Below are 72089 nucleotides of genomic sequence, written 5' to 3'. Positions count from 1 at the left end.
TATATGATGTATGCAATGGGTAGAATAAATGAACTAAGAATGGGTATTTCAATTTCTAAGTTTTTGAGATGCTTAGGTTTTGAATGAGAATACATGAAATTAATGTTTAAACCACGTTTTTATTGATGCTATATGATGAGTAATGGTGTTATAATGTGTTTTTCTTCCTTGATTCATGTGTCTTATGATATGATATATTTTGGGATTGTTGGAGGTCAAAACTTGGGGTTTGAGGTTTGTTGAAAGGTTAAAAAACATGAAAAATCGCACAAAATTACGTTAAAAATGTGGTTTTCTGGGTTTTGACACAGCCCGTGTCAGCTAACACAGGTGGCCGTGTCATCCCTCTGTATCTTGGTGCCAGAAAAGTGAAATAAAATAGAATTCTAGGTTCATAGTGACACGGGTCGTGTCAGCTAACATGGGTGGCCGTGTCAGCTCCCTAGTGTTTGTATTGCAAAATCATTTTGGTCATATCTTTTGAACCGTTTGAAGCATCGAAAAGCTAATGAATAGAATTATAACATAGTATAGATAATAGAGTTGGTTTCTTAATATTTTTATGTCTAATATGTCTGGGAAGTCAATTGTGTATATGTTCTATTAATGAATTGTTGCACTATTTGATACAAGTGGTGAAATTAAGTGTGGGTAATTAATTGAATACCTGTGTATGTGGTTGTATAAGTATGTTTTGGTGTTTGACAACATGAAATACATGATAATTATTGCTTGTTGTGATGATAATACAACTGTGATTGTTTTGTAAAATGTGTTGTATACCATTTGAAAATGAATTATGCGTAGGTGTAAAAATGGCATGCATGTGTGTACATGTATGTTGAGAATTGCAATTGGTTAAGATTAACATTGTTGAACCTTATTTTTTACATGTTAATTGTGATGTGTTGAATTGGTAAGTACTAAGGATGTGTTTTCATGAGTGATTGATAACATGATGTGTATGTTTGTTCAAATGTGAGGTGATTCATATGTGATGAATGGTGGGATATATGCTTGTATGATTAAGATTTGGAGATTGTCTTAATTGCATATGGTTTTTTGGTATTTGCACATGCATTAATTCGGTGTGAAAGAGGCGATGTTCGTTAGTTTCGTGGAAACTAGTGACTTATCCCAAACTTAGAGAATTGGTTTGAAAGCTTAGAGGACGGGCTTTTGGTGGTTATCTGTCTGAGAGATGGACTCGGGGAATCTGCTAAGGGTAACATTGGTACCACATGCATTTGCATTAAGTCGCATTGGAGTCACATGTGTCGATGTGAATTGCATTGGTGTGTTTTATGTGCTAATTGTGTGGTTTGGTACTTTGTTGATATTTGTGATTTGATTACTTGGTATCTTGAATCTATTGAGCTATGTGGTATATGTAAACAGGTGAAATGTTTTTAAAAAGTGTTGAATACACGTATTTTTGAAATGTGATGAGTTCGTTTGTTGTATGTTGTTATACATTGCTTATTATTATATATTTCTATAATGATGTGAATTCTCACTCTTCTGTTGAAATAATATTTTGTACGACATCGCTCAGGTACCGAGGAGTAGAGGTGCCTGTTGCTTTCGAGGATTTAGCCGAGGAGCTTTATTTTCCGTTTATCGTTTTCTTAGGTATAGATGTAACTCATGCTCTTGTTATGTAACACTTTGGGGGTTATCGTTTGATTCATGTTTATGGTTGTTGAGAGATATTGTATTACTCTCTTTACATTTCGATTATGTTGAATTATGTGATGTGGCCGTAGTGCCTAACGATTATGCATGATTATAAGCTATTAGATCTAATGATTGGTATCGCTTTATTATTCTGCTGTGATATGCATATGAAACGTGTTAATTAAATGTGTGTTATGAACATGACCAGATGCATTATGTCGTTTTGTTTTATTTTGTTGTAATTTTGTAATACATGTGACACCCTTGATTTATGAGATAAAATTGTCATTGGTTTAAAGGGTGTTACATAGCCCAGTATAAAACTAAGGTCTAAGCACTACTACAAGTAATACATTTTATGACGAAACTTTCACCTCACCCAATAAAAAATCGAGGTGTAAACCATAGATGTGTCACATTTTAAAAAAAAAATTAAAAATATTATATGTTCCCTCGGTTTTGCTGGAAATCGAGGGATAAAGTATTTAGAGGACTTGTCTTCGAATCCCAGCAACTACATTTTATCACCTTTTAATTTTTTTTAAAATTTTTTGATGAACTATTACCTTGATTTTTAGTAAAATCGAGAGATAAAGTATTTAGAGGACTCATCTTCAAATCCTAGCAACTATATTTTATCACTTCTTAATTTTTTTTTAAAAAAATTTATGACCTATTATCTCGGTTTTATTGAAAACCGAGGAGCAAAGTATTTAGAGGGCACATCTTCGAATCCTAACAACTACATTTTATAATCTTTTATTTTTATTTTTATTTTTAAATTATGACTTATTACCTCGGTTTTATTGAAAATCGAGGGGTAAAATAATGTATTTTTTTATTCTTTATTTTATTTATGACCAATTTCATGAAAAAATTAAGCAACGAATATTTTTCGTCCATTTATAAAGTAACAATGGTCAATACATTATCAACTCATCAATCTACATGAAACATTAGTGATCCGTGTGAAACTCTCACTAGCTAACCAAAACGTGAATGCCACAATTATCCATCTTGGATGCAAAGTGTTGAAATTTAAATTAAACATATGAAAAACAATGATAATGAAAGTAAGAGTAGCAAAATACTTCAAGGTTGGTTTCTTAATGCTTAATCTTTTATCTAGTTAGGAAAGCATGAAAATAACTTATTAATTTTAGTTATAGTAAAATGTTTAATATTGTTGTTTTTTTTTTTTAATTTAGTATTTAACTATTCTATTGATTTTGTTTATTTGTTGTCGTTGTCGTTGTTGTTGTAGAGATTTAATGTTTAAAGATTCCATGGATTTTGTTGTTATTGTTATTGTTGTTTTTGTTGTTGAGATTTAATGTTTAAGGATTCTATTGATTTTGTTTTTATTGTAGTGATTGGTATTGTTGTTGATGATGAGGAGGAGGAAGATTTATAATTTTTCATTAAATTTTATGTTTTACAGATTAAAACGAAGAAAAAAAACAGCTTAGAATTAAAATTTTATAAACAGGACTTTACTCCTCAGTTATTGTTAAAAATCGAGGTAAAAAGTAGCGCAGTTTCAAAAATCCAAAAAATGCACTTGCTAGAGATCAAACTCATAACAAGTGCCACTTTTCCCCCGGTTATTTAAAAGTCGAGGGGTAAAGTGGCATCTTTTTATGTCGTTCTATGTTACCTCGCATGTGTAACCGAGATTATATCCCTTTTGCGTCTGACGTGAAATGGGGCTATTTGTAGTAGTGAAGGTTCGTGAGGTCATCCCAGTATTAAAAGTTTGCAAAGTTTGTTTAGAAGCTTGAAGACTAGCCGCTCCAAGATTTTTCGTGGAAAGAAGACTAACCGTTATGATTTGACGTTTGGTAGGAAGACTCACCACTTCATTCCATAGTTTGTCGATTGGTTGGAAGTCAACCTTAAACTTTATTTTTTCTTGTATAAGAAGGTTCCTGAGAATAAACTACTAAAAGCTCTGAAATTTATTGGATACTCTTAATATAAATTTTTGAGGAGAAGAATATATCTTTTTCTTTGTTTGATCGAACATCTATAACTCTCGATGTTCTCTCTTTTTCCTAAACTCTTTACATTTTGCAATTTATATTCTACAATTTTATTTTATTTTTCTGTTTAATATTAAAATATTTTTCAAAATGTTTTAAGATCTAATTTTGATTCCAATTTTTTTAAAAAAATTATATTTTTTTTGAACCATAAAATTCACCCCCTCTTGTGTGTGAAGTTACATGTCCAACAAAAGGTCCAATGGTAAAGCACCAAAGCACTGGACGCATAATAGGTAGGCCTTTTCTTTTCATTAATACAACCATTCACGAGACCAATCACCCAGATCAATCTAACAACTGACTGCATCCCACGTTGTTCCACATACATTAAGTTGCCAATTACTTATCATATTTAAAGAGGAAAACATACCATTTTACAAGTATTTAAATCTTTTCTCATTCAAATATCATTTTTCACTCTCATAGCAAATTGAACATTGAAACATTAATCTTGCAAGTCAACTTATCTCCTTTGCATCAGAAGTTTTGCACCACCGCAACAAACTCTAATCAATACTTTCCGATTAACTCTAATTCTAACACACGAAATAAAAATATTCTCCTTGTAACTTTTTTACATGTCACTTTTAAATTTTTTTAAGTAATAATCAGTTTTTTAATTATAAATATTAAAATTTTATTTATTTTTAAATATCTCTAATTATTTTTATTTTTTTTGAAAATGAATAATTAAATATATTAAACTGTACTTAGAATAAAAAATTATGCATGTGTCAGGGAAAGAGAATACTATTTTATTTATGCCACGTAGAAATAGGCATAATTAAGTTGGTTCTCAACATTAATATATCTTTTATTATAGATGAAATGAAACACATATTTATACGTATAACCGACTGGTGTGGTGTTTACTCATTTGACTCATAGTTCACATCTATACATTTTAATTTATGACGTAGCTTATTAGTTAGATCTTGTCGTGTTTCGATACGTGGACTATGGTTTGGCAAATAACAACAATCTGTAACAGTTTCTTATCTTTCAAATAATTTTATCCGTTTCCTGTCTATTAATAGGTCTCACAAGTTAAAGAAAATAGCATGACAATAAATTCTTAAGTTTGGTTTGCGAGTTTCAACCTAGGGAAATGAAGGATTTTACTAGAGGAAATAGAGAGAGAAAAATTAAAAAACTTAAAAAAATATTTTTTGATAGAAGATTTTGCAGGTTCGGCTCCAATATTTCGGAGGTCGTGTTCTAATTTTGAGAATATGATTTTTTATATAAATAATAATTTATTTTTTATTTTTTAACATATTAAAAAAATAAATAATAGATTTTTGTATAACAAATAATAGATTATAAAAAATAATATATTTTTCAGAATTTCATATTCGAATTCTTCAAAATACAAATTGTTTATTAAAAAAAAACTAGATACAACATTATATTATATTAATTGTGTGGATTGTATGAAATATCTTAAAATATTTAATAATAGTATTTGTTAAAAGGTTATTAATCCAAAAATGTAATTAAAAAGATTGTACTAAAATCAAAAGTGTATGAATGAATAATAGACAAATATTTGTTATCATAACCAAAATACTTAAAATAATATTAAAAAAATAAAAATAAACTTGATTACTAATTTTTAAAAGATAATTTTTTTTATGTTTTACTTTATTTTATTTCCTTGTTTAAATCTAAAAAATTAATATAGCAAATATTTAAAATTGTATAGATGAAAAATAAGGAATAAAATTGAAGGAGACAAGACAATGTAAATGTAATAGAAAGAGAAAAAATAATGTAATTTATGTGGACACGGGATAACCGATGTTGGTCTAGAAAGAGGTGTGAAAAATTATACTAATGAATAACTTATGGCTTTGAGTTAAATAATTAGGACAAATATATACATTTTAGTCCTTAACTAATTTTATGATTTGTTATTAGGTCTTAGCATTCTTCTTATTTAGTAAGCTTGTTTCTTATTTAGTAAGTTTGTTTATTAGTACGTATTTATTTGAGAATTTTATTTAACAAATTATAATATAAATAAATTTTATTAGAATATTTAATAATTTGTTTATTTTTTTAATTTAAATTTAATATCCAGTTCAATCACGGTTGAACCGATTGAACCATGACCCGCATGTTTTAACGGTTTTCTCCGATTCGGTTTTTAAAAATTTGTATCAAAGTAGGAGTTTGAAAGGTTTAAATAAATACTTTAAATTCAATTTATATTGTTATATTTATTTCGCTACGATTTTTTGACGTATTTAAACTCAATACCACGTCTTTAAGCTTATACAAGCCACGTATTTAAAACCCTACACTAATGACTCCTACTCCTCCTGACTTCCGAGAATTCTAACCAAGTAGCATTGTCAATCCATTACCCATTAATTTGATGTCGTGGTTGTGAATTTGAGTTAAACATCAAAATATTGTCCTTAGTAACTTGGGTGTCAAAGTATTTGTATGTACACGCTATCGAGAGAAACATGATAGTTTCGACAAAAGACCGTCGTTGAGCCATTAACCTTTAGTATGTCGCCATCCTTGTGAACCTGAGTTTTTGATTTGATCATTGACGTCTTTTTATACCAAATATATATCAAGTGCTTGTAGTTGCTGTTCTCTGACTTGCATTTTCACTTGACATAAATAAGCACTACCCCACAACCTTGGCCATATCCTGAATAACTCTCCTACATCTATGCTCTCCTCCAAAAATCACTGCCGTTCAGTTTTTTCAATATACGACAGCTTGTTGCAATGTCTTCGTCACAGGCATTTTTCTGCCATAATTGACACCCGCCCTTACCAATCCATGAATTTAACCACTTCGAGTCTCCGACTACCCCATCCTCAACCTAAAATCTCCTCACGCAGATTTCCAATATAAAAGAAACTTCTGATCTAGAGGGAGAGAATATTTTGAAACTAAATTTTACATTTTTGTAATAAATAAGTTTAGATGTACAAAATCTGCAACAAACACTCAATACACTGCCTTTGAGAACAAGTTTTAAAGCAAATTAAACAGATTAAAGTGGATCGTGCAAATAGTAATCCAACTGTATCCTATCCTATGATGAATATCGCTCAAGTAAATACGAAACATCTATATTATTATGGATGACAGTCAGATCTCACTGGTTAAAAATAATTAATAGTAGTGCATCTGACGTCTGTCATCGCATGAAAGGAACTAATCCCCTCATTTCTGCTCCATTTCCGTTGCATAGGAAGTAAATTTTTTTCCAATTTTCTTCTGTGAATGCTTCACGACGAATAAGCCTTTGTCTGTCAAATAGTAAAACACAAGAAACTCAGGAATATGAAACACAATTTTCAAGCTATGAAATGTAATGGTGTAGTATAAATCAAAGGTATAAATATACAAGAACATTCATCTATCGATCGCTACCTTAAAGAACAATTATGTATCAACAATGTGTCAACAACGTGTCTTTCTATTCTGAAAATATTATAGACTGAATATGGGAAATGTCCAACAATAATACATTTCCAATAGGAAAACGAATTAAAAAGATATAAAATTAGACAACTTATTATAGACTGATTGATTTGTTAATTATTACACTATAGTGTTAGTGTTGTGCAACTTGTGTCATATAAGCAATTTTATCAACTTGAGGAACAGAGAGACTGTGTCAGCATACCTTAAATAATAATGACAGACAGTGTCCGCTTCCTCTAAACTGTATCGAGGAAACATAGCACGTGCATCGACCGGTACATCTGGTAAGTCTTTTCGAAGCTTTCCTACAGCAGTCGAATGAGAAAAAGCCCCTACCATCATATCATCATGCATCATTGACCTAAAAGCATTCACCTGCAATAGTACGGAGAAAGCATCTAATGTAGCTTATTTTCGGGGGCAGAAGTTATATCCATATAAGAATATATAGCTGGCATTGTTCTACAATATAAAGAATCAATGTACTAACCATCGTAAGTTCTCTAGCATGTATTGGCCGACAAGAACGAATTGTGACAGGTTCCTCATACTCGCTGAATGTAAACCAGTTATTATACTGGAGAGAGGCAACCACAACAAATTAGAAGAAAAAAATAGCATAACACAATTTTGAGAACTGATAATTTCAAAGAACGAACATCATTTTAACATCAAGCAATTTGTTTCTCACTTGATCAATTGCAATAAGAACAGGCATGTCTTTAACAAGTGATAACTCTTTCCTCAAACGAACTACTACTCCAACAGCTGCATGTGTTTGTTCAATGCCAGTTTTCACCAGCTCATACAACATTGTACCTTCAGGAACTGCCACGGAATCAACATCTTTTAACCATCCCACACCAGCACCCTCACCTAATGGGATTGGATCAAATATTTGGCATGGCAGTTGCTTTAGGTAGGATTCGTTGTACTTCAAGAAATCCTGGAAAAAAATCATCCATAACATTCAATGTAACTACAGAAAATGAACCAAGGAGGCTGATAATAATCCAGTGTTTATCGTAATCATCATTAATAAGCAAAAATATAAGTAAACGTCCAAAATCAAATAAAACAAATACAACCTTTGTCCATGAATATAGGACTCTTAAGTTTTCTCAGTATTCCTATTTATATGACCCCTTTCAAAATTTCAATTACATTAATTATTTTTTGCCAACATACCACCTCTAATTATATTAGATCTTTTTTTTTTTTTGCAATTTGTATTAAATACTCTAAGATTTGTCTATCATTGGATAATGTGGGTATTCACTCCTCTCGTCTGTATAATCATGACATCATATAAGGATGTAAACAAATTCATGACATCATATAAGGAAAAGAAAATGAGTGCATGAAAGCAGTTGGGTATAGAGAGATGACAGATAGTACTCATTCTTATTAGCTAACTTAAATTACATCTCGAAGTATTGGAAATTTCTTATAGGCAAACTACCAAGTCAATTAGACAAACAGAACAACAGAAGTGTAACATAGAAGCCCAAACGACAACAGGGTAACCATACTAAGTCAGACAGTTAACAACCATCATAGGAAACTAAGTGTACAACCACTATAAATTGATTTCTTGTTGCCAAAAGCATCATCAAGAAAACACATTGTTTCATTCACTTCTCTTATTTGAAACATTCTATAAACCGGCCTTCCAATTGAAAAGTGTGTTAAGTATACAGCACAAACATACAACAAATGATATAGTGATATACAACATGGAGAAGCTAAAAATAATGAAAGTTTTAGTCTTACTTTGAGGACATTCTCGGCCTGAACAGGTGTGTCCCATAAACCTGTTTGTGGATGCTTATAGAAAAATCCTCCATGCGTCCATTCCTTTCCTCTCGGAACATAGAAAACCAACCAACCTTCTTCTCTAGCCCACTGAACAAGCATTGCAAGCGCAATACTCTTCCCACAACTAACAGGACCATCTAAAACAACTTGCTTCCTAACTTTGACCCCTAAAAAATTTACCAAAGAAACAAATCAAATGGAATCTTAACTAAAGTTTTAAATTGCGTCTGCAACCCAATTACACGAACAACATATATAGGTTTTTAGAATGTCTCTACATTGGCACTGCAACTGCAATTGCAGCCACAGTATTTGTGCGCACCTTTACCATGAGGGGACCACATTGGTGGATCAACCACACGTCTGAAGTTATCACGAAGATCCAAAAAGCTCTGGCGAACAAGCAAAGCAGTCCGCATAGAGTCCTGAAACTCCTTTGACATACCAATCGGCAACCCTTCAGGCAGAGCAGCATCCAATGTCTCCTTCCTGAAAAACAAAAACAAAAAAACCCGAAAAAACAGTTAGAACTCAATTACGCATACAAGGTGTTCGAGAAAATGCCAGAGTGGAAAACAAAGCCAAAAAGATCAAAGAGAGAGTGTACGCGAGCTGGAAGTATGTGCAGGTGTCGTTGTTGGTGAGCTTAGACAGGGAAGCAGCGGAAGTGAAGAGGGGTCTTCCGTTGGGGCCGACATTGAGAGAAGGGTTTTTTTCATCGGCGGTGAGATTGCGGAGGCGTTCCTGTTCGTCGAAGAAGATGTCGGCAGTTGCGGCGGTAGTGGGGGTTTTGGAAGTGGGAGTGGACTTTGTTGGAGACTTGGAAGAATAATTAAGAGATGAAATTGTTGTTGTAAGATTGTTCCGCCATGGATGGTTGTGTTTTGCTGCGGTTTTTGTTAAGCACCGCAACATTTTATCTTCCGTAGTAAATCACAGAGAGAGTGTGTGTGTTTGGGTTACGCACGGAAGAGGGAGAGAAGGTGATGGCGAACTGAGAATTGCGAAACTCAGAAACGAGAAGAATTGGGAAACATGGTGAGGGTATTACCGTAATTTACGATGATTGTTGGTTGCAATTAGCCCATCGGCCCATATGTAACCATCAAGATCCAACTATGCACACTTTCTCATTGCACCCGTCTTCTCCCATGCGTTTAGCAAAATTTTAAAAGTATCTTCTCTTTTTAGAGATAATATATGGACGCACTAGATTTTATTTTTTGTAAATATTTAGTTTGGAGATATATATCTGAATTTTTTTTAGATTAATTTAGAGATGTATCTCTGAAGATACCATTTGTTCAAATTACCATCAATTTTTCAACAAAAAATTATTTCAATACTATCAACTAAATCACATGCCTAATAAATATATATAAATGCCGAATAAACTATATACTAAAAAGGTTTCTCAAAAAATAAATATTTATGAACATGTTCCAAGTGCTACTACAAAGAAGATGGATGATAAAGCAAAGTAATGTTGTTGATTGGGTACCACAGTATATGTGCTTATAAGCTTTATTGTCCAATCACTAATAAGATTGAAGTCACCAGAGATGTCATTGTGAAATAATCAGAAGTATGAGATTGGAGCAAGTCTCAATCCAACTCGGGTGTAGTGTCAACACTTGAGTTAACTTCTGAAGATACTTCTGAATTTGAAGGAAATTCTACTTCTGAAGATGAGTCAGAGTCCAAAGATGACTCTGAAGCTAAAGTCGAGTATGGTTCTGAAGGAGACTTTGAAGATAACAGAAGGCTGGAGATGTTTCTGAAGGCGAATCTAATTCTGATATAGATTCTGATGATGATCTAGAATCTGGTGGTCAAGCCTCTGAAATGGGTCAATCATCTGAAGGTAGAACTTATGAAGGTAGGACTTCTGAAGGTGGTCAAGCGTCTGAAGGCGGAAGTTATGAAGGTAGGACTTCTGAAGGTGGTACAACATCTAATATTGTTCCAAAACTTGAACAAGTTCATAGGCCACAAAGAATCATACAAATACCAAGAAGATTTGCAGAGTTTGACATGTTGCAAGATAATGACATAGACTCCAAAGGAGAAGTCATTTAGTGTTTCATTTTACTAGACTTTGAACTAGTGATTACTGAAGAAGCTCTCAAGAAGAAAGTATGGCTAAAGGCCATAAAAGAAGAACTTGATAGACTTATTTCATACATTTCTATTATAGAAGACAACAATTATATCCAGTGTATGTAAGTGTGAGTTAAAGATGACGACGATGTCAGGGATATGATGCATGCAGCAGATGATTGATCGGTCTGTAAACAGAGTCTAAATTAAACTGCAAGTGCACAGCCTATCGAAGTAATATAAAAGATTGTCCAACCACAGAGACCAATAGTCAAATCTATCGTTACTTATTGTTACGGTGTTTATCTAGGGAGAATCAAATAAGTATGTATGAGAAAGAGCGATGAAGTAAATAACTTTAATAAATTTAGATAAATAAAAATACTGGAACGTAATACACATCAACAGACAATACTCTAACTGTCTCTGTTAAGATTCCTACAGGGCAATGTTTTCAACTTTGAAAAGAATTGATTTAACGGGAACATGTCGCTTTCGCATACTAAGAACCGAGTGTACTCTTTAAGTCTACCCATTCATTTGTCACATATGAACAGTGCGCATTACGTTAAAGTAGTGAACCTATTTTTAAGAAATCAAACTCTTAACCTAGTTGAAAAGTGTTTTTAACTGGAAAGTTTAACTTAAAAGGGTTAAAGGCTTTCACCTAAATAACTGGATCCTACACCTATAAACGGCACGCTTTCGTAAATAGTTTTAAAGTCAATTTCTATTAATATTATACTCCCTAATTGGTTAACAAACTGCTTTCGCCCTTTTTGTTAACCAAAAACAAACCAATTGTAATCTTTTGTGTCCGACGGCTTTCGATTTTACCCAACGTTTCACTGCTTCACTTTCGTGTAGGCAGATTAAAATAACTACAGAAAGATTGTATTTAAACTAAAAACAGCCCATTAAGAAATCCTAAAGACACAACTGAAGGATAGAAAAACACTTAGAAAGGGGGGTTTGAATAAGTGTAGCTTTAAAACTTGTATGATAAAAACAATATGCACAGTGATTTTTATCCTGGTTTGTTGTTAACTAAACTACTCCAGTCCACCCCCTTGGAGTGATTTACCTCACCTGAGGATTTAATCCACTAATCACACAAGATTACAATGGTTTTCCACTTAGACAATTTCTAAGTCTTCTAGAGTATACTGATCACAACCTGATCACTCTAGGAACAATCTGCTCAGATACCCTCTAAGACTTTCTAGAGTATACTGATCAACAACCTGATCACTCTAGTTCTTACAACTTAATGTAAAACAAATTCTTTTAAGAGTTACAATGCTTCTTATAAAGCTATTATCACAACTGTGATTTTCTCTTAAGTTTAAGCTTAATCTCACTAAAGTATTACAACAGCAATGTAGTGAGGTTGATGATGAAGTTTGAGAACTTTTGATTTGAACAGTGTTTCAGCAAGTTGGTTCAGAGTTCGTAACTTTGCTTCTCATCAGAACTTCATATTTATAGGCGTTTGAGAAGATGACCGTTGGGAGCATTTAATGCTTTGCGTATTCCGTACAGCATTGCATTTAATGTTTCACTCTTTTGTCAACTACCTTGAGCCTTGCTTTCGCTGTGTCTACTGACATTGCCTTTCATAGCTTTCAACGTTCCTTTTGTCAGTCAGCGTAGCCTGCCAGCTAGTACTTGCTTCTGATCTGATGTTTGTGTGAACAACGTTTGAATATCATCAGAGTCAAACAGCTTGGTGCAGAGCATCTTCTTGTCTTCTGACCTTGAAGTACTTCTGAGCGTGATACCATGAGAACTTCAGTGCTTCTGCTTCTGATCTCAAGTCCTTCTGATGCTTCCATAGTGTCATACCCCAAAATTTGCCCTCCATGTTCCACTCACAATGATTCAGAGTTCAAGATTCAATGCCAAAGCTTTGCTCAAACAATCCCCAAGATACACAGTCAACTGATTCAAACCTGAAGGTCAACTGCAATCAAAGCATGATTCAAATTATGATCATTGGTCAAACATCAAGTATAGAGGAGTATAACCATCATTTGATCAAGAATGATCATGATTCCATTAATAGAAACTCAGAGATGAACAAATGCAAAAAGGTTCAAATTAGGGTTTCTTAGGAGAAAGTCAACCCAACTTTGACTGGGCATAACTTTCACATGGAACATCAAAAATTCCCCACTCAAAGCCTATTTTGAAGGAAATTGGATTCCCTACAACTTTGTCTCTCACAAGCCAGGGCTAGAAATGATTCATTTGAGAGATACAATGCAAAAGATTACAGGTCATTTTCAGGCATCCTTCAAAAGCAGTTTTTTCGCAAAGAGGATATGGTCAAGATAAAAGCTCCAAGTGAAAAATATATTCCAAAGTGGCTTATAGAGGACCTCTTGAGGTTTCCAAAAAGTCTTAGAACTCCCTCATAGCTTAAAAATTGAGTGAGATATGCTTGGTCAAAGTAGGGTAATTTTGGAGGACCAAATGTGAAATAAAAGGGGTCAAAATGGAATTTTTCACAAGTGGGCCTATGTTTTGCAATCCAAACTTGATCCATAAGATATCTAGGCTGCCCAAGACACATGCCACGAAGTTAAATATTTTATTTGAATTTTTAAGGATTTTATTTCATTTTTAATGATTTAATCAAGATAAAAATCAAATATTTTGTTAAAAGGTGCATATTGATCAAATTCAATCAGCATTTATGTCAAAACACAATATAATTTTCGTGCACAAATGATTGAAAAATATTGGCATGAGATTTGGCAAAAATAGAAAGTTTATATTCAAGATTTGAATCAATTTTTACAAACTTGGCAAGAGTGGATTTAGTGATCATTGGGCCTCAAATTCTTGACCTAATACAAGCCTATAAGTAGATGAAGGTATGCATACGAATCAGGGTTGCAAAATCTGGGCAGAGGCACACTTGCAAGAACCAAAAATCTTCAAGAAAATTCAAACTCGGTTTCTGAGATTGGAGGCTTTTCAAGTGGATTTGAGGATTGCAATACGTTTGGGGAATCACTCTGAAGCTATTGGGATAATCACTCTTCACCAACACCCCCAGAAAACTCTCCGTTTAACTCAGGTATGTCGCTCTGAAAACTCGATCGATCTGAGCAATTCATGCACTCCTATTGAAAATTGATTGGATATTTAGGTTAACTATGATGCCTTGATTGATTCTGGGTTAACGATTTGAAGCTTGGGTGCTTAAAACATAATCAGCCATTAAAGGCCGAACAAAGCTCTTAGGGTTTTAATTGGGGATTTTGTGTGGGGGTAAAATTAGGTTACAATAGTGGTACGGACGAATTTGCATGGTGAAAACGAAAGGGTATGATAGGTTGCGAAATATTTGTATGCATACATGAGCTATTCGCTATTTCCCATGCATGTTTGCTACGAAAAAAATCGCAGCAGATTCGTAGCAAGATTTCTCAGAAAGTTGCAGGTTTTAATGAGGACGATGCTGGCGTGTCAGCGTGTCTTTGGTCCGTTTGAATTCTGGCGCCTAAAATTCGCTAGCTGGCAGGATTTCATTGATAATCTTTTATTGTCATTCGTTAACAAGCAATGGTGCGTGGTTGGGGTGGTAAACGCACGCGTGGTTCACCCAAGGGTCCAGGGTTCGATCCCTGGCCCTTTCTCTTATTTTTCTAAAATTTCCAACCTCTGATCCTATGCATCTGCGCCCCTATAGTTCACCATGCGCTTGCCAGATCTGGCCCTTGGCTCTCCACTTATCTAAGATCAACGCCCAGGATTTCCTCCCTATAACATATGCCCTTAAACCAACCACACTCAATTAAAATCCTAATAAATAAACTAATTTTAATTATTTATTTGTTTAAATTAAAATCCTTTTAAATATATTTATTAATATAATAATAATTGTTTTTTTTAAATAAATTATTATATGATATTTATATTAAAAGTTCTAATTTGTTGTTCGTGCCGATTAAATCGATTAATCGCTATGGGCAATAATAATTTTAATTAAAATGTTTATCTAATTAAAATACAAATAATTTCTATTTAGTTAAATGGTTTCAACCATCCTCATTGGTTGCAATGATTAACTATTCAATTTCCTCAGTTCTAATTCGTTATTCTTTTTAATCGAATCAATCGATTACGAGGGGTAACGATACAAATTAATTATTAAATTATTAAAATACAATTCAATTATATTCGATCAAATGGTTGCAACTATCTTATTAGTTGTGATGATTAATCCTTTTTCTAACTTCAAATTTGTTATTCTTTTTAATCGAATCAATCGATTGCGAGGGGTAACAATGCAAATCAAATTCATAATTATTAAAAATACCTTAATTCATTATTAGTGATAATCGAATCAATCGATTAAAATTGATAGTGATGCAATCTCAATCTTTTAACTATGGCGATCGAATCTATTGATCGTTGCGGTTAATAGTGCTAAATCAAACCAGGGTTGTACGCCCACATCCTAAAACACTCCTCAAAACCTTTCAAAACTACAATACCAAACTATGGATTTTCATCCCCGTCAATTAGACAACTCAAAATGCTTTTCAAAGCACAAACAATTTCAAACACCTTCAATTCAAATCCTAAGGGCGTACAACCCGTTAGCCCGAACTACGTTGACTCTGATTCTCCCTAAGGAGATACGTAGGCACTTGGCAACAAGGCGAGTCCCCCTCCCTAAAATCTCAATTTTTCCCCTTCCTCCAAATCTTAATCATGTCTTTAACCCTATTGACTGTTTGTCACCTTTCTTTATAAACCTTGCCATAAACCTTTATCTTTGAATGTTACCCTTTAGGAAAGGGTTGAGGGTGCCTAACACCTTCCCTCGACCTGAATATAGTATCTTACCCTGATCTCTTAACTGCGTAAGGTTTCCTATTCGCCTTGGTAGAATAGGTGGCGACTCTAAACATTAATTTTTTAGGCAGGTTGCTACAGCTGGCGACTCTGCTGGGGACTCACTATAATGGTGAATACTATGCTCCTATAGGTTTTAGGTTTTGGCAGGGTTTAGGTTTTGGCGAACTATTTAAGTTTTTGGCAAACTTTTTAGGGTTTGGCTAATTCGCTATTTTTATGGTTTGTGTTTCGTTTTATTTTTATTTATTTCTGCCTAAAATTATTTAATTATGTATGTTTATATATTTGCATTTAATTGCATAAATGTTATATCTTATGCACTGTTGTGTTATTATGTTGTGTTAAAACCCTAAGTGTGGGAGTTAACTTTGAGATCAATAGGGGAGTATGAATCTCCTACGAGTCTCATTGATAATTCCACTCGGAGTGGGTTGAGTATTCGGAAATGTCCAAAACGAGGCTTGACTTTGTTGAGGGCAGGACTGAATACTTGGCTGATCTCTCCGAGAACCTACCCCAAAAATTCGAACCTCATGGATAAAGTGAGTTGTTCTAAAATCCAAAGAGACAAAAAGTCTCGGAGGTTACGAACGACCCCATGAGACCTTCTAGAACACCCCCTATTAAAAGGTTGGCTCCCAAGAGCCGCTACGTCGAACCTATGAACTTATGTGATTTGTGCTATATGTATATATTGTGTTGATCATTATTTTTATTATTTCTTTTTTCATTCATCATACATCATGTGCATTCTTGCGTCATATTTTTATTCAAAAAAAAAGAAAAAAGAAAAAAGGATATCATACGCATCATGCATGGCATACGCATCATTTTCATGGCATTAAGAGAAGATTTCTCTTCTATCTCCAGAGCAAGGGACCGTTGGGAAGGATAACCTAACATCCCGACCGTCTTATCAAACCAGATTTCAGCAAAAGAAATCGATGGAGCAGCTAGAACAGAATCAAACCGCTCTTCGTGAAGACGTGGATCAACTAAAGGTTAGTGTGGAAGAGGTTAAAGGAGGTATGGCTCAGATGCTAGAATTCATGAAGGCCCTCATGGACAACAAAGAAAAGGCAAAAGAGGTTCAGTCTAGGGATACCCTGGTTCAGGATGAGATCCCCAACGACGAAAACCCGCTGCTAGGATTTGTTCCAGGCTTTGGCCCTACTAAGGACAGACCTCAAGTTCGCTCTGTTAGGAGAGCTATCCAATTCCAAGAAAAAGGAGAGACCTCTCAAGAAGGATTTGTCCCCACTCTGCAAACGAAGGGGACAACCCACACAGTTCGCATTCCTGCTGACAATGTCCCTAAGGACAAAGATTACCTGGATCTACAATACGGGGTGCAAGAGGTGGACAATACAGCCCAAGCACCTCAGACACAACAGTCTGTTCCTAACTCTAAGGAAGACTCCAAGGGTAGTGAACAAATCAAGGCGCTGGAGGAGAGACTAAAAGTGATAGAAGGATACGATGTCTTCGATGTGGATGCCTTCGAAATGAGTTTGGTCTCAGACTTGACCATCCCTCGCAAATTCAAGATTCCCGATTTCGAGAAATACAAAGGACTCACATGTCCGAGGAATCACTTGCGCATGTATGTACGAAAAATGGCTGCTTACGCCCACGATCAAAAGCTGATGATACATTTCTTTCAAGAAAGTTTAAGCGGAGCGTCTATTGACTGGTACATGCAACTAGAGAAGTCTTCTGTCCGAAGCTGGAATGATCTGGCCAACACCTTCTTAAAGCATTACAAGTACAACCTGGACATGGCACCCGATCGGATGCAATTACAAAATATGTCACAGAAGAAGGATGAATCATTCAAGGAGTATGCCCAAAGGTGGAGGGAGATGGCTTCTCGAGTCCAACCTCCCCTAATGGACAAAGAACTGGTGGACATATTTATGAGCACCTTGCAAGGACCGTACTACGACAAGATGGTCGGATGCACATCTTCGGGGTTCTCGGACATGGTAGTCATTGGCGAAAGAATTGAAGATGGGATAAAAAATGGGAAGATACAAGGGGCACCCTCAGGTTCCTATCACACAAAAAAATCATATGACGGAAAAAGGGAACCCAACACTGTTGGAGCGATCCTGGTTAATCAGACACCAACACTACAACAGAAGGATCAGCAAAAACAACAGGGTGGCCAACGCCCCTGGAGGTCCAAGCCAAAACGATCATTCACCCCATTGCACATGCCACTGTATCAAGCTCTGCAACGTCTGCTCAGTCAGAACTTGATAACTCTGCTGCCTCCATATTCAGCTCCGACTAACCCCGCTCCCGGGTACAAGCATCATGCTAGGTGCGCTTATCATTCAGATAGTCCTGGTCATGATACAGAGGATTGTGGTCCATTGAAGCACAAGATCCAAGATTTGATTGAAGAAGGGCTCATTGAGTTCGAAGATCCTAGCAAGTCTAACACCATAGGTGGCTAGAAGGAGGATTTCTTAGATCATTAGTTTTGTTTCCATTTGCAATTTCTTTATGTTTGTTTAAACATTAGTCTTATGACATATGCTATGTACTTTTTCAAAAATCATTAATGCATTGCTTACGTTTGTCTTGATTCATTCCTAGTGTTCTCACTATATTTAAAACTGTGTTTTTACTCGGTTTTCTCATCTTGTGATATTCAACTCTCGATTAAAGTCGTACACCTTTTGAGGGAGAATGACGAAAACGATACCATAATTTCATACACCATGCTTTCGAACAGACCGTGTTGACGATGTACAGGCATTGTTTCGATTCCCAAACAGTGGAGATATAAGGATGTTAATCCCTCGTCAACCCCTTTGAGCCTAAAGAAGTAGGAGTTTTCCTTCATATAAAATAAAACCCTTAATACATGACCTGGGGTAGGGTAGTTGCTCAGTTAACTTAATTATTCCAAGTTGTTCCTTTGAACATAACCACCGATGGTTCTCCGTCATGATTAAGCCTGGCAGTCAATATCCGCAAAGAAAAAAGAGAAAGCAATGCAAAAGCCTGCTGAGTCAAAACCTATTAAGGAGACTTAGGCAACATTGGGGCATCCCGCTGACTGCAGTTTTAAAACAAACAGATCAGGCAAAAGTTAGGGATAACAAATCCGAAAAAAGGTTACTATGTACCTTCGACAAAAGGAAATACTACAAAAAGGAGAATGACTGCCTCTGCAGATAAACCTTTGGTTTTTGAACCATCATAAATGTCAATGTCACAATTCCCAAATTCTTTTGGAGACTAAATGCATAGCTAACTGAGCATAGGACTGGAGAACATCGCGAAGGTTGGGATGGGTACAAATAAACTTTGAGCCTCTATCTTTTGTTTCTTTAAACCGTGAACCAGGCCACGTTACAACCCTTAAAAGTCCTAACTGAAACATGGTTAGTTCGAAAGCATAACGTTGCCAAAGGTATCCCGACTCCTTAAGGTCCACTACAATTCTTGAGTTGATGTCACTTTCTTACAAAAAAAAAAACTTTGTTTTACTCAAAAAATGTTTTCAAACTTTCAAGACAGACTATGCATTTGCATTTCATTATAAAGTACACTTGTCTATATAGATTTAAATGTTAACATCAGGGAGAAGTTGCCTGGGGCATGACTAATGGCTAGAAATCCTACTGACTGGTGAAGTAGCTTTTAAAAGCTCGTCAAAAAAAAAAAGAAGAAACATCTCTTACGCATGACTGGGATGGCTAACGTGTACACATGGCATAACTCGTCATCATCCCATTTACATGGGGCAATCAAATCAAGATCCATGGAATCTCCCAAGGACGCTGAATAGCCCATGGGGCAAGCCCATTATCTGGGGGCACGTTGCAAATGGTGTCAATACCACTCTCACATCCTTTCCAGGAACCTTTATAGGATATTTCTCATTCTATCCGTGCAGTCTTCTTTAAGACATGTTCAAACACTCCTTACCCTTTCTAGGAACTTTTTCAGATAGTCTTTTAAGACACATTTTCCTATCCCTTCTATTTTTCAAACCCTTTCAGACAGTCTTCTCTAAGACATATTCTTTTCTACGAACCTTTTCTAGGTAGTCTTCTGTAAGACATCTCTTAACTTCTTTCAATCAGTCTTTTAAGACATGTTCAAACTTTTCTTATGATTTCCAAAACCTTATCAAACTTTGTTTAAAGTATAGAGTCTTTTCTAAGACAATTCACCATCCTTTCTGGGGATGATCTTCTTCAAGATGTCTTTTCCTAAGTTTTGTTTAAAACCCCACAAACAGTCTTTATCCTCTATAGGAATCATTTTTGACCATCTGCACAAACATATCCCTTCGAGCTTTGTTTAAAGCGCAGTCTTGTTTAAGACAATTTCCCATTCTTTCCAAGGACCTCTTCAGGTAATCTTATAAAAGACATTATCTCATTCTGAGTACTCAGCAAATCACCATCCGTCAGGCGCTACCGAAACGCGTGACTCACTCTGAAAAGCTTCTGCTTCACATCCAACACTTACAATCAAGAATCCTATTGACTAGGGGCATTCTTTTCCAAGAATTCAAACACTGGGGCAATGCATATCAGGCAAGACATGGTGAAATTCGAGTTCCCTCGAAAGGTCCCTCCTTCAAATCCAGGGGCACATCTCTCAAAATTTCCGATATTCGGGAAGTCATACTAGCATCATACAAAGAGCATTGTTGCATATTTGATCTTCTCACGCCTGTACTATTCACATCCCGCAGTGTGGGATAGGCGCACATGCATAATTCTCGTTGAGAATCTCATTACGTAGTACATGCATCATGACATTGCATAAAAACTAACGCTACCTTTTCAGGTCACTTCATAATCAAAAAGATGTTATCATCCAATTACAGTGCAAATACGATCGTATCAACGATTCAGTCTTAACAGATACAATTCTAATACCTCATTCCAAGTCTTTCTTCAAAGATAATACAGAGGCAACCAAAGAATTTCTTACCTCTCCAGGTAGTCTTGTCCAAGACAATTATCTCAATCTTTCCAAGCTGTCTTGTTTAAGACATATCATCTCCCGTCTAAGAGCCTTTCCAGGTCAATTTTGTTTAAGATGTTTCATATCTTTTTAGAAGCCTATCTAGGTAATCTTGTCTAAAGACGTTCATACCTTTATAGGAACCTTTCTAGGTAGTTTTGTTTAAAACGTCTCACGACCTTTATAGGGATCTCTATAGGTAGTTTTGTTTAAAACGTTTCATGTCCTTTATAGGAATCTGTTTAGGTGAGTTTTGTTTAAAACGTGTCGTATCCTTTATAGGAACCTTTATAGGCAGTTTTGTTTAAAACATATCATTCCCTTTGTATGAACCTCTATAGGTAGTTTTGTTTAAAACGTTTCATGTCCTTTATAGGAATCTGTTTAGGTGAGTTTTGTTTAAAACGTGTCGTATCCTTTATAGGAACCTTTATAGGCAGTTTTGTTTAAAACATATCATTCCCTTTGTATGAACCTCTATAGGTAGTTTTGTTTAAAACGTTTCATGTCCTTTATAGGAATCTGTTTAGGTGAGTTTTGTTTAAAACGTGTCGTATCCTTTATAGGAACCTTTATAGGCAGTTTTGTTTAAAACATATCATTCCCTTTGTATGAACCTCTATAGGTAGTTTTGTTTAAAACGTTTCATGTCCTTTATAGGAATCTGTTTAGGTGAGTTTTGTTTAAAACGTGTCGTATCCTTTATAGGAACCTTTATAGGCAGTTTTGTTTAAAACATATCATTCCCTTTGTATGAACCTCTATAGGTAGTTTTGTTTAAAACGTTTCATGTCCTTTATAGGAATCTGTTTAGGTGAGTTTTGTTTAAAACGTGTCGTATCCTTTATAGGAACCTTTATAGGCAGTTTTGTTTAAAACATATCATTCCCTTTGTATGAACCTCTATAGGTAGTTTTGTTTAAAACGTTTCATGTCCTTTATAGGAATCTGTTTAGGTGAGTTTTGTTTAAAACGTGTCGTATCCTTTATAGGAACCTTTATAGGTAGTTTTGTTTAAAACATATCATCCCCTTTGTAGGAACCTCTATAGGTAGTTTTGTTTAAAACGTTTCATGTCCTTTATAGGAATCTGTTTAGGTGAGTTTTGTTTAAAACGTATCATATCCTGTCTAAGAGCCTCTCCAGGTCAGTCTTGTCTAAGACGTATCACACCCTTTCCAAATACTTTTATAGGTCAGACTTGTTTAAGATGTATCGTACCTTTCTAGGCAATCTTGTTTAAGACATGTTGTAACCTGTATAGGTAATCTTGTTCGAAACGTTTTCGAATCCTCTCTAAAAAACCCTCCTCAGGTAGTCTTCTGCAAGACATTCTTCTTCTAAGCACCTTTTCAGGTAATTTTCTTCGAGGCATTCTTGTCCTAAGCACCTTTTCAGGTAGTCTCTTTCAAAAAAAAAACAAACAATTTGGAATCCTTTTCAGTCTTCTTTAAGACATTCTACGAACCCTTCTGGGTGATCTTTTCTAAGACATTCATTGTCCTCTCCAAGAATCTCTTTAGGTAGTCCTTGCAAAACATTTCCGGCCTCCTCAGGTAGTCTTCTTCAAGACGAATTTCCGTATCTATTCCAGAAACCTCTTCAGGTAGTCTTATGTAAGACATTACTTTATATCTCTTCAGATACAATCAAATGGGTGGCATCTATAAGCCCATCTCCCACAGAGATCCTTTCCTATGCAAGCAAATTTCAGGGCATTTTAGTGTCCAATCGTCTTCCACCTCTTCAGGTTCAAGAAGATTGAACAGGGGCAGCTGTCATACCCCAAAATTTTCCCTCCATGTTCCACTCACAATGATCCAGAGTTCAAGATTCAATGCCAAAGCTTTGCTCAAACAATCCCCAAGATACACAGTCAACTGATTCAAACCTGAAGGTCAACTGCAATCAAAGCATGATTCAAATTATGATCATTGGTCAAACATCAAGTATAGAGGAGTATAACCATCATTTGATCAAGAATGATCATGATTCCATTAATAGAAACTCAGAGATGAACAAATGCAAAAAGGTTCAAATTAGGGTTTCTTAGGAGAAAGTCAACCCAACTTTGACTGGGCATAACTTTCACATGGAACATCAAAAATTCCCCACTCAAAGCCTATTTTGAAGGAAATTGGATTCCCTACAACTTTGTCTCTCACAAGCCAGGGCTAGAAATGATTCATTTGAGAGATACAATGCAAAAGATTACAGGTCATTTTCAGGCATCCTTCAAAAGCAGTTTTTTCGCAAAGAGGATATGGTCAAGATAAAAGCTCCAAGTGAAAAATATATTCCAAAGTGGCTTATAGAGGACCTCTTGAGGTTTCCAAAAAGTCTTAGAACTCCCTCATAGCTTAAAAATTGAGTGAGATATGCTTGGTCAAAGTAGGGTAATTTTGGAGGACCAAATGTGAAATAAAAGGGGTCAAAATGGAATTTTTCACAAGTGGGCCTATGTTTTGCAATCCAAACTTGATCCATAAGATATCTAGGCTGCCCAAGACACATGCCACGAAGTTAAATATTTTATTTGAATTTTTAAGGATTTTATTTCATTTTTAATGATTTAATCAAGATAAAAATCAAATATTTTGTTAAAAGGTGCATATTGATCAAATTCAATCAGCATTTATGTCAAAACACAATATAATTTTCGTGCACAAATGATTGAAAAATATTGGCATGAGATTTGGCAAAAATAGAAAGTTTATATTCAAGATTTGAATCAATTTTTACAAACTTGGCAAGAGTGGATTTAGTGATCATTGGGCCTCAAATTCTTGACCTAATACAAGCCTATAAGTAGATGAAGGTATGCATACGAATCAGGGTTGCAAAATCTGGGCAGAGGCACACTTGCAAGAACCAAAAATCTTCAAGAAAATTCAAACTCGGTTTCTGAGATTGGAGGCTTTTCAAGTGGATTTGAGGATTGCAATACGTTTGGGGAATCACTCTGAAGCTATTGGGATAATCACTCTTCACCAACACCCCCAGAAAACTCTCCGTTTAACTCAGGTATGTCGCTCTGAAAACTCGATCGATCTGAGCAATTCATGCACTCCTATTGAAAATTGATTGGATATTTAGGTTAACTATGATGCCTTGATTGATTCTGGGTTAACGATTTGAAGCTTGGGTGCTTAAAACATAATCAGCCATTAAAGGCCGAACAAAGCTCTTAGGGTTTTAATTGGGGATTTTGTGTGGGGGTAAAATTAGGTTACAATAGTGGTACGGACGAATTTGCATGGTGAAAACGAAAGGGTATGATAGGTTGCGAAATATTTGTATGCATACATGAGCTATTCGCTATTTCCCATGCATGTTTGCTACGAAAAAAATCGCAGCAGATTCGTAGCAAGATTTCTCAGAAAGTTGCAGGTTTTAATGAGGACGATGCTGGCGTGTCAGCGTGTCTTTGGTCCGTTTGAATTCTGGCGCCTAAAATTCGCTAGCTGGCAGGATTTCATTGATAATCTTTTATTGTCATTCGTTAACAAGCAATGGTGCGTGGTTGGGGTGGTAAACGCACGCGTGGTTCACCCAAGGGTCCAGGGTTCGATCCCTGGCCCTTTCTCTTATTTTTCTAAAATTTCCAACCTCTGATCCTATGCATCTGCGCCCCTATAGTTCACCATGCGCTTGCCAGATCTGGCCCTTGGCTCTCCACTTATCTAAGATCAACGCCCAGGATTTCCTCCCTATAACATATGCCCTTAAACCAACCACACTCAATTAAAATCCTAATAAATAAACTAATTTTAATTATTTATTTGTTTAAATTAAAATCCTTTTAAATATATTTATTAATATAATAATAATTGTTTTTTTTAAATAAATTATTATATGATATTTATATTAAAAGTTCTAATTTGTTGTTCGTGCCGATTAAATCGATTAATCGCTATGGGCAATAATAATTTTAATTAAAATGTTTATCTAATTAAAATACAAATAATTTCTATTTAGTTAAATGGTTTCAACCATCCTCATTGGTTGCAATGATTAACTATTCAATTTCCTCAGTTCTAATTCGTTATTCTTTTTAATCGAATCAATCGATTACGAGGGGTAACGATACAAATTAATTATTAAATTATTAAAATACAATTCAATTATATTCGATCAAATGGTTGCAACTATCTTATTAGTTGTGATGATTAATCCTTTTTCTAACTTCAAATTTGTTATTCTTTTTAATCGAATCAATCGATTGCGAGGGGTAACAATGCAAATCAAATTCATAATTATTAAAAATACCTTAATTCATTATTAGTGATAATCGAATCAATCGATTAAAATTGATAGTGATGCAATCTCAATCTTTTAACTATGGCGATCGAATCTATTGATCGTTGCGGTTAATAGTGCTAAATCAAACCAGGGTTGTACGCCCACATCCTAAAACACTCCTCAAAACCTTTCAAAACTACAATACCAAACTATGGATTTTCATCCCCGTCAATTAGACAACTCAAAATGCTTTTCAAAGCACAAACAATTTCAAACACCTTCAATTCAAATCCTAAGGGCGTACAACCCGTTAGCCCGAACTACGTTGACTCTGATTCTCCCTAAGGAGATACGTAGGCACTTGGCAACAAGGCGAGTCCCCCTCCCTAAAATCTCAATTTTTCCCCTTCCTCCAAATCTTAATCATGTCTTTAACCCTATTGACTGTTTGTCACCTTTCTTTATAAACCTTGCCATAAACCTTTATCTTTGAATGTTACCCTTTAGGAAAGGGTTGAGGGTGCCTAACACCTTCCCTCGACCTGAATATAGTATCTTACCCTGATCTCTTAACTGCGTAAGGTTTCCTATTCGCCTTGGTAGAATAGGTGGCGACTCTAAACATTAATTTTTTAGGCAGGTTGCTACACATAGACCCATGTTCTGATTCTGCTTGACCATCTTCTGATGTCTTGCCAGACCATGTTCTGATGTCGCATGCTGAACCTTTTGAGTCAGTGCTTCTTGCGCTGATTTTGTGCATACTCTTTATATAATTCCTGAAATGGAAATTGTATAGTATTAGAGTACCACATTATCTCATACAAAATTCATATACATTGTTATCATCAAAACTAAGAATATTGATCAGAACAAATCTTGTTCTAACAATCTCCCCCTTTTTGATGATGACAAAAACATATATAAATGATATGAATTTGCGATCAGAATATCAGACGACTAAAGACAATTACATAGCTATAGCATAAGCATATAAACGTAGTGTGTGAATATGTCTCCCCCTGAGATTAACAATCTCCCCCTGAGATAAATAATCTCTCCCTGAAATAAATACTGGAAGAATTTTATAACTAAAGGACTTCCCTGAGTATTTTCCATTTCAGTTGAGACGATCACATATGCTTAGATCTTCAGAACATTCACAGCTTCTGATTCTTGCTTCCATAGGACAGCTTCAGAGCTTGAATTTCTTCTTGAATCATTGCATGCTAGATTGTATCAGAACATTGTTGAATGTACCAGAGCATCATCAGAGCATCTCTACATCCTGAAATGTTACAGAACAAGCTAAACGACAAAAGTCAAGGCATGAATGAGTCAGAACATAAAATATGTATCATAACATATAATTATGTAACAAAGCAAACAATATTGTTTCAGAGCATATTTTAGAACTAAAAACATGCATCAGAACATATAAGGAATAAGAATGAGTTAGAGCATATTCTATCATCAGAATATCAGAACATTCTTCCTTCTTGCTTCTGATCTTGAAGCTTTACAGCACTCAGCTTGCTTCAATTTCCATGAGCTTGATTCCATACATAATTGCTTTTCCACATGTCTTTGCTTCTCATGTTGAGCTTTTAAGAAGATATTCACTTCCTGCAAAACACTCAAAGACATAGAACTTGCAAGTTCTGTTAGAAATGTGGAGACTTTCTCCCAGCAACTGATAATATAAATCAGATCATTTATCACATTTTCTCCCCCTTTTTGTCATAACATCAAAAAACATAAAAGATTCAGATGAAAAACAAACAATATGAGAGAAGGAAGGATAATATTCATTGATTAGCAAAAGGATAATTTGTCAGAAGTACAAGGAGGATGCATAGAAAGCAGATGCAAGAAACAAAGAGAAACTACTAATATTCATTGCTCTCAGTCTGCCTCTCCATGAAAGTGCGGAACTCAGCATTAGTAGTATCTTACGCGTCCATGCGAGAAGATAGTTCAGCTTGGTTCTTCTGAATAACCTCTAGAGTCTTCACCAGGAGAGAGGGTTCACCAGAAGAAGCTTCACAACTTCTGTCCAGAGGGACAACATTCTGAACCGCAGTTTCCATAATCTGATCATCATCTTGATTTTCCTCAACAGGAACAGACTCAGCAAGATGATCTTCAGCGTCAGCTTCTTCCATAGAAGCATCTCCTTCATATTCTGCAGCAGGCAGATCAGAATCTCCATTCTCAAGAGCCTGAAGAATGGCAGCAAGATTCTTTGGGGCAGAAGGACCTTCAACTTCTGGTGGGTCAACAACTTCTGGAATGACCAAGTTGGGGTCTTTCTCAGAAGGATTTTCCCTCAGAAAGTAGAACAAGGACTTGAAGTCTCCAGTCAGAACTGGATACTTAGGTCTCCATACCACAATATCTCTGCAAGGGTTAGCTTCCATTGTCGTAGCAATCCTTGCTTCTACAAGCTCATCAATGAATTCCTTCTCTTCAAAAATATATCGCCCTCCGAGACGACTGAACCAGAAGTCTTCATAACTCCTCAGAATTCCACAAGGGCGTGGAGCAAGTTCTACACAAATTTCCTAAAGCTCTTCAAAATAAGCATCTGCTCTTCTTCGGAAGATTCTCCAGAATTTCCGCATAGCAACATCATTTAAGCCAGCGTGTTCAACTATTCTGAGAGTATCAAAGACTCTTCTGAGGTTCCTCTTTATCATTTCATAAGTTACACCAATAGGGTATGCTCGGCGGGAGTTTATTTTGGTTATGGGGGAATCTGGGTTTGGGACAGAATAGGGTTGAGGCTCTCTATCCAAACGAAAAGATGATTCTGTTTCATTCTCAGAATCTAACACAACCATCTCAGCTTCAGGACGAGGCTTAGGTGTGTAATTGCAGTCACGGAGCAATTGCTCATGTGATGCAGAGTTTGGAATATCTGATACAGCAGAATTATTTTGAGAGGTGGAAGGAAAGGGTTCATAGTTTGCATGAGGTGGGGGTTGAGAAGTGGATATATTTGTGTGAGGTGGAAATAGAGTTTGAAGGGGTGGTATATCAAGGATAGGATTTTCAATGACCTGGTCAGAAGCAAGGTTGGTTGTGGGTGGAGATGAAGGAATGGAAACATATGTGATGGGTGAATGAGGAAGAGTAAGAGTTTTGGTTACAGGAGAAGAAGGAGGTGTGAGAACATGGATGTTTATGGGTGATTCTGATGGGGCTTTTTTTGGTTGATTTACTGGTTCAGGGGTTTGAGCAACAACTATTGGTGCAACTTCTGAACGTAAAGTAGGAACAGAATCAGGTTCAGAGAGATATATACCTTTGGACACCTTCTGAATAGCCTCAACAACAGCCTCCAGTTTCCTCTGCTTCTTACTCTTCTGCTCTTCCACAATCTTAGCCTTTCCAAGAGAAATTTCTCTTCTTCTGGCAGATTCCAGTCTCTCCTTCTCTTTTTCAGCAGCCTTCTGACCTTCAACTACTTGAGTTGTTGGTCCTTCTTGATCTTCTTCTGCATCCGAATCATTCAAGATTAATTTTCTTTTTCTTGTCTCCTTCTTTTCAACAGCCTTTTTACTTTCCACATTCTTATTTTTCATATTTCTCTTCTTCTTCTTCTTCTTCTCAGCAGACTCTTTTTCAACAACAACTTTCTGAGCTTCTTCAGCAACAACTTCTTCTTGAGCAGCTTTCTCAACAACTTCAGTAGCAACAGCTACACTTTGGACTACCTTCTCCTGGTTATCAGAAGGATGATCAAATTTTCTCTTAGTCCTTCTTTCCTTCTTCACAGCTGCTTCAGGAGCAACTTCCGAAACATCTTCTGATGCAGCAGGCTTGGAGGTGGAAGCTTTCTTGCGACCTCCTTTAGCAGGAGCACCTTTTTCTTGTTCTTCTTTTTCTTCCTTGAGAGAATTTAGATATCTAGTTCTAACTTCTGGCATCTCACTTCTGAAGAAGGGTTCAAAGTCAGCAAGAATAGGATCTCTTCTGCTTCTTGCTCCAGGAAGAGGTTGAGGGGTTTTGATGATAGTCTCAATAATACTCATCTTTCTCAAGGTGAGAGCATTCAAGCAACTTCCAATTTTAACAACCAGATCTTTGATGGTACCTTCAGCTTCCAAGTTCTCAACAATCTTGGAATGAACTAGAAGGTTTGTAATGATTCTTCCAAAAGGAATAATAGTACACTTCTTTATTCTGAAGGCATTTCTGGAATCCCTCACAGCATTCCACATGTGGTTGAAGATTATGTAGATAACATCAACCTTCTTCTTAGTGGCAATGCAATACAGAATGTATTTCTGCTCATTGTTGATAAAATTTGCAGCATGTGTTCCTTTCCTGTGATAGAAACACCCCAGAAGAATCTTGGTCCAGATTTTGTAGAGGTCCCTCATGTCCTTGACACGCTTTGTCTCCTTTACGTCTGAATAAAGAGTAGTCAAAACTTCTTCCCAATCAGCCCTTTGATCAATTTCATGAGCACCCTCAGGGTTTCTTAGATCAAACATCATTCTCAGGATGTTTTCAGTAACAACCACAAACTTCCCATGGACAAAGGACATAATAGATTTAGGGGCAACAACAGCATGCACCCAAAATTCCTTTACTAGATCTGGGTAAACCGGTCCATAGAACTCAGCAAATAAAGAGGTCCATCCTTGAAAGATGATATCTTCTTTAAGATGATACCCATGTTCTTCAAGACTGTCAAAGTCTATCATAAGTTCACAGATAACTTCTAACTCTTTTTTGGAAATAGAGCAGGCGATAACAGGAACAATTTCCTGAACTCCTTCTTGAAGATGGAGAGGAGCAGATGAACCAGCGTTGAGAGATGATGAGGCAGCCATTGAAACAGTACTGAGATTGCAAGAACAAATTCTGGGTTTGCGCTTAGGGTTAGAGAAAAAGGGCAAAGAGGTTACAAAAATGCATGCACAAGGAGAGAGAGAATGGGAGCGAAAAAGATAAACGTTATGATTTGAAATGTATTTATAGAGAAGGATTTGAAAAAGAATGCAATAAAATTATGAGAATAAACAGTTACAGAATCAAATGAAATCAACTGCATTAAATGATGAGTGACGTTAGGTGAGAGAACGTGGTAATTGAAATGATTTACACAGTTACCTAGGGCGGCGTCCCATCAGATTCACTCACGCTTTTACCATTCGTGCAGACACGTGTTCACCATCAGAAACACTAGATGACAACTGTGTTGTATTGCATTTGCTTCTGATGAGAGTAGAGCTTTTCATCTTCTGATTCTGGTCACTGATTCTGACTACTATTCTTTAGAAATGATCTAGTTCTGATAGGATCATCTTTCTTCCTAAGGATCACATTTTCTGAGTGAGCTGAGGTGAGTCTAGAAGATCTTCTGACTGTTGGCTCTTCAGAAATTCTGAGATTGTCTAAAGATGCAGCAACTTGATCTTCTGATTCTTTGCTTCTGAGATTTTCAGCTTCTGAAACTTTGCTTCTTGGTTCTACAGCTTCTGATATATCAATATCTATATCTGCAAAATTCTCAAACTGCTTTGGCTTTTCAAGACCAAGCTTATCATCAAATCTGATATTGATTGATTCTTCTACAACCAATTTTTCAGTATTGTATACTCTGTAGCCTTTAGAGCGTTCAGAATATCCAAGAAGGAAACATTTTTGTGCCTTAGAATCAAACTTACCAAGATGATCTTTAGTATTCAGAATGAAACAAACACATCCAAAAGGATGAAAGTATGAAATGTTGGGCTTTCTGTTCTTCCACAATTCATAAGGAGTCTTATTTAGAATAGGTCTCATAGAGATTCTATTCTGAATATAACATGCAGTGTTTATTGCTTCTGCCCAGAAGTGCTTAGCCATATTGGTGTCATTGATCATGGTTCTGGCCATTTCTTGTAGAGTCCTATTCTTTCGCTCTACAACTCCATTTTGCTGTGGAGTTCTAGGGCAAGAGAAATCATGGACAATACCATTTTCTTTGAAGAACTCCTCAAAGAATTTGTTCTCAAATTCACCACCATGATCACTTCTGACCTTTATGATTTTGCACTCCTTCTCAGATTGAATCTGAGTGCAGAATTCAAAGAACGCTGAATGAGACTCATCCTTGTGTTTTAAGAACTTTACCCATGTCCAGCGGCTATAATCATCTACGATGACTAATCCATATTTCTTCCCTCTGACAGATGCTGTTTTGAATGGTCCAAACAGATCAATGTGCAGAAGTTCTAACGGCCTTGAGGAAGAGACAACATTCTTAGATTTGAATGCAGGTCTGGAGAACTTGCCCTTCTGACATGCTTCACAAAGAGCATCTGATTTGTATTTCAGATTTGGGAGTCCTCTGACCAGATTTAGTTTGTTAATCTGAGAAATCTTTCTCAAACTAGCATGTCCTAATCTTCTGTGCCAGACCCATTGCTCTTCAGAAACAGACATAAGGCAAGTCACCTTCTGCTTCTCAAGATCTGAAAGATCAATCTTATAAATATTCTTCTTTCTCTTGCCTGTAAATAGGATTGAGCCATCCTTCTGACTTACAGCCTTGCAAGACTTTTGATTGAAGATTATGTCATAACCATTGTCACTTAATTGACTTATGGACAATAAGTTATGCGCTAATCCTTCTACAAGAAGTACATTAGTTATGGAAGGAGAGTTACCAATACTTATGGTTCCAGAGCCAATAGTCTTGCCCTTATGATCTCCTCCAAACTTGACTTCTCCACCAGACTTAAGCACCAGGTCTTGGAACATAGACCTTCTTCCCGTCATGTGCCGCGAGCACCCAGAGTCCAGGTACCATGACATTTTATGCTTTGTCTTCTTTGTTGCTAAGGATAACTGCAATAGAAATTATCTTCTCCTTAGGTACTCACAATTTATTGGGTCCTTTCTTGTTAGTTTTCCTTAAGTTCTGATTGAACTTGGGTTTAGCATTATAAGTAACAGGAGGAACAACATGATATTCTTTAGGTTTAGCAGCATGATATCTTTTAGGTTGTGTCATATGCTTCTTGGTGTGTGTAGTGTGAAAGCTCTGTGCATGTGAAGTGAGCCTAATATCATGTGAGTGGCCATATTTGAACTGATCATACAATGGCTTGTATGTGATTTTCAAATCATCAACAGGTTCAAATTTGTGTGAGGTATCACCCTCATAGCCAAAACGAAACCTTTTGTTTCCAGAAACACCATATATCATAGAAGCAAGGTGACTTCTGCCAATACTCCTAGATAGGAACTTTCTGAAGCTCGAGTCATATTCTTTCAGAATATGATTGAGACTAGGACTGGATTTTTCTGATTCAGAAGGAGATCCAATATCTTTGGATAATTTTAAAACTTTTTCTTTCAGTTCAGAATTTTCCACTTCCAGCTTCTTAGTTTCAAATTCAAATTGCTTTTTCAGCTTTTTGTATTTGATACTAAGCTGAGCCTTGAGTTCCAAAAGTTCTGTTAAACTGGAAACTAACTCTTCTCTAGATAGTTCAGAAAATACCTCTTCAGAATCTGATTCTGATGTAGATTCTGATCCATCATCCACTGTGGCCATCAGTGCAAGGTTTGCTTGCTCTCCTTCAGAGTCTGATTCTAATTTTGATTCAGAATCATCCCATGTTGCCATAAGACCTTTCTTCTTATGAAACTTCTTCTTGGGATTCTCCTTCTGAAGTTTTGGACATTCATTCTTGAAGTGTCCAGGTTCATTGCACTCATAGCAGATGACCTTCTTCTTGTCAGATCTTCTGCCTCCAGAAGATTCTCCTCTATCAGGCTTCTTTGAACTTCTGAAGCTCTTGAACTTCCTTTGCTTGCTCTTCCAGAGATGGTTTACCCTTCTGGAGATCATGGACAGTTCATCTTCTTCTTCTTCTTCTTCTTCTTCTGATTCTTCAGAATCTACTTCTTCAGCCTGAAAAGCGTTAGTGCATTTTTTATAATTAGATTTTAATGCAATAGACTTTACCTTTCTTCTGAGGCTCATTTGCATCCAGCTCTATCTCATGGCTTCTCAAGGCACTGATTAACTCTTCCAAAGAAACCTCATTCAGATTCTTTGCAATCTTGAATGCAGTCACCATTGGACCCCATCTTCTGGGCAAGCTTCAGAAGATCTTCTTTACATGATCAGCCTTGGTGTAGCCTTTGTCCAGAACTCTTAATCCAGCAGTTAGCGTTTGAAATCTTGAAAACATCTTCTCAATATTTTCATCGTCCTCCATCTTGAAGGCTTCATATTTCTGGATTAGAGCAAGAGCTTTGGTCTCCTTGACTTGAGTGTTTCCTTCATGGGTCATTTTCAATGACTCATATATATCATAGGCAGTTTCCCTGTTAGATATCTTCTCATACTCAGCATGAGAGATAGCATTCAGCAAAATAGTCCTACATTTATGATGATTTTTGAAAAGCTTCTTTTGATCATCATTTATTTCTTGTCTTGTAAGCCTTACGCCAGTAGCGTTCACTGGATGTTTGTAACCATCCATCAGAAGATCCCATAAGTCACCATCTAGACCAAGGAAGTAACTTTCAAGTTTATCTTTCCAGTATTCAAAGTTTCCACCATCAAATACTGGCGGTCTAGTATAACCATTGTTACCATTTCCATTGTATTGCTCAGCTGAGCCAGATGTAGATGTAGGTGGTGGAGTCTCAACCATCTTGACTTAGTGTTTTTCTCTTCCTGAATCTTTTCTAAACACGGTTAAGTGCTTGCACCTTAGAACCGGCGCTCTGATGCCAATTGAAGGATAGAAAAACACTTAGAAAGGGGGGGTTTGAATAAGTGTAGCTTTAAAACTTGTAAGATAAAAACAATATGCACAATGATTTTTATCCTGGTTCGTTGTTAACTAAACTACTCCAGTCCACCCCCTTGGAGTGATTTACCTCACCTGAGGATTTAATCCACTAATCACACAAGATTACAATGGTTTTCCACTTAGACAACTTCTAAGTCTTCTAGAGTATACTGATCACAACCTGATCACTCTAGGAACAATCTGCTTAGATATCCTCTAAGACTTTCTAGAGTATACTGATCAACAACCTGATCACTCTAGTTCTTACAACTTAATGTAAAACAAATTCTTTTAAGAGTTACAATGCTTCTTATAAAGCTATTATCACAACTGTGATTTTCTCTTAAGTTTAAGCTTAATCTCACTAAAGTATTACAACAGCAATGTAGTGAGGTTGATGATGAAGTTTGAGAACTTTTGATTTGAAAAGCGTTTCAGCAAGTTGGTTCAGAGTTCGTAACTTTGCTTCTCATCAGAACTTCATATTTATAGGCGTTTGAGAAGATGACCGTTGGGAGCATTTAATGCTTTGCGTATTCTGTACAGCATTGCATTTAATGTTTCACTCTTTTGTCAACTACCTTGAGCCTTGCTTTCGCTGTGTCTACTGACATTGCCTTTCATAGCTTTCAACGTTCCTTTTGTCAGTCAGCGTAGCCTGCCAGCTAGTACTTGCTTCTGATCTGATGTTTGTGTGAACAACGTTTGAATATCATCAGAGTCAAACAGCTTGGTGCAGAGCATCTTCTTGTCTTCTGACCTTGAAGTGCTTCTGAGCGTGATACCATGAGAACTTCAGTGCTTCTGCTTCTGATCTCAAGTCCTTCTGATGCTTCCATAGACCCATGTTCTGATTCTGCTTGACCATCTTCTGATGTCTTTCCAGACCATGTTCTGATGTCGCATGCTGAACCTTCTGAGTCAGTGCTTCTTGCGCTGATTTTGTGCATACTCTTTATATAATTCCTGAAATGGAAATTTCATAGTATTAGAGTACCACATTATCTCATACAAAATTCATATACATTGTTATCATCAAAACTAAGAATATTGATCAGAACAAATCTTGTTCTAACAACATCATGTAGAGCGTCATTTGTTGACGATCTTCACATCCCAGTACTAGTAAATTAGCCGAACATGGTAACAAATGCGAGCCTATAATAAGTGTAGGCTATGATTAGAGCGGGAAAGTAAATAGTGCGAGCCTATAAAACGTGTAGGCTATGATAAGAGCGGGAAAGTAAATAGTGTGAGCCTATAAAACGTTAGCGGCGGGTTTTCGTCGTTTCAGAACTTCATGAGTTTCCTTTGACTGAACCTCTTTTCTTTTCCTAAGGATAGTATCACACCGTTCGTATCCTTCATAGTTTGTAGATTGATAAAGGAAGACTATGACCCTTTTGTCCCTTGGTGAGGAGTCAACATATGTCGCCTTCCCTCCATTGTAGTTGTGCATCTTTGTTCAGGATCTTGCCCCAGTTGGACTGACCCTTGCCCCTAAGTTATCGTAGAGTGTCTTTGTAAGCTTTTCTATGTTCATAGATGAACCCCTTTGTGACTAGATACCCCTTGAGTGTATCTATGAGGGAACTTCTTTGTCGAACTAATCCTTGCTCGATGATAACCTTTGTTGTATTTACGATCTTGTTACAAAAGGCATGGACATGTAACTGGCATGGAGAAAGGCATCCTTTTTTTCTCCTTGTAAGACCACGTTCATTCTCAATAATTTATCCTCCTTTCTCCATAGTTTATGATCCTTTTGATCTTCTTCGTGAGTCTCGAGAAATCGGCTAGCACGGTACATACGGATACGAGCGAAGATGCAAATGTAAATGTATGAATGCATGGAAATGCAAATGCATGTGTATGCGAGAGACTCCTTTTTTATGTATTATAACTCCTTGTATGTAATGCCATGCAGACGTGCGACAGATATAACCTTAAGGATAGCCTATGCGGATTTAGGGATGACATTATACCCTAGTGAAATCCGTGCAAGCTAGATGTCATGACGCGCCAATGGAAATCCCTTAGATTAGGGAGTATGCAAAAAGTAGCGGCTGGTGACCGTTCAAGACAGTCACCCAATCTTATGGCCATCGGGAGGCCGTTCGACTTGTACCAATAAAGTGTCCCTCGTGGGAAGGTTCTCTATGCGGAACACAACCTATCTAAGGACGATATCTGACGAAGTGAAATCCCTACAGGCTAGGGGTGAAAGATGTATAGATGGAAATCCAAATCCTACAAGTTATGAGGTGCACGAGAGCGAGCATGGGGTGACCGTTCAAGACAGTCACTAGATCTCATGGCCATCGAGAGGCCAATCGATGTATGCTAGCTAAGTTGCCCCTCGTACGAAGAATATGACCTTAGAAGTAGAATCCCTACCGGCCAGGGAGTGGGTAGATGTTGGCACAAGGTGTCCGTTCAAGACAGCCACTAGGTCTCATGGTCATCGAGAGACCAATTGATGTGCATAAATGGATATGTCCTTCGTGGGAAGGATAATGTCTTGGAAATAGCATCCCTACGAGCTAGGGAGCGCGTATGAAAACCTGCAAAATTAAAACCCAAATATTCGCAGTATATAAATTGCAAACATATAATAAGCACCTAAGCACAAAAGTCATAAGTTCAAAGGTTCGGCATGACGGCTTAGGGGGTTTACCCTTCCCATGGGTATGTTATAGAAGGTCTCATGGGGTCGTTCGTAGCCTCCGAGACTTTTTGTCTCTTTGGATTTTAGAACAACTCATTTATCCATGAGGTTCGACTTTTAGGGGTAGGTTCCCAGAGAGATCAGCTAAATACCAAGTCCTGCCCTCAACAAAGTCAAGCCTCGTATCAGACATTTCCAGATATCTAACCCACTCTGAGTGGAATTATAATAAGACTCGTAGGCGATGTAATTCCCCTCTGGTCTTAAATATAATTCCCACGCTTATGTTTTAACAACAATTTTATATATATCCCAGCAATGCAATAAAATAGCAGATATTAAAATAAATAAATATTTATTTAAATTGTTGTAAATAAATGAAATTGTTGTAAATAAATGAAATTGCAAATAAGTAAATAAATAAATAAAATTTAAATATTTATAAAAAAAACCATAAACCCTAATCCAAAACCATAAAATGGCAAATTAGCCAAACCCTAAAAAACTTGCCAAAAACCTAAATGATTTGCCAAAACCTAAACCCTGCCAAAACCTAGGAGCATAATATTCACCATTATTGATAAGTCCCCAGCAGATTCGCCAGCTGTGGCAACCTGCCCTAAAAATTAAGACTTTTAGAGTCGCCACCTATTCTACCAGGGCGAATAGGAAACCCTACGCAGTTAAGAAATCTGGGTAAGTTATTATAATCTGGTCAAGGGAAGGTGTTAGACACCCTTAACCCTTTCATAAGGTTTTGAATTGAGAGGCGGAGGTTTATGGCTAAAATTATTGAGTTAATAACTAAAGAAATGAAAAGGGCAAAAATTAGAATTGGAACGAATTGAGGTTTTGGGGAAGGGGACTCGCCTTGTTGCCAAGTGCCTACGTATCTCCTTAGGGAGAATCAGAGTCTACGTAGTTCGGGGTAGGGTTGTACGCCTTAGAATTTGATATGAAGTGGTTTGAAGGTATTTTGAATTACCTTATCGTAGTTTTTAAATGCGAAGTTCGTAAGGTATTTTGAATTACCTTGTCGTAGTTTTGAAAATCGCAGTATTGAAGAGATGAGTTTTGAGTGTTTTTAATGGCGTACAACCCTGGTTTAATATGTTACCGTTAGTTGCGATGATCAATAGGTTTGATCACCATAGTTAACGGATTGAAGTAAGGATTGCTAACCATTCTAATCGATAGATTCGATTCTCACGAATAGCAAATGAGTGTGTTTTAAATAATTTAAATTATTAATTTTATCGTTACCCCTCATAATCAATAGGTTTGATTATTACATGATAACGAATTGAGTATGCTAATCATCGTAACCAATAGATTTGGTTAAAACCATTTAGGAAAATAAATATATTTTATTATTTTATTTCTCACCAATGCGACTATTAGATATAATCGGATCGAAGAGAAAATTGATAAATTAATCAAGAATTAATATTTTTGCCAAATCAGTGGGATTGGGCAAACCCTAATGCATTGATCAACTTCTAGGGTTTTTGTGATTTTTTATAATTAAGGTTAAATTAATTAAAATCGAAATAGTCGAAATAATCGGGACATATCATAATCCTAACCCTAATCCTAATTCTATTATTCTAATCCTAATTAACTAAACCAACTAAATTAAACAATATAAATTAACATTTAATCTAAATTAAATAATAAAGGGTAAATAAAAAATATAAAGATAAAACCTGGGCGTGATCATGTGTGGCAGCCCTTGAGGGTTCATGGTGGAGCCTCCAGTACTTGGTACGTTAGATCTGAACATGGCATGATCCTGTGGCCCAGATCTGAGGTTGCATCGTATGCCTTCTGGAAGCGCGCGTATTGGAACTTGTGGAGACTGAAACTACAAATAAAATAAAACAAATGATCCCAACCAGGGATCGAACCGGTGTAATGAAGGGCCGCAACATGCACGCGTTTCCACTGGGACAGTGAAGATTTGCTGTTAATTATATCGCCACCAAACCTTAGGAAAGAAATAAATCCAATTAGAAAATTCAAAACCGAATTCGCACACCCATGGTCTTCTTCTTCGTTGAAGCTTTCCTCTGGATATTTAGCTATGGATTGGCCTAGAATTAGCTACAATATCGCCCCTAGCCAAACCTGCGAAATCCCTAACTCGAGCTACAAACGCCATAAATCATGAACAAAAGCCCAGATCAGTATAAAACAACCATGCGAATTCAATGAGATCATTTATTTGGCCTAAAAACCCTTCCACGCAAAACCCCCATGTATGAAACCTCGAACCCTAGCAATGGTGGAATGCTTAACCTGTAGCCAAAACTCAATTAAACTATCCAGAATCACTCACCACATCATGGAAAACAAGATTATATAATCAAAATATATTTATGCATCGTGAATCATCGAAAAAGAAATTGAAATAAAAATACAAAAAAACGTGATTTGAAGGAGGCTATTTCGAGCACTCTGATCATTGGTGATGATCGTGATAGTTTCAGGAGGGCCCAAGGAATGCGTCTAAATCACCAAAACCTGTTGAATCACCCTGCAACATTGAAATCGATTTTAGTTTTTTTCTTGGATTTTTTGAGTCCGGTTTTGGTTCTTGGACGCCAGAAAAACCTCCCCTTGGCATCTGCAACTGTTGCATACTTATAGGGGTTTGATTAGGTTAACAATTCTGAACCAAATCCTCTTGAATCAAGAAATTGCAATTTGATGAAAAATCACTTTTAAAACCTTCTAAAATTGGCCTAAATCCAATCTCCTTTTACCAATCCCCTTTTTCACGAAATTGTATCAAATATATGTGATTGAAGTGGATTGGAAAATAAACCAAAACAAATATTTTATATTTCCCTTCCAAATATTTGATTAAATTGACCTTTTTAATGAATTAAAATTCATATAAAATAAAATAAAAGTCAAATGGTCATGGCATGGGACTTGGAGGTTCTTAGTAACCCTATAATCAAGTTTGGATCATAACAAGATAGGCCCATTTGCAAAAATATCCATTTTGAACCTTATTTCCTTCACATATTTCACCCGAAATTCCCCAACTTTGACAAGGCATATCTCCCTCAATTTTTAAGATATGAAAGAGTTCTAGGACTTTTTGGAAACCTCAATATGTCCTCTTCAAGCCACTATGGAACATATTTTTCATTTGGAGATTTTATCTTGATGATATGGCCTATGACAAAAAACTGCTTTCGGTTGACTTTTGAAAATGACCTATAATCTTTTGTACCATATCTCGCAAATGAAGCATTTCTGGCCTTGGCTTCTGAGAGACAAAGTTGTATAGGATTCAATTTCCTTCAAAATAGGCTTTGGTTGGGAAATTTTTGATACTCCATGTGAAAGTTATGACCAGTCAAAGTTGAGTTGACTTTCTCCTATAAAAAACCCTAATTTGAACCTTTTGAATTTATTCATTTTTGAGTTTTTATTAATGGATCATGGTCAATATTTGATCAAATGATGTATATAACCCCAAATACTTGATGTTGACCAAAAGTCTTGAAGTTTGACTGTATTTTGACTATAGTTGACTTTTAGGTCAAACTAGTCGACTGTGGGTCATCTAAACCATTGAGGGAGCAATCCTTGGAATTGGAGCATGACTTCTGAAATGGAGATGCTTTGAGACATATGGGATACCTTGAGATCCATTTGAGGCCTTAGAGAGTCAAACCCCTTTGATAAATTGCAAACCCTAGTTTTGGAGATCCTGGATTAGGAGGAGCTTTGTCTGGTAGAATCATGAGTGCTCTTGGGAAAATTAAGGAACGTTTGATTGAATATAAGAGGGCAAATTTTGGGGTATGACAGCAAGTAACCCTTTTCTCATCATCCCTCTTTTTCACAAACAGCAATAATAACAATAAAACAATAATATATATTTTCAAAGAGGTTTCTGTAGAGTACTACATATGTGAGGGATGCTAATACATTCCCCTTGCATAACCAACCCCCGAACCTAAGATCTCTTTTTGTTTCATTAGTTTTGATTTTAAAAACTTCATTGGATTTTATTTCGCTCTTTTTCCCATTTCCTTTGGAAACAATAAAGCGCGGTGACGAATTTCACAAAAATACGAGCTGAGTCAATCTTATAGCTCCAGTCTCAATTTTCACCACTACATCACAGTATGCATATCTTCAACAATGAGAGCACAAACTCAAAATATCCCCTACCAAGAAAAGTAACCCCCTTTTTCCAATGGAATTCATATTTGAGGAAGCTTGGCGTGCAATGCATCGATTTCTAGCGGTGTTGACCCTTTCGACCAAATGATTCGACCATGGAAGTTTGTTTTACAAGTTTCGATTCTGGCCAAATACTATTCTTCATGGATGGTGATGGCGATTCTATCTCCTTTTAAACAAGGTTGAAGAAGTTGATTTAGTGGTATGCCACACACATTGTTCAAAACTTGAGCGAAAATTTTAACAAGCTTTGGTTGATGTGCTTGTTGATCAATGCCTCTGCTTGTTATTTTATTGGTACACAAAACCATTAAATGGTGAAAGCTGCTTGTTATTCTAGGATTTCACGGTTCAAAAAAAAGGGAGAGATGGCGCCAAAGTTTCTCTCTCCTCTCTTTACTTCTATAACCTAAATAAAGTAGTATATCCTAAGATAGAATTATTTTAAACAAAAAAACTTAAAATATTTTTGACATTTGAATAACTATATAGTCACGTGTGATTGTGCATTATTCATACAATAACTTTATCACGGTCTAACAATTTAAAATAAAATAATTAATACCCCTTTCTACAACAAAAGGTTACAAAATTAGTTATTAAATAATGAGGTATGATGATTATCAAGATTTTTAGTTTACCCTTTTATTAAAATTATTGAAGGGACAAATAATATTATAATTATCTTTAACATTGTAGGAGCTTTATATAATATATAATATAAAATGATCAAAATGTATTATATTTGTTACATACAAAGGTAAAAAAAAAAAAAAACATGACAACAACTCTCAAATTTAATTATGTTGTGATTTTATTTCTTTTTCTATTTTTAATTGCAAAGGAGGTTGAAGGTAATCCTTTTTCAAATTCTCTTCTTTATTTTATAGTTTTTACATTCTTTTTTCTTTTTCACTTTAATAACATTACTTCGTTTTCATTTTTCTTTGCAGCACAAATTGGATGTAAAACAGATGATGATTGTCCAAAAATTCCCCACTTGTTTCCTTCAATTTATAGGTGCATTTACAATAAATGTATAATCGGTACATCGATTCCAATAAAGAATCATAAATAAAAGACTAAATTAATTTTTCTCTTGAACAAGAGTGTATTTATTCATTTCTTCTAAGAAGAAATTATTAGTTCTAAGTTAAAAAGTATTAAATTTCAGTCCTAGAGCAATTGGAAATTCGCAATCTTTAAATCAAATTATAAGCAAATTTTCTAGTAGTATTTGTTCTCATAATTTAAAAGTCGTTAACACTGGTTTTTCTAATTAGCTACATATGATATTTTTTATTGATTTTTTAATAGCATATTATTCCTCCATTTATTTGTCTATGACGAGTTCTTCCGAGGTAGTTTGGCTTGTGAAAACATTAGTTCTATTAAATTTTTAAAATGGGTTAAGGTGTTACCCTTTTTAAAAGATTTTTTTTATTATTAATACATTTATTTAAGAGAGTGTTATAGATACGACTTTTGGTGTGACAAAGTTCTAAGGTAGTTGAAATGCCTTTTAATTACTCTCATCATTTTAAAATAACGGTCGTTTTAAAGAAAAAATTATTTTAAAATGAATGTCATTTTCATTTTTCAACGGAGAAATATTATAAAAGTACAAGGTTACTCTACACACTACTTTCTGTACATTAATAAGGTAAATTTAGTAAAAGTATAATATTTTATGACACTATTATTATATTTCTTAATCTATATGCAAGAACTTTAAACGAGAGTCATTTTAAAATGGAGAGAATATAACGATCGCTTTTCACTTATATATTTTAAAAGCAAACAATTTTAAAAAATATTTTTGTTGGTAATATATACCTATCATTAATATTTTTTAGAACAAATTAACTTAGGAATTTTCAAAACGATCAATGAGATGCCTTATCCTTTAATATCAAAGTGTGACTCCAAGTAGAGGTGGATAACAGACATGTCAATTTTGTTTAGATTCATTTCACAAAAGCATGTAAAAAACACAAGGTGGAGTAGAACAAACATAGTCGAGGTTGTGAGCCTTGTTAAGAAATGTGATTGAGCTTATCTTAACTCTACAAAACTGATTTGAAGGGTGAGGATCGTCCGCACTAATAAGGACATGTTTATGCCATATAGTGTCCGACGTGAGATTCTTAACACATTTCCTCACATTCAGAATTGGAAATATGGAGCATAGAAATAAATGATGGGAGGTCCAATAACCAAACATGATAGTAGATGGTTCACCGAATTTTAAATGAAGCTCTTGATATCATCTTAAAAAATATGATTGAGTCTAACTTAATCCTATAAAACCGACTTTAAGGCTGAAGATTGGCCCCATTTATAAGAACATGATTTAAAATAAAAAATTATTACCCCTTTCTATTACAAAAAGTTAAAACATTAGTTAATAAATATTGAGTTATGATGATTATAAAAAAATTTATTTTACCCTTTCATCAAGAATATCGGAGAGACAAATCTTATTAGAATTCTTTAACATTATATGAGCTTTATATAATATGAAGTTACATACAATACAAAGAGAAAAAAATATGACTACAACTCTCAAGTTTATTTATGTTGTGATTTTATTTCTTTTTCTATTTTTCATCACAAAGGAGGTTGATGGTAAACCTTTTCTTATCCTTATGAAATTATATTGTTTATTTTATAGTTTCTACACATTGTTTCATTTTCATGTTAGTAACATTACTTCATTCTTATTTTTCTTTGCAGCACTAATTGGATGTAAAACAGTTGATGATTGTCCAAAAATTCCCCATTTGTTTCCTGCAATTTATAGGTGCATTTACAACGAATGTATATTTTATGATAGGGTACACAAATGCCATACATAGAAAACAATCTAGAATATTATATGAATGGAAATATATGATGTTGTCTATGTTTGGTTTCAAGTTTGAGGCATCCAGAATTGATTCTAGACGCCTAGAATTGATTTTGACGTGTTTGGTTGATCTCGAGCAGAAGTGATTATGCTTTCAAGAATTGATTCTACTTGAAATAAGACATGAAAGAATAAATTTAGATTGGAACTGTTTTATTTTCTCTTAATTTTGAATGTATCCCTGTGGCCTTCAATTTAAGCATATCATTAATATTTAAACATAATTGGAATATATTTAATATTTAAGTTTGAAAAAAATTATTTAGTTTCGGAGTCTTTTATTGTTGTTTAATTTCTCAATATTTTTTCAGACAGTAATGGTTTGTCAAGAAAAGGCAAGGGTTGGTCATATCAGCCTCGAATGTCGAATGCTTTATTATTTATCTTTAGAAGGGCTTAAGAAAAACATTTTTGTTTCATGGGGATTCGCGCCTTTAATGCCACATACTTCAAATATCTTTTTGATGGTACCATCATTATAATCGTTAGGAATTGAAACACTCAACTTTTCGTACGAGTGATTTGACATGTTTGATAGAGTATACTTCCTTTTGCATGCTAGAGCACAGTTCTTGAAGAGTCAGCGTTGTCTTTCTTTGATTCATTTCTCCAAACATGTGGTTATCCCATTTCCTTTTCAATATTTTCTTCTCTCACGTCTGGAAGTTAGTGCATTATGGGTAAAAAATCACATAAGAGTGCTCACAAACCACTGAAGAATGCTCAATCTTCTTGACTAGATTCTAACTATTCTTCTACCATTTTTTCATAGATGCTAATCTTGATGGAGCCTTTCTTGAAGTTGGCTCATCCTCGGATTGGGGTGTCTTGACCTCTAACGTGAATGAAAAGATATGTAGTGAGTGTGGCAATTGCGCCATTCTCTTTTATGAAAACACTTTCTCAGTTTGGGGACTTCGCCTTCCGTTCACCAATTTTGAGATAGAAGTTCTCAAGCATCTAGTAATGGCTCCGTTACAACTTCATTCAGCAAGTTAGACGTACGTAAAAGTCTACAAATATTTGTGCGGATAATTTAAGGGAAATCCTTCACCGTTTTATTTAATCTCTTTTGATGTCACTGTGGTCCTGCGACTCAGACGCGAAGTAGAAGCTTAATTTCTCTGGTGCCAACCATCCAGATCTTTGGGACTCTTATTGAGTTCCATCCATTATAAAATAGGTTCTTTCTGATTATCCATATACACCCAGAGGCTCACACTATGTTTACACTATTGATAACATAATGAAGGGTAGATGTGCTGAATTGTTCCTCAAGTACTAGACTAAAAGTATTTTCCTTATTTTAAATGGGGTGCATGTCTCTAAAGAGGAGGACATTACTACTAAATATTTGTATCAAAAAAAGTGGTTAACGAACTTCAACTTCCAAGACTAGAAACGGCGGACTCCATATCTTCCCTCGGGTATCCCACATGCGGTCCAATCAGATTTCAAAGCGTAACCACTCTTCAAGACAAACACCCTCTATATAAACCTTACCATTTTTATCATTTCTTCATCCTCTTCCACATTTTCATCAAGATTTTCTCTTTCTTATACTTCTCTCTTGCAACGATGACACTTCTAACTTATAACAACATTATCTCTGTCATCCAGAAAGAATTTAAACCCTCTGCTGAAGAGTTCTGCCAAAATGGCATTGATCTTGATGAACTATTTGCCACCTAGAACTTAAAGGTTTATCTTAGAATCTTAGAAGGGTCTGTTTACCCGAACATGCTGGCTGATTTCTAGATGTTTGCATCCATCCAGATGGACTCAGGGGAAAACTACAATCGTTTCCCGAGTCTACGGGTCTCGCATTATCATCTCTCCATCACTCATCTCTGAAGTGATGAGATGTGAAAAATATGGTCTAGTTTTTGACAACTCTTTTGCCATGAGCACCTCTGATGTTTTAGAGAGTATCTTTGCTAATGATCCCTTCAACGCGCTCCTTTGCAGGATTTGGCATCAATTCCTGGTGGGTAACTTTCGCCCACGAAAGGAAGATCAAGAAAGTATCATGGTGGAGGACCTGGAGTTCATGCTCTGTGCTCTCCAGAAAAAGAAGATCAACATTCCACTGATGATCTTCAAACATCTCACCGAAGCCGTTGCTACTTCTCGCCAAGGCAAACCCTCTTGTCTTCCTTACGGGAGACTGATATCTCATATGTTTGTTAAACTAGGGATAGTAAAAAAGTTGCGTAGGGAAGGATCCCTTGACTCGTTCGAGGCGGAAAGCTTGCCCTTGCTAAGCTTAGAGGATTTGCAGCATAGAGTCAATTGAAGGGTGTTGAAGGCATCGTGGGTCCTTACTTTTGTCTAGCTATCCTTAATATTTAGTACTTATTTTATTTAGTAGTGATTATTGTAATTTTGGTTTGCATATAATGCAACCTATCTTGACCGGATGTATCCCTGATCCTTTGAAGTAATGAAACATATTTTGACATCGTTTCTCTTCCTACTTTATATCACATATCTTGTATAAGGATAAATCCATTTTGGCGAATGTTTTACCATTTTGGCCCACGACATCTACGTTTAATATTTACGTTTTTGCAATCTTTACTTCGTGCATGACTGGCTTGTATCTTTTCAGATACTTTCCATTTACTCTTAAGATCCTACGATCTTCTGCCAGTTCTTCTATCTCATATGCATTATTTGAGAATACTTTTAAGATTCGAAAAGGGCCTTCCCAGTGCGGAGACCATTTGCCTAAAGCTTGGTTCTTTCGATCTATAGGCAAAATAACTTTCCAAACTAAATCATTGTTAACAAATGTTTTACCTTTCACCTTTTTGTTATATGCTCTTGACACCCTTTCTTTTTGCCTTTTTATCATCTCCAATGCTCGAAGCCTTTCTTCGTCCAGATCAACTAACTCATTCATCATCATTTCCCAATATATATTTGGGGGAATTTCTTCTTGTCTTTGAATCCTAACTGATTGTAGGTATATTTCGACTGGAAGTACTGCATCGTGTCCAAACGTCAATTGGAATGGTGTAGTATTGGTAACTTCTTTGGGAGATGTTCGACAAGCCCAAAGCGCCTGGTCCAAAGTCTTGTGCCAATTCTTAGGTTTTTTCCCTACATGTTTCTTTATCAGACCAATTATCACTTTATTGGCTGCTTCGACTTGTCCGTTTGCTTGAGCATAATAAGGTGTAGAAGTGAACAACTTGAATCCCATCTCTTTCGCAAATTCTTGCATCTTTCGACCAGTAAACACTGTTCCCTGGTCTGTAGTTATGCTTTCAGGGATTCCTAACCTATACAATATATGTTTTTGAATAAACTCAATCACAACCTCTTGGTCTACATTGGCTAATGGTATTGCTTCAACCCACTTTGTGAAATAGTCTATTCCTACTAATATTTATCTCTGGCCTTTGGATGATGTGGGACAAATTTCTCTAATTAAGTCTAATGCCCAACCTCTGAAAGGCCATGGTTTTATGATTGAACTTAATTCGTTTGCAGGTGCATGTTGAATACTTGCGTGTACTTGACATTCCTGACAACCCTTGGCGAACTCTATGCAATCTTTTAGCATAGTGGGCCAATACATTCCATAGTGAAACAAAAGCCATTTCATTTTGTGTCTCTCTTGATGAGCACCACATGCCCCACTGTGCAAATTCGAGAGTGCCAAGTAAGCTTAAGCTTCGCCCAAACATTTTAGTAAGACTCCCTCAGGGGTTTTCTTAAACAATTCATTTCCCATCAAGAAGTATGATAATGCCCTATATTTTACCTTTTTATCTGTATCTGTTGAAGGATCCCTCAAGTAGTTTACAATTGGACTCCTCCAATCTGTATCTGCTAAGGAATCTATATTTAAAACTTCGAATTCCTCTTCGTTGGCGAAGCGTAATTGTGAATTCTCCAGATCACTTGGGGACAATTTTGTGGCCATTGCTTTGCCTCTTACCTCGATCAACTCTTCTAATTTTTCCTTTGATACTTTGTATCTTGAGGCTAATTGTGCCAAATCATTTGCTTCTTGATTGTTTACCCTTGAGATGTGTTTTAAATCTAGATACTCGAATTTTTTGAGCAACCTATTTGCAATGACAAAAGACATGATCAAATTTTCTTTGATACATTTGTATTCTTTTGTCAGTTGCTTTATCACTAATTCTGAGTCTCCTTTAATTTCGACTCTGGTTGCCCCCAACTCCAACAAGGCTTCAAGTCCACCAATTAATGCTTCGTACTCAGCTTCGTTGTTGGAACATAGAGGGACTTCAATTTTATACTTGAGCTTTGTTGGAATTCCATCAGGAGAAATTATAAGAATACCAACTCCACTTCCCTCTTTGTGTGTTGAACCATCGAAGTATAACCTCCAAGGCTTCAAATCCACATATTGCTGAGGATTTTCAACCACTGCATGATCCACAATGAAATCTGACACAATTTGTCCCTTCATTGCCTTAAGAGGTTGAAAGATTAAAGAGTACTCAGTAGGGGCCAAAGCCCATTTGCCAATTCGACTATGCAATATTGGTTTGGATAGCATGTGTTTAATAACATCAAAATGAGATGAAACGTAAACATCAACTGGCTTTATATAATACTTGAGTTTTATACAAGAAAAATATAGACAAAGGCAGATTTTTTCTATGGCACTATACCTAGTCTCTGCATCATTGAGTACTCTACTTAAATAATAAATGGCTCTTTCGATGCCATTTTCATCTTCTTGTGCTAACATGCTACCTATTGTATTATCTGAAGCTGAGATATACAGGCGCATGTGCTTCTTCCCATCTGGGGGAGACAAGATGGGTGGGTGCATCAAATATTGCTTGATCTTTTCAAAAGCTTCTTGATGTTCAGCATGCCATTCGAACCTTCCTTGCTTTAGTCAAAGTAAGGGGAAAAAAGCTTGCGTACGCCCACTTAAATTCGAGATAAATCTTCTTAAGAAATTTATCTTTCCCAATAATGATTGCAACTCTTTCTTCGTGGATGGAGGCTTTGTTTCCATAATAGCCTTCGTTTTATTCTGATTAATTTCTATTCCCTTTTTATGGACTACGAAGCCCATGAAATCTCCAGCCTGCACAAAGAAAGCACACTTAAGGGGATTCATCTTCAAGCCATGTTTTCTCATTCTTTCGAATGATTGGCTAAGATGATCAAGATGACTGTCATCTGAAACATATTTTATAACAATTTCATATATATACACCTGCATGAATGTTTCTATAAAATCCTGAAATATAGAATTCATTGCTCTCTGATAAGTTGCCCCAGCATTTTTCAAAGCAAAAGGCATAACAACCCATTCGTAGGTACCTATTGCCCCAGGACAACAAAAAGTTGTTTTGGACACATCTTCTTCTGCAATGAAAATTTGATTGTATCCTGAATATCCATCTAGCATACTTAGATATTCGAAGCCTGCGGCTGAGTCTATTAACATCTCTGCCACAGGCATAGGATATTCGTCTTTAGGGATCGCTGCATTTAGATCACGAAAATCTATACATACCCTTAAAGAACCATTCTTTTTAATAACAGGTACAATATTAGCAATCCATTCGACATACCTCGTATTCCTAATGAATTTGCAATGAAGAAGTCTTTCGACCTCTGCTTTAATCTTCGAGAGGATTTCTGGTGCGAATCTTCTAGGAGTTTGCTTGATGGGCTTCTTCCCTTCTTTTATAGGCAACTTCAATTCGACCAAGTCTCTCCCTAAACCAGGAATCTCATCATAGTCCCAGGCGAAACAATCTTTTTTTCTTTTAGTAACGCAATGACTTTTGACTTTAAGGCTGGCTCGAATTTCGCGCTGATATAAGTTACCCTTTTTCGACTCTCGTCTCCAAGCTTTACTTCTTCGAGTGGGTCTTGAGCTAACATCTTTATATTTGGTGCCATTTGATCCTTTTCAAACCCCAGAGGTTCTTCGTCATAGATTGCGTCTAATCTTTGACCTGGTTCTTTACCTGAAACCTGTTAGTCATGAATTGCATCGTCAGGTGGTTGCGGGATAAAGTGTATCCCAGGGCCTGGTACTTCTGATTCTTTGTGTGTGGCTTCGACAACCATGTTTGATAGTTCGGCTTCAAGAGCCTCTTTCCTTTTATTTTCGGCTATGTAAGGCGAAATCTTTTCGAAGAAAGATGACTCAGGCATAATCAACGTCTTCGTCCCAGCCAGTTGGCCGTATTCTTGGTAATCCCTCGATAGGTTATGTCTCTTCTGGACCGTCCATTATTTCTCTGTTCCACTGGAATCCATTTGGGTGTAAGGATAGATAATACATAGCATTTTTATTTAGAGAGTATATATCTTCTGCTGCATTGCATGGCCCTATGTTGGCTAAGTTTCTGTTGAAACTAGTTTTGTTGACTTGATTGACTTCAGCCATATAGTAACTTTGATCTCCTTCTATATTTTCGACTATACCATCTTCTCTCCAGATAGTTAACCTTTTATGCATTGTCGAAGGTACTGCAACAACCCCATGGATCCATTCTCTTCCCAACAAAAGGTTATAATTTGCCTTTGCTGGTATGACCATGAACATGGTTGGTCTTGTGACTGAACCCACATTTAAGTTCACTTGGGTCACTCCCAAGGTATGTCTTACTTTTCCTTCATAGTTGGACAAAACCATATTATGTGGCCTTATGTCAGTGTCAAACATGCCAATCCTTTTCAGCATATATTGGGGCATTAGATTTACTGCTGCCCCTCCATCAACTAGGACTTTGTTAATGCCCATATTTTCAATTTTGGATCTTATGTAAAGGGGTTTCAGATGATTCCTCATACCTTGGTCAGGTCTTTTGAAAAGTGCATTCTGTTCTTCAACAACCCCATTATTCAGCACATAGTAGCACACAGGTCTGTGTCTAGCCATTTCTTCTGCGTCAGCTTCCTCGCAGTCTTCGACCTCAGTCTCTTGGTAAAATTCGTGAGGAAGAACAAACACCACATTGCAGTTGAAGTTGATGGATGACACTCCGTCTGAATCGAAATCATTAGTCATCCTATCATCTTCTTTCCAAGGACTAGACTGCATCTTTTCTTCTTCTTTCTCATTTTCAGAACTGAATAATTTGCGTTCTACCGGAGGTTTGCTTGACCTTGCCCCCTGCATTGGTATTTTGGTGCTGCTGGATTCACCAACATATTTCGCCTTGGATTCCTTCTGGGCTTTCTTCATTCTCTGGTGTCTTCTTCATTGATATCTGGACATTGGATTCCTACCTTTGTAATTCCCAAGCCTGTACATCTCTCGATTTGACGTCTGAAACTGCTTTTTATAAGCCATTGCAGTTCGTCCACCTTGGTCCCAACTTCGCCATTTGTTATTCCCTGCGCCAACATGTGTCCATCTATCCATTGGTATTTCTGCAGGAAGTTTGAACGTCACTCTGCGAGCCTTGGGATAAGGGCTATCAGGCCTTCTTGATGGTGTTCGATTATCGAACACATACATGTTGGGGCTGAGTCCCTGAACCTCCCAACCAGTAGAGAATAATATTCTTTCGAATGATTTTGCCATTAGGTTATCATAAACTGCCCCACATTTGGGACACATAACGATCTCTGCCTTTGCCTTGTGACATCGAACCAAGAAACCCACCAAGCTTTCTTCTAGCCTTGGGTAAACCTTCAGCAACTGATTCCCTTGCCTCCAGTGCCCCTGCATCTTGTTTCGTTGGGCCCTTTCATAGTTAGCTTGGACCCTTTGATTCAGCATAATCGAGCACCCTGGACACATTAGCATCCGTCCAGCATTTTTCTCGTGACACCTCCAAAGATAATCTTTCAAGCTTTCATTTGCCCGTGAATTTCCATAGCTTCCTTTTTCTCTTTCTTTCACCAGACACTTCTCTAGTTCCTCGATTTCGGATAAATGTTGCCCAACATTCACCATATTGACGCCTGCTGGGGGAACTTCAGAAATCCTTATTTGTTGGAGTTTCACTCTAAGGTCTTCAGTGGCCTCACTAGTCTTCTCCTTAAGACCTTCAGTGATCTTTGTCTCGAATGACTCTTCAACATCAGTATTGAAGATTACATTGTTATTTAGGCTCTCACTAGCCTGCTTTCCTGTCGAAATCATCTCCCATTTAGCAATGTCAGCTTCAGACACATCCAGCATATTGATGTCGACTGGTTCAACATAGTTGGTGTCAGTGACATTCAGCGGATTAGCATCGACCTTCATGTGATTCTTTCCCTTATCATCGGACTTCAAACGTCCATCCTTGATAGCATTTTGAATTAGATCCCTGAAAAGAAAGCACTGTGAGGTTTTATGGCCTAAAAAACCATGATATTTGCAAAAACCTCGTTTCTTCCGCTGTTCCAATGGAGGAACTTTGGAATTTGGAGGCACTATCATCTGGCCATCTTTTACTAGTAAATCAAAGATTTCGTCACATTTAGTGACGTCAAAAGTGTAAGTTTTCTTTGGAAATTTATCACTCTTGTCATTCTCGACAGGATTTTTTCCATTCGAAGTGGTGAGCAATTTACAAGAATAAGGGGGTGCTTCTTTTAATTCAGCTAAGTCTATTTTGACTTCTTCGAAACTATATGAATCTTCGAAGGCTTCGCCTTCGGCGTCTTCAGCCTCAATATATGCCACTCTCTCCTTCTTATAATTCTTGTTTACTCTGGCCTTTTCAGCTTTCAATCGTTCGACTTGGAGAACTCTATCTGCCAGTTGGGCCATATCCCTCAAATATTGAGTATCCAATTTCTTTCTAATTGAATAGTCTAAACCGCCTGCAGCCATTTCGACTAATTCATGTTCTGGAACAACTGTGAAGCATCTGGACTTCAGCAAACGGAACCTATTCAAATAATCATCTATGGGTTCCGTGAATTTCCTCTTAATGCTAGCCAACTCTTTCAAACTTATCTTAGTTTGGCCCATATAGAATTGTTCATGGAACATCCTCTCCAAGTGTGCCCAAGCATCTATGGAATTTGGAGGTAAGGTGGTAAACCATGTGAAAGCATTTTTTGTTAGCGAACTAGGGAAATATTTAATTCTCAAGTTTTCGTTGCCTGCTAAATCACCAGCCTCTGTCAAGTATCGGGCTATGTGTTCCACAGTCGATTCACTAGTATCCCCTGAAAATTTCGTAAATTTGGGTACTTTGGTACCCCTTGGTAATTCAGTTTGCAAAATATACTCCGCTACAGGGGAAGTGTAATTTGGACGTCGAAGTCCAGTATTAAGGCCATTATTGGCCATAATTCTTTCTATCATGGTGGTTAGGTTATTTTCTGTCGCCATATTGTCTCTCCTAACCCTGTGTAATACTTCATATGGATGTTCGTCCCTGTTCACTACAACTAGCCTAGGCTGTTCCTCGAGAACTTCTTGTTGACCTGTATTGGTCCTTCGGTTCTGATTTTCTAAATCTATTACTTGATTTCTTTCGACGGGCCTTTGCCTAGGTGGATGAACTACATTTTGAACAGGTTCTAAGACTGGGTCACCTTCTCGATAGGTAGACTGATTATTTCTTCGCCTAGTAGATGTTTGAGGGGCTCCAAAGAAATCTGCCATACGACCTATTTGTGAAGATATTTTTTGGTATGTTTCTACATTATCCTGGTTAGTCCTGGCAATGTTTGTTATTAAGGGAGAAAAAATCGAACCCATTTCTCGAGCGAGGATACCCACCATATCATGGTTACTTGCATCCATCTCATGCCTAAATGCTGCTTGACTATAAGTAGTTAAGAGAGGCATTTGGCCCGATGGGCCTGTATTCTGTGCGCTTTGACCTACTGAACCAGTGTTAGGCGAAAATGTCGCCGCACTAGGTTGAGTATATGTAGGTTCTGCACCATGTAATCCTGCCATATATGATAATGGCATTCCATAAGGATTTCCAGGTCTCCAACCCTCGAATGATGATGATGATGGTCTTGGGGTATGTTGTTGACCTGCGAAATTTGCCGCAAAATGTGGTATTTCTGTTGTGCATGTAAAGGGAGGCACGGTAGTCGAACTAGAGACTGGCATTGTCCCTGTTGGCACTGACGTATTTTCGGGCATGGCTTGAGAACTACTTATGGCCGCAGACCCTATCGAAGTGGGTATCTCCTACGCTCCTGACACAGAAGTCGACACATTTGTAGTACTTACTGCTACTGTTCCTGACCCTTGTGGGGGATCTTGATTTCCCCTTCCACTGGTCGAATTGATCATTTTCTTGTTGTACCTTCGTTTAGGAATCGATTGTGCACTATTGGTTAATTTACCGTTCCTAAGGTTCATACAAGGTCTTGATATATTCTAGACAAAAACAAAACAACATATTAATGACAAACTGTTTGACCCTGTCCCACTGGGCGTGCCAATTTGTTTACGGTGATTTCCGGTAAACAACCGCTAGTCCTCCAAACTATAAATATACTTTGGTTACTCACAGGATAGACTAGATTAGCCCTAGGACATAGTCAAATAGTTGTCTTTCGAGATAATTTGGTTCATGTTTGTTATTCTTTTGCTTCAAAAACTTGGTTATGGTATGAACATGTAAATAACTTGCAAAATAAACTAACAAAGAACGTACATAACTGAAACATAAACTGGTTATAAACGTAAGTGGAACTTTGACGAAAATGTAAAGAAATGTAAATTTCAGAAATGTAAAGTGCAAGAATGTAAAGTGCAAGAATGTAAAGACTAATCGAAGAAAATAAAGAAACTTGAATTAGAGGAAAGACTAGGCGAAAAAGTAAAGGAAACTTAAAGATATTTTGATTCTGTAAATAGAAATACAAACATATTAAAAGTGTGGTGTCATACGTACATTTCTCAGCAAACTCTTTCTCTTAACACTTGATACTTGAGTGATTTGTGAGTGATTTGTACAAAATGAACACACTGGATCCTGATACTAAGACCCTTATTTATACTAATTCGACCCTAACGGTCTCACGCTAACGAAATGCCATGTTGCTCACATGCATGCGTTTCGAATCCCTGGGGCGCCATCTATCCTCGTTCGGTTACACAAAATATTTCGAAATTCAAATCCCCCCGCCTGAATCCTCTTTCGATACGTGGCAACGTGATCTTTAGTGAGAATGCAACGAAATACTACAAGCTTCAGTACTCTTGTATTTCGAAAAACGCTTAAGTCTTGAAGATAACTTATCTCGATTCAGCTTCGATTTCAATCATCTTCACTATAAATAACATCCTCGAAAATGGCCATTAAAAAGCCATTTATTCTCAGGAATGGCCATTGGAAGCCATTTTTTCTTCGAACTCTAATTCTTCAAGAAACATATTCTTCAATCGAAATCTCCAGCTAACACACACCTAGCAGCGACGAAAAGGATACTAAGGTGTTTGAAAGAAACTATTGACTATGGATTTTTGTTTCTTGTAGCTGATGAAAGAAAAGAATGTAAGTTAGTGGGTTACACTGACTCAAGTTGGTGTAGTGATGCTGAGGATCGAAAATCCACTGCAAGTTATGTGTTTATGCTAGGTGGTGCACCAGCTGCTTAGAGTTCGAGAAAAGAGCCAATAATAGCACTATCATCGTGTGAAGTAGAGTACATAACTGCTCCTGTTTGTGCATGTCAAGTAACATGGATGATGAATCTGGTCCAAGAAATTTCAGGAAAAGATCATGGAACAACTACCATGAAGATCAACAACATGTCAACTATCAAGCTGGCGAAGAATCCAATAGCACATGGTTGAAGCAAGCACATCAAAACGAGGTTCCATTATCTTCGAGAGCAGGTAGCTAAACTTGGAACACTACAGAACTGAGACTACATTGCAAACATCATGACGAAAGGAGTGCAGGTCAAAGTATTCAGAAGACTAAGAGCAATGATGAATGTAGATAGCTTAGACACAATGAATTAGGTGGTGTGTTAAGATTGTAATTCCTTTTGTCGAAGCAACATGTTGCTTGACAGAAGGAAGGGTGTGTCGAGTTAGTCTAACTTTCTAGAGATGTCGAAGTGTCAAAGCAGGTTACATCACACATGATTTTGAATTAGGTCTAAAATAGTTATTTTGCGCTTTTGAAGTTTTGGGCTTTGACTTAGGGAGAAAACAATGATCGGCTATTTAGTGAGTCTAAAATTTAACTACAAGTGCATAGGCTATCAAAGTAATATAAAATATTGTCGAACCACAGAGACCAACAGTAAAATCTATCGTTACTGATTGTTATGGTGTTTATATAAGGCAAATAAAATAATTATTTAAGAGTTAGAGTGATGAAGTAAATAAATTTAATGAATTCAGATGAATAACAATACTAGAATGTAATTCACATCAACAAACAATATTCTAATTGTCTCTGTTAAGATTTTCTATCGGGCAATGTTTTTGACTTTGAAAGAATTGATTTAACAGGAACTGTCGCTTTCTAATTCCGAACCGAGTTGAATCTTTAAATCTACCCAATCATTTGTCACATATGAACAGTGCCTGTGGCGTTAAAGTGGTGAACCTATTTTTATGAAATCATAGTCTTAACCTAGTTGAAAAGTGTTTTTAACTGGAAAGTTTAACTTAAAAGGGTTAAAGGATTTCACCTAAACAACTGGATCTTAAACCTAATAAACGGCGCGCTTTCGTAAATAGTTTTAAAATCACTTTCTAGTAATATTAGACTCCCTAATTATTTAACAAAGTGCTTTTGCGATATTTGATAACAAAAAATAAACCAATCTTAATCTCTTTGTTGGACAGCTTTTGATCTTACCCGACGTTTTCACTGCCCCAACTTTCGTAAAGGCAAATTAAAATAAGTGCAAAAAGATTATGTTTAAACAAAAAACATCCATAAAGGTAATCCTAAAGTGACAACATGTAGAGCATCGTCTATTGACGATCTTCACATCCCAACACTAGTAAATTAGCCAAACATGTTTAATAAAACGTAAATGGTTTTAAGTGCGAAAGTAAACATAGGAGAAAGAGAAATAAGTGCGGTATATAAGACAGAAAGTAAAGGCAAGATAAATAAAGTGTAAATACATAATAAATAAGAGCCTGCTCCAAACGGAGACTTGAATCTGGTACAACGGAAATAAACTTCGACAAAATGTAAATGAAGGAAAGATAAATAACTTCAAAGTAAATGATCCAAACTTGATACAAGAAAGATTTCCATAACCCCCTAATGTGAAGGATTATAGCTTTCAAATGGTGAAGTATATGGCTTAGATTGTACTAAGCTTGGATGCTTGCAAATAAAACGAAAACTCCTATTTATAGAGGAACTTCAAAGCATGGTTTTACAAGAGTTTCCCCTAACTCCTTTTGGGCGGGATGAGAATTTGCACAGACGGCAACCGCCACCCATGCTAGGCGTCCGCCACCTTTGCAAAATGGAAAATCGTGGGAGTATGGAAGTTTCCATGTTTTGGGAAGATAGCGCACGCCACCACTACATGGTGCCCGTAATTTTTACTTTTCCCATGATGTAGGTCTCTGCGTTAGCTTTCCAACGCTTCGAACGGGACGTCATTCTGATTTATGGATCAGGAGTTATGGCCAAAATAGTCGAACAATGTCTCGTCTGAAAATTTCTCCATTTCTTTCGTTTTTTCGCCTGTTTTGCTTCGCTTCTTCACACACGCCTCTTAAATGGCTAAGTAACGGAAAACAAACTAAATACCAACATAATAGTGCAAATGCAAATCAAAACAACTAAAAAACATGCATTAATCAAGTCGAATAAACGATGTATTTGCGTTTCATCAAAATCTCCCACACTTGAACCTTTGCTTGTCCTCAAGCAAAAAATGAAGTAAACAATATCATTAAAATAATTATTCTGGGTCTAACGACTTTACTTTGAACAAGGTCACAACAACAGTTATTATGTCATAGAAACAAGGGTATCATAGTAACACATTCCACATTTTTGTGGTCATAAGTCTTTCTCTTACCGAAACTAATCCGCATCATGTTAATATGCCAAATCCTAGTTTACTCATCCCATTTTCTGTCCTTTTTCATTCAGACGTAATCACATTAAGCCTGTTATCCGTACACACTCATAGTAAGGTGATCGGTTAGTGAATATGATCTTTTTGCGCAGGGTTCTGGTACATAAGTTTGGTAACCCTTTTATTTACCCAATTGCAGTTGCGAGATATCGGATTATGATCTGCCCTACCAAGTTCAGCACCAGATACCTCTAAACCAACTAACAATGGGTTATTTTATTTTTGTAGGTTCTATAACCGTTAAATTAAATAACCGGGCGAGGGTCACCTAACTTTTAAATTTTTAAATTTGTAGGATCATTCACTGATATTCATCGGCTTCCCTACGTAGAGTATGCTTAAGATGGTGTCGACTGCTCGAATAAACTACTTAAGGATTTATTAGGGGTGTGATTCTAAGACTAAGACATAAAAACTATCAAAATCAATTTCTATAATTAAGAGACTTATAATGTTACCATGATATCAGTATTTCAGGATATTTTCACGTTTCGATAATGTAACTGCCCAGGCTCCTCGCAAGGCGCTCTAGTAGAGTTTTTGCCTTTTGTGGGAATAGAACCCTGTACCCTGGGGTTCAAGTACATGTTCATTCCATTCCCACTAACAATTGAGCTACGTAGCTCAAGTGGTAGTAGGAATGGAATGAACATGTACTTGAACCCTAGGGTACATGGTTCGATTCCCACGAAAGGCAAAAACTCTACTAGAGAGGGGGGGGGGGGGGGTAGAGAGCGCCTTGCGAGGAGCCCGGGCTGTTACATAAAAAGGCACCTTTTTTTTGTAACAGCCCGAGCCTTCGGCGTTCCCGGCACTGTCACATCACGAACTTCTCTACCCCCTCACTAGTATAGTTTTTGCCTTTCGTTCTCTACCCCCTCACTAGTAGAGTTTTTGCCTTTCGTGAGGTAATAGTGTCGGGAGCGCCTTGCGAGGGGTCCGGGGTGTTACATAAAAGGCACATTTTTTTGTAACAGCCCGAGCCTTCGGTGTTCCCGGCACTGTCACCTCACGAACTTCTCTACCCCCTCACTAGTAGAGTTTTTGTCTTTCGTGGGAATTGAACCCTGTACCCTGGGGTTCAAGTATATTCACAGAATTTTGCAGTTGCAAAGTGAATAAGATTTTCCACAATTTGTGGGCAGAGAGTTACTCTGCAGAAATAGTCATCTTCTCCCCTTATTTTCTCAAACCCTAATTTTCTTTCTTCCTTAATTTTCTCTTTTTTCAATTATTAATGTGTAGAGATAACAATCTTATATATCAATATTGATAGAAATTCTCCATAGATTTTGGTGGATTTCCAACAAATAAAACAATTTTCTCTACAAATTCCACAATTTATAAATTTCAATAACACATGATGGATCGATCAATCAGTCTATTTATGTAATCTACTTTATCTTCTTCATTTCTTTTTATTTTTATGTTTCTTAAATTAGTAATTCAACTTCCCGCCTCAATATTTAATACTTAGTAATTAAGGAATTTGAAAACTATCCTTCAAACTTAACCTAATCTTTCACAAATTTGCAACCATGACATATTAAATACTTGAACTACACATATAAAGATTATTTAAGGACGAGGTACCACGAGACCAGGGTATCTCAGAATACGGAATCTCGGCAGCCAGTATAACAGCAGCCATATATGCAGCCAAATAATGACCCTTGGATTGATTAAATGAAATGGATAGAAAATTCTATTTTTAAAAAGGAAATCAATTTCAATAATTATTCTTAAACTTAATTTCATAAATTATTTAGCTATTTCATTTTAGTTATCTATTTTTTTAATTTTATAAATTAAAATAATATAAATTGGAACTTATAATATAAATAATTTATTTAATTTAAAATTTTATGAACAGTCTTATAAAATAATATTACAATTTTAATTATTGAATTTTATATAATATGTTCCAATTAAAATAAGCTTATAAACTTTCTATGTTCCATTTTATAATTTACTTATACAAAATTTTAAGATTGTATATGTCCATTTTAATTATTTTAACTTGACAATTGGAACATATAATTAAAATTAAAATTAAATAACTATACAAAGCTTATAATTTTAATTTTAAATCAAACACATAATATAAAATTAAGAGTTTAATATACTTCACCTCCTGCCAATATAGCGAGATTCGGTTTGGCCCCCTTGAAGATTTTTTTTTTACTAAACGCCTCTTATAAAACCCAAAACATGGATTTACCACTCCTTCTTACCACACTTGTTGACTGGGCAATGTCATATAAACCCATTGACATAGGTGGCAATAAAATAACTATTTAATTAATTAAAAAAACATGAAACTCTTTATATTTATATTTTCCTATTGTTGAAAAACATTTTCTTCTTCTTTCTCCATTGTTCAGCCATTACCAAGGTTTAAAAAAATATGAAGCTTTGGAGCTTTTTGCTAAAATTAGGGGTGTTCGCGGGCCGGTTTGGTTCGGTTTTGAGAGAATCCGATACCCAAACCGATTAAAATTAAATGGATTGGTTTGGATTGGATTTACAAATTTTTGCGATAAAGTCCAAACCGAACCGATCCGAGAAACAACGAATTGGTTTGGGTTGGATTGATCGGGTAGATAAAAAATGCAAAAGTATTTTTAAAAAATAACTTATTTACAAAAATTAATTTTTCATAATATTATAAAAAATATAATATTAATAGTGTTCAAATTTAAATATTATATTAGAAATTTTTCTCTAATAGATTTAAAAATATCTAACAAGAAAAATATTTAAGATTAAGACTTTTGAATCTATACCTAGTCACTTGAATTAATATGATAATGAATGTGTTTCATAACTTTATGTTCATTTATCATATTACACTATCAATTTTCTAATAACAAATTAAAATAGCATAACTTGTCCACACACAACATTTTATTTTTTTCTTATTGAATTTGAATGCTTGGTTGGTTTGGGTTGGGCTTGCGGGTAGAAAATTGAAAATCCGATGCCCGAACCGATTGTCATTGGATTTCATTGGTTTGGTTCGGTTCTTATCCGAACTGAAAAAATATCCAACCCAAACACTATGGTTTGGTTCGGATTCTGGTTTGGTTCGGATTTACCCAAACCAATGAACACCCCTAGCCTAAAATGCTGCTGTCAAATGTGAAATCAAGGTGACTCTAAAAGCTACTTATTGAAGCTTCAGTTCTGCTGCCTGGTGAAAGGAATGCACTGTATTTTCAAACACACTCTTAGCTTATTAATTGATACTACATCGATATGATGTGTGGTTTAGATGCAGACTACTAGGACTACTAATTTATACTACCAATGTAAGTTAAATATTATTGAAGAACAGTCAACACACCGTCAACCGAATAAGATTACTAAACAAATATGATTCGGGAAACACTAACATTTCTAATATTCTAATGCATCCCTTTAAGTTGAAGCTTAATAAGCTTTCTGCATGTCATAGATTAACACACTAAAAAAAGAATCTAAAAATAGTTTGTTTTCTTCATCATGAATAGACACGCTGTATTGACAACAGAGCAATATATTTATGTGTTTCTGGTGTGCATGCTTTATAGAATATGAGTTATTCAATCATTGAACAGGTTTGTTCCAGTCACTTATGTATGAAGCTGTTGGAAGGACTATAAATCCGGTGAATGGAGCAGTGGGGCTTTTGTGGACTGGGAGGTGGCGGTTTTGTCAACTGGGTGTCGAGCAAGTTTTGAGAGGTAACGGTGGCGCGTTGACACCACTGCCGGATCATGAGAGTAGTGAAAAGGGAAGTAGTTCTAGACATCATCAAAATCACCAACAAAAACTAATGATTGAAGAAAACAAGACACAGTCCGAGGAATCGGAGTCGTTGACGTTGGGAAGTAGAACAGGAACTGAGAATTATTCATATGTTTATGCTAATTCTCAAACTCAAACTAATCAACTTCTTAAACTGTTCTTATGATCTCTTGTTTATTGTTATTCTTCAATTAAATTATTATCCTATATTAAAAGTGTCTCTCTTTAACATTTCTCCGCCTACGTTTTCCTTCATAAATCTTGTTATTCATTTCTTAAATATTCAACTGTAATATTCCTGAGTTTTGTTTTCTAAATGTAGTTGTGGAAATAAAATATGAACAAGTTGGTTTTTATAGAGCGAAAAAGATAGATTAGTTAGTTATTGACATGATGTAGAACAAGACAATATTAATTTGTTAAGTATGATTGTAGGTGTATTCGTGTGTATTATAACACGATGTATTGTACATCTTATGCAGCATGATGCATGTATGTGTATGGTATTTTAGTGTAGTTTCTCCTATCAAAATTGTTGGTGTGTGATTATGTGCTAGTAATATTGCCTGACAATTGTACGTGTCACTGTGTATTGTTATAATATTGTGTTGTGCTGTGTGTTAGTGTGATGTAACATCATTGTTTATATATGTGTCTTGTTATTTTTGAACTGTGTGTTTTGTGTGCGTCTTGCTCTTTGTCTGAATGTATTCTACACTGATTGTGGGTGCGTTTTGCATTGTTATTGTGTGTGAAGGAAGACGGTGAGGTGGTGGAGGTTCAACGGTGAGGTGGTGGTTGAAATGAAGAAGAAAAACCTCTGGTGTGTGTATACAGATTTTCAATTGCTTCTTAATTAATATTTTAATTGAATATATGGGATAAAAGGGTAAAAGCCCTGGTCATATACAGTCATCAAGCCTTATTTTGCTACATCATCAATTAAGTCAAAACCCAGTCAGCAAAGAGGGTAAAAGGGTGTGGTAAATCCAGGATTTATGTTTTATAAGGGGCTTTTAATAAAAAAAAATTCCAGGGGGCTCAAACCAAAACTCGCTATAATGGCAGGGGGTGAAGTATATTAAACCCTAAAATTAAATAGCTAAAATAAATTTTATTTTATTTTTTCCAATTTAATTTAACATTTTTATCTTTAATTTTTAGAAAATATATTATAAAATTTTGTAAAACTAAAAAAAACTAAAATTAGTAACAAAAATTTAGAGAGGCCAAATTTTTCAAATAAATATACGTGCTAAAAATAAAAATTAATTTAATTAAAAAACATATTTTATCTAAAAAATTATTTAATAAAAAGAATTTAGAGAGGCCAAAATTTTAAATGAATTAGATGGACTAAAAATAAAAATTAACCTATTTAAAAGAACAAAAGTATATATAATCTAAAATATAAATTAAATATGAAAAAAGGTATACAAATGAACGTAAAAGTTACGTCATAATTAATTATTAAAGAGAAAAATAAATAGACAATATGAAATAAATTTTGAAGAATATAAATTTTGAATTTAAGAATAATTATTGGAATTGATTTCCTTTTTAAAAATAGAATTTTCTATCCATTTCATTTAATCAATCCAAGGGTCATTATTTGGCTGCATATATGGCTGGCTGCTATTATAGTGTCTGCCGAGAATCCGTATTGGGGTATCTCACCGTTGTGGGGAGCCTCAAATTGAGAAAATACATCAAAAACTTTCATGTTTACATGATGTATTAGAAAATACACTTTTGTTCCCACTCACTCCAATCACAAACTAAAACATTCATTTCAAAACTCAAGTTTATAATTTTTCATACATCATAATTTCATATGGAAAGCACAAGATCAGGCAAAGACCCTTGAACTCTAGCCCAAGGAGTGCTCCTCCAAACCCTAACCTCATTACTATCCTCAGAAACCACAGTTAACAAAGTGTTGAAATACTCACGCAGCTGAGTAATAATCCCATCCTTCACCCTCCACACATGCACCCAATACTCCCCCACATCTTCCCATCCTTCAACAATCAAACGGTCACCCTTAACACTTCTCATTCTCCTTGGCCTAAACTTGAAACTCCTTTGCGTTGACTCGCCGGTCAACTTTTTCATCATGTGGTTGCAATGAGGAGGTCCATGGTACCTCCATTCCAATTCCTTCCCTACCACTTTTGCTAGCTTCTCCGTCTCGCCACTGCCGCGTAATAACGCGTTGTACACCGCTTTCACCACTCTCCGGTTGTGATTTTCGTCGTCTGAATCGTTCGGAGAAGCATTTGAGATATTCTCCTCCACAATCTCATTTTGACTAATCTTCATTATAATTTTGATGACAATTTGTTTGGGTTGGTATGTATTTTATTGAGCTATGATCTTGTATGATACATTTATATATAAGTGATTGAGTTTTGAATATATTGCTTATTGATTATAAATAAAGATTATAAGTCTTTGTTTAACAGTTGATTGATAGTAGGCCTTACCAACAACAATTGAATGTAGACTGTAGCACGTATTCAGGGTAGTGTATGAGCATTTTAGGGCAATATATAATAAAAATTCAATGATAATTTTTTGTGTAAATAAAAATATTTATTCAAATGTTAAAATTATTTTAATAAAAAAAATATAGATATTTTTAAATTTTTGTTTTTTTATAAAATTCTATTATATTTAAAGAAATTTTAGCATTAATTAAAGAAATGAAATTTGTAAAAAATAATAATAATTTATTGAGAAAAAAATAAATTTTGATTAATCTATTACCTAAAAAACAAAGTCTTAAATATTTAACTGTCATAATCTTCTGCTAAAAAAAGTGTCATAATCTTTAGCTAAAAAATGGTGTCATTGTCATATGAAGATATCACCTGATTTGAAGAAATTAAAAGTAAAACGTTACTTGGTAAAATCCAAAAACTAAGATTCTAATTTAATATAACCTGTTAAATGGTATATTCAAATTTATTGTATAATGAAAAATAAATGTCACAATTGAAAAGATGTGTAACATGGTTTAAGAAAAATGTGAAAGAGATGCTTTCAACAAAAAAACCCCTCAAAAAATAATATGAAAGAAATTTTTTTAAAGTTGGAGTAAGGCTTCTATTTATATAGAGATTTAGCCACCTAATTTAAAATAAACCTGTTAAACCTTATTTGATCTCAGAGTTTATAAAATATCAATCAATTTGGTTATTTTCTCAATTAGTTAAGTCAATTTGTCTTTTAAGAGATTGAATTGCTATTTAATAAATACCAACAATTAAATATAATAGATTGATTCTAGCAACTTTAATAGCTAAAATGTCTCTTTACTCTAAATTAAATTTTGATGTTGAGAATACTATACTAATGCAGCATTGTTTATACAAAGAGTCCGTAATCGAATATACCCAAGACCAGCACCATGTGATTCTAGCACCAAAATATGACAAAACTAGAAAAGCATCACTTGTTTAGGCTATCACTTGTTTGGTAGGAGGTGACCTTCTCCAATCGAGTCATGTTCTCTCTCCATATTGTTGTTTTCTTTTCAAGTGGATCTTGTCTCCTTTCTTCTATTCTAAATTAAGGATGTTATTTATTCCTATGAAAGTTAGAGTCTTGCATATTATATCATGAACATACTTATGGTCTTTTACGGCTCAAATTGTGTTTTATTTTGTATTTAAGTCTCTCCTATCACTTCGAGACGAAGGTTTCAATCTTCACATCTCCAGATAGAAGTAACTTAAAAAGGGGCAGTTGTTATACCACAACTTTTGACCCTAAGATCTCATCTCATGTACATTAAATTCAATCATAAACATCATCATTCATCTCATATAAAAATCATTCATTACTAACCCCATTGTACAAGAAAAATGTGTTTGCTTGTTTGCTTGTACACAAGGTAGGTGTGATTAATCAAGGAGCTTAGGTAATTAGGGTTTTTTGGCTCACAAAGGGACTCAAGCTTCTCATATGCTCAAATGATTTCCCTCATCAATATTCAAGCTCAATAATGCTTCAATTCAAGATCATCAACTTTCAAATTCATTTGGTACACAAATTAGAGTTTTGACCTATTTTATTGGGAAAGTTGACTTTTGGTCAAAGCATGATCTTTTGGCTCAAGACATGATTCAAGGACCACAAGTACACCATTATAGCCCACTCATATCATTCATTTGGTTAGAGGAGCTTGATTTATTGGTATTGGAAAGATTGCAACTCAATTGGTAAAAAGTCAACTGTTCAAAAATCACTTTGACTTTTGAAATTTTTGGTCAACTATGGACTTCTAATGTCAAGAACCATGAAAATATTATTGATAAAACCATTTTATCAAGTTTAATCAATAAAAGGTTTCAAAAGAAGAAATTAGGGTTTGTGAAAATTTTCTAAGTTATGGAAAAAAGTCATGTTCAAGTACCTAACTCTAAAGACTTGTAACTTCTTCGTCAATACACCATTTTTCATGCTTCAAAGGTCAGATTGAAGATCTCATTTCATACTACAACTTTGCTACAGGAGATGAATTCCAAAAAATGCATGGATTAGTTATAAATCTCAAAGTTGTCTAACACTTAGAAATTTTTCTAAGTGTCAAGGTAGATTTTTCTCCAAAGTTTTAAGGCATTTTTCTCCATGTTCACAATCTTGTAATGCAGACCTAAGAGGCCTCTAAATCTCAGCAAAGTGTGTATTTTACTTCAACATTTGGTGCATTACACATTTGATCCGAGCTTTATCCACTTGAACATACCATATATGGGAAATTTTGCCAAAAAGCTTCATACCCATTTCTATAAAGATCACCTTTCTTCATTCACTCTTGATTAAAGTCTTTTAAATTGCTATTGCTTGGATATTACTTCACCTAAACACCATAATTAATCCCTAAGCTCAGCAAAAAGCATGGCAAATCCCTTGAATAACTCCTTTTCTTCATCATGAAGCAAGCATGCCTTTTGTGTAACTTGAAGCCAAGTAATCAAACCAGCATTCCATATGAACTAAGACTGATTTCTACAAGTTACATGAGCCATTTTCAACCTCTATAAATAGAGAACCAAGCCTCAGAACTCAACACAGCAAGTTTCCAAAAAAAAAAACTTCATTGTTGAAACTTGAAGATCCTAATCGTCAAAATACATTCCCCTTGCAAGTTTCTTGCAAATTCATCACCCAAATACATTCCATATAGCATATAGACACTTTTTTATGCATCAGAAATCAACTGCAACACCTTGATCAACATCTCATAATATCACTTTTTCAAGTTTGTAACTTGAGGTTGTCAGAAGGATTGAGACACTTTCAGAGCAAAGTGAACATTGATACATGTTCTTGAGACTTCACTGAAGCTGTAAGAATCATCACATCATCTCCAGAAGTGCTCTAACTCCATATTTGATTCTCACTTCAGAGGTAAGTTCCCTTGACTTTGAACTTCATGTTAGGAGTACCATTTTAAATAATTCTCGATTCTATCATTTTTGCCTTGATGTGAGGATTGAAACCTCTAACTTATCTGCCATTGATTCTTCATGGTTGTTATTTAATTTTATTTTGAAATTCTAGGGTTCTTGAGGTTTTCTATAAAACTAATGAGCTATGGTTAAAATAAATTTATGATGTTTACATTTTTGGATTCGTGGTGAAATTATGAGCCACTTTCATGTTTACATCATTGCATTTGGTTGAGAAATGGAGAAATACGATTTCTAAAATTTGAGTGAACCAAGGTTGAAGATGAAGTTTCTTCAGTGCCATTTTTGAATTTTTGAAGCTTGTTTTAAATATAAAAAAAATTATATGAATGCGCCAAAACTATTGGATGTATCACCAACCCAATGGTTAAGACTGTACGCCTATCACCTCTAGATCCGGGGTTCGAATCCCCCTCGCCCCTGACCTTTTATGTTATTTACTTTTTTATACATTTATGCCTTATTTTGATATTTTATCGAAAGGATGCACATGTTTACTACCATAAGTGTGTGGCCTAGTGGTAAACTTTTTGATTTGTAAGGAGAAGGACATGAGTTCAAACCATTTGGCCAACAAAACCTCCTTTTTAGCACCTATTTTATTTAGTTTCTTTTGCAAATCATTTCAATTATTTCTCGAACGAATTGAATTATTTTGAGCTGATTTTTTGTACACTTTTTTATTTATTCCCTCTATCTAAAGAATACATTAAAAATTCCCCAAAAATATATTTACTTTACCATCTTTTATTTGGTTTAAAACTAACACGTTTTGTATATTTTTAAGGCCTTTTATAAAAATATTTTTTATTGATCCCTTTGCCTAACTTATTACTTTTGCCTATGTGATTATAACATGATTGAGTTGAGCTTCATTTGAAGTTGATAACATGATTCAAATGTTTTTCCATCTAGCGTGTAGTTTGCTTTTAAATAGATGAACTTTGTTTTGAACACTAAAACCCTAATTTTAATCAATGGACATTCTCTTTGATTTTGATGCAATATCTTGTTAATATTTACTTGTTCATAGATACCATGATCACACCTTGATACCCATTTTTGTTTATACCATGATAAAACCAACCGTACTCTTTGAAACTTAAACTTGTATGATTAAATGTTCATAAGAACAAAATGTTGTCTTCACCATGTTTGTATACTTAATACTTATTGATTGTGACGACTCTTGATTAAGGTTCATTGTTATTCATGTTGATTGATCATAATTTGTTTACTTGTGTACATACTTGTTCAACCCCCATTCTTTTACCATATACTTCATATGTACTTTTAACTTGATATCCATTGTTGATTAACCATACATCCATGAGAATACTTGACCATATATACTTGTCCCTATGATCACATACATCCGTACTCATACATATTTGATATGATTGACATTTAGGTATGTTCTCTCTCTTATAACCTTTATACTTGAGATTGCTTGTATACATTCATACCTTTGTTTATACTTAACATAATTTGACTTTGATCACAATACACTTGAGATGCTTACCATTGATACTTGCTTGCGATGTATGCTATGACTACTTGATTCTTCATTGATATTTGCTTAAAGGAATGAGATGGTGTTGACTAAAATTTTCAAGATACTAACCTCTTTTACTCTTGTTTACTTTGTGCTTTGTATTGTCAAAGCTTAGCACCCTCCCCCTTTTAATAAACCGCTTTGTATTGTTAAAGCTTAGCCATTTTTAAAACAACTATGCTTTGTATTTCTAAAACTTAGCATTTCACTCTTTGCCTTGCATTTTTAAAACTTGACCCCCTCTTAAAAAATAACTTGCTTTGTATTGTTAAAGCTTAGCATTTTAAAATAACTTGCTTTGTATTGTTAAAGCTTAGCATCCAAAAATATTTTTGCCACTTTGGCTCTTTATTTTCCTTTTAAGCGGAACTACAAATGCTCTGACTTCCCTATTGCACAAAAGGGGTATGTAAGAACAAAATGTGATGTCTTACCGAGCATAATAAATTCTTTTCTCACCATCTCACTCTATTTCACAAAACAAAAACAATAATAATAAAACTATATATATATATATATATATATATATATATATATATATATATATATATATATATATATATATATATATATATATATATATATATATATATATATATATATATATATATATATATATATATATATATATATATATATATATATATATATATATATATATATATATATATATGGGGACAACTCAAGTGAGAACACTTGGTTATTATGAGAAATGAGAACAATGAATCACGACCATTAAATTTTAATTTTGTTGATTTTAATGGACTGGATTGGTTTCTCTTTCTATGTTGATTTAAAATAAATACTAAGGATCATAGAAAGAGAAACCAATCCAGTCCATTAAAATCAACAAAATTAAAATTTAATGGTCGTGATTCATTGTTCTCATTTCTCATAATAACCAAGTGTTCTCACTTGAGTCGTCCCCATATATATATATATATATATATATATATATATATATATATATATATATATATATATATATATATATATATATATATATATATATATATATATATATATATATATATATATATATATACTTTCAAAGAGCTTCCCGTAGAGTACTACAGATGTGAGGGATGCTAATACCTTCCCATGACATAACCAACCCTCGAATCTAAGATCTCTGTTTATTTTATTAGTTTTGATTTAAAAACTTATTTGGGTTTTACTTCGTTTTTTTCCCATTTCCTTTGGAAACAATAAAGCGCGGTGACGACTTTCACTAAAATACGAGCCGGGTCAATCCAATGGCTCCAGTCTCAATTTTTTTACCCCTACGATTGTGTCCGCACCGAGTCTGTTCTAAAATATGCCAGCAACTATTTCCTAGTTTGGATGGACTACCCTGATTGTCGCTTTATTGAAGCGGGAAAGATATTAACTAGACTAGTGGCGGTCAACTTTCGGTGCCTACTTGCAGCGAATTAATGGACTAACTTCTTCACCAAGTCTTGATAGCTAACGGCAAAGAGTCTAGGGAGGCCTATATGCCATCTCAAGATTGATTTCCTAAAGGTTCTGTTCAAGAGCTTACACTTTATTGAGTCAAGTGCCTCAATGATGGTCATCTTAGTGGTGACAGAGAGCCTGGAGAGGCCCGTATACCATCTTTAGGTTGATTTCCTAAAGATTTTAGACAAGAGCTTTCACTTCTGGGAATCAGGTGCCCCAATAATTATCACGTGAGTGTTGATGGAGGCCACGTGCTCATATTGGTTCTTGCGTCCATCGAATTTATCCATAGATGATCACCTTTTAATGTTCTTTGGAGTGAATGCTTCAAATGTCCTATCAGATAAAAGTTGGGGATCCAATACTTTCAATTCATCCATCATATCAGTTTCTTGTTCGCGCTGCTAGATATGAAAAACGTTATCCTCCAAGATTTGGTTCTAGCGATGAAGTTCATCCATACTAGCATGCATCTCTGCTATGACACTTTCATTGCTTCAAATTCTTCATTGGCCAGAGTTGCTATGTTTTTGTTCACCATGATAAGGGATGAACGCAAAAACAATACCCAAGTCTCCTCCAATTATATCACTACAAACCTACTAAATAAAAATCATGATTAATCAAAGTAAACAGAGCGAATTAATTTTTTTCCTTGTGATGGATCCTTAATTTTTTTCCATCACAAGCTTTGCATAAACAACATTGCGTATACTTAGTCACAAAAATTGAATATGCAACAAGAAAATCCTAATACAACAACAATTTTAAGAATATGTAAATGATCTAGTATCACATCACTATAAAGGTTCTATTTATATAGCGATGTATTAGAAGGTAGAGAAAAACACGAGAAAGGGGGTTTGAATTGGGTTTTCTAAAAAAAAAAGTCTTCTAGAAAAACTATTAACCATAATCAATGAGATAGATAAGAAATGAGGAGAGAACGACACGTTTGGTTTATACAAGTTCACCTTAGAAAAGGCTAATCTTGTCCACCCGTCAAGGTGATTTCTCCTTAGAAAAGGACTTAATCCATTAATCTTGAAAGATTACACATAACCTTTAAGAGTATAGATACACACCTTAGCTCCCTTAAGTATACAGACTAAAAACCTAGTCACTTGAGGAATACAAATCTCAACAGATTTACAAAGCTAATGTTTACAAGATAATGCTTCTAAATAAGCATATTGAAACAAAAAAATAAGAAAAATTAATAACACAACTAATGAGCAACATCTCTTGTGTTCTACAGATTCTTAGACAATAGATTTCTCACAAAGGAGTGTTTAGAACAATCTCTTAAAGATTTTATTTTTCTTTCTCTTCTTTTTTCTTTGAAGTTTGTATATGGTGAGTTTGAAAATATAGTCCCTTGGGAGAAGATAACCGTTGTGAAGGACAAGTCGTGGCTTTACTTGATTTAATAGCTCCTAAAAGATCGTGGGGGACAAAGATCACACCAAAATTGGGTTCGTACAGTACGTCCTTACAGTAGTGGAAAAGGTGATGTACTACTGTACCGTATTGCTTCTATTTCAAGTTTTTGATCAACCTTCTTTGAAGTAGAAAGAGCATGGATGGGATCAGGTAACATAGACGACCAAAGAGATTTTTTCTTCAGAGTCAAAATGAAGTCTTCAGAGTTGAAAGCATCAGCTAATATGAACGACGAATCTTGATTTCTGAGCTGGAAGCAAAAGCTTATTAGAGGCTTGAAATCTTGACTTCTGATCTGATAAAAACTTATCTTTAGAAACACTAATTCTGATGATCTTCTAGACAGCAATCCTTAATCAATCAAAATAGTGAATATGCACACTCAAGACACTATTAGATTACAAATTTGTGACATAAAAAATATATGTATTGTTATCATCAAAACTTAAAGATTGGATGCAGAACCAAATCTTGTTCTAACAATCTCCCTTTTTGATGATGACAAAACCATGTATTTTGATAAACAATTTTACAAGGTAATATCATGAAAAAA

General features: G+C 35.4%; 3 protein-coding genes and 1 long non-coding RNA gene across 4 annotated transcripts; 2 read left to right on the top strand and 2 right to left on the bottom strand.

The window, feature by feature from the left end:
* Positions 1-6630: 6630 nt before the first annotated feature.
* LOC131632576 (uncharacterized) lies at positions 6631-10030 on the bottom strand. Its single transcript, XM_058903314.1, has 7 exons — positions 9605-10030; positions 9320-9486; positions 8953-9164; positions 7871-8125; positions 7670-7756; positions 7382-7554; positions 6631-7001 (listed from the first exon to the last, which is right to left on the bottom strand). Exons 1-7 carry the CDS (start codon positions 9910-9912, stop codon positions 6890-6892), a joined length of 1314 nt encoding a protein of 437 aa, XP_058759297.1. The 5' UTR covers positions 9913-10030; the 3' UTR covers positions 6631-6889.
* Positions 10031-43452: 33422 nt separating this feature from the next.
* Positions 43453-45546, top strand: LOC131632575 (uncharacterized). The gene is made up of 3 exons (XR_009293048.1): positions 43453-43524; positions 43633-43699; positions 44577-45546. It is a non-coding gene; the product is annotated as an uncharacterized LOC131632575 (long non-coding RNA).
* A 9874-nt stretch (positions 45547-55420) lies between these two features.
* LOC131632579 (LOB domain-containing protein 42-like) lies at positions 55421-61763 on the top strand. The gene is made up of 2 exons (XM_058903316.1): positions 55421-55577; positions 61408-61763. The coding sequence occupies exons 1-2, from the start codon at positions 55421-55423 to the stop codon at positions 61761-61763; spliced, it is 513 nt and encodes a 170-aa protein (XP_058759299.1).
* A 1446-nt stretch (positions 61764-63209) lies between these two features.
* On the bottom strand, positions 63210-63919 carry LOC131632580 (wound-induced protein 1-like). Its single transcript, XM_058903317.1, has one exon. The coding sequence runs from the start codon at positions 63917-63919 to the stop codon at positions 63428-63430; it is 492 nt and encodes a 163-aa protein (XP_058759300.1). The 3' UTR covers positions 63210-63427.
* Between the last annotated feature and the right edge of the window lie 8170 nt (positions 63920-72089).

This window comes from Vicia villosa, unplaced genomic scaffold, assembly GCF_029867415.1.
Source record: "Vicia villosa cultivar HV-30 ecotype Madison, WI unplaced genomic scaffold, Vvil1.0 ctg.000966F_1_1, whole genome shotgun sequence".
NCBI lineage: Eukaryota > Viridiplantae > Streptophyta > Magnoliopsida > Fabales > Fabaceae > Vicia > Vicia villosa.
Note: the sequence above shows the minus strand (reverse complement) of the source record. Positions and strands in the feature narration are given on the sequence as shown.

What these genes read in the sequence shown, in the direction of transcription:
- LOC131632576 (XM_058903314.1), bottom strand. Translation starts at nt 9,912, where the DNA reads ATGTTGCGGTGCTTAACAAAAACCGCAGCAAAACACAACCATCCATGG. An exon ending in AGGCCGAGAATGTCCTCAAA is followed by an intron (nt 8,126 to 8,952) that starts GTAAGACTAAAA and finishes ATTTTTTTCCAG; the next exon opens with GATTTCTTGAAGTACAACGA. An exon ending in GTCTGTCATTATTATTTAAG is followed by an intron (nt 7,002 to 7,381) that starts GTATGCTGACAC and finishes ACTATTTGACAG; the next exon opens with ACAAAGGCTTATTCGTCGTG.
- LOC131632579 (XM_058903316.1), top strand. Translation starts at nt 55,421, where the DNA reads ATGGATGATGAATCTGGTCCAAGAAATTTCAGGAAAAGATCATGGAAC. An exon ending in TCCATTATCTTCGAGAGCAG is followed by an intron (nt 55,578 to 61,407) that starts GTAGCTAAACTT and finishes ATCATTGAACAG; the next exon opens with GTTTGTTCCAGTCACTTATG.
- LOC131632580 (XM_058903317.1), bottom strand. Translation starts at nt 63,919, where the DNA reads ATGAAGATTAGTCAAAATGAGATTGTGGAGGAGAATATCTCAAATGCT.